Source organism: Fringilla coelebs, assembly GCF_963513975.1.
Source record: "Fringilla coelebs genome assembly, chromosome: 1".
NCBI classification, from domain to species: domain Eukaryota; kingdom Metazoa; phylum Chordata; class Aves; order Passeriformes; family Fringillidae; genus Fringilla; species Fringilla coelebs.
This window is the reverse complement of record NC_140028.1, coordinates 105,342,632-105,414,720: the sequence shown is the minus strand read 5'-3', so window position 1 is coordinate 105,414,720 and position 72,089 is coordinate 105,342,632. Positions and strand designations below refer to the sequence as shown.

Sequence of the window (72,089 nt, the reverse complement as noted above, 5' to 3'; positions counted from 1 at the left end):
GCCTGTTTTGTGCTGCACAAACCCCTTCCCCCCACAGAAGAACCTCAGCCTCATTGTAAAGGAGGAAGCTGCTGGCAGCTCCCCCTCCATACCAGCAATTACACCACCTCTGAGGCCTTTCCCTTATCTACAAATGCAGCAAGGAGTTCTCATGGGAACATCCTTTCTGTTTGACAGCAGAACTGATGAATGGATTTTCTTTCATGCAAGAAAATCCTACAACAGCTCGAACAGCCAAAAATGAGGTAACTCTTTCTGCAGACAGGGTCTGCATGGTGCAGTACACTTGCACTAGAAGCCCATTCAAGGTTTCACCACTTAAGGCTCCCAGTATCAAAAGGGATGTAAGATTATCTGTACTATTGTCTCCTCCTCTATTTTTCCATCTCAAATAAGAGATGGTACTGGGATGGTAGCAGTCCAGCATCTCCTGGTGAAAACCTCTTCACTGCATTTCCCTAAGCACAGTAACCACTGCTGCTTTCAGGCAAGCTGTAAATGTGGCTTCAGAGAAGCAAAAGCTTCTCCAGGATGGCAATGTCACTGCAATGCCTTGTCAGGGTGATGTAGCAAGTGTATTGCTGTGTAAAATATCTTCTTCTCATATCCACCTGTCTTCGTCTTTGAAATTGTTCATTAATTGTAAAATGCTGACAGCAATAAACAAAGCAGTTTTCACTTTGCAGAAGGGAAAAAGAAAAACACCTGTCCTGAGAAATATCATGATAGATATCACCTGAGAAAGATGTCACTTTAAACAGGATGATCCTGGGCAAGGTCATGAAGAAGATATAGTCTCTCTGAGGAACATGTACAGCAAGAAGCAGAACCACTTCTCTGAGTGTTAAGGACTAAGTATGTGAACCCTTGAGTGGTGGTACCTTGCTATAAGATGCTTTGCCTTCCAAGGACATTTTGTCCTCAGCAATGTCTGGGATGGTTGCTACCAAGTTTCACTCTGTCTAATTCCTGTCCATATATACAGGTGCCTGCAGTGCCCCCAGGCATGACAGATCTCCACAAAAGCCCCTTTTGAGGCTGACTTCAGGGTCCCCAGTTTTTGACCTTGGCAGAAATACCCGGGTGGAAGACAGCAGTCCTGCCCCACCACCTCCCTGCCTGTGGCTTCCTGACCCTCCAGGTTGCAGTGACAACTATCTTGGCCATGATGCACTTTTGTTTTGACTTGCAGGAAAAGATTCAGGAGCTGTTAGGATGAGTGGGGCAGGAGGCAAAGGGTTAATGGGGACAAAGAGAGGGTGACCTACTGTACACTCACCCTGACTGTGTATTGACCTGGGAAGCGCCAGGAGTGTGGGGAGCACTGAACTTCAGATCTGATGGACCTGACTCTGCTCCAGGATCTGAACTTAGAGGAAGAATCTGTTTTCAGTGCCCTTGGACAGCCACACGTGTCACCCAGAGCAGCTGGAAATGGGAGTAGGAATCTGCTGGATCTCAGCATTTGATCTGGGACAGAAGACATTTTCTCCTTGTCCATGCTGCTGCTGACAGCTATTTGTGCTGTCAGTATCTGTCCTAGACCAGCCTGTAGGAAAATCTTCACGTTTGTTCCTTTTACCTGTGTTAAAGTTTGTATCACAGAGATGCAGCTCATTTTACTGGATGTCACTTCCATGAAGCTTTAAAATTTTTGTATTGTCTGTGCCAAAACCCTAATTTCTGTGTGAAAGCAGGTGTGAAAAAGTCTATTTCTCTAGCTGCAAGCAGTCATCAAAAGATTTCTTCATATTTACATTGCAACTGCTCCAATTGGAGGTCAGCCCTGCTTGCAATGAATAGAAAGAGCCTGTTGGAATCTCAATGCTTTTTAAGATCCTAGAGAGGAAAGTTGATATATTTAGCAATCAATGCTGTGAAATTTCAGAAGGCAAGAATTAGTTTCCTAGAAAGACATGAAACTGAAACAGTTCCACAGTCATCAGAGAAGTGTAGTGAGTTTTTTCTCTTAAAACATAAAGGATCATTAAAAAAAAAAGCAATAGAAGAGCTGCAATCTTACAAAAATCCTACTTGCTGGGAAAAGGCCTAAGTGTCAGTAAACAATATGGATTTTAAATGCTTTGTTTTTTACTAGAAAATCTATTTTCTTAAATACAAAGATCTATCTAGTTTGGGGTCTGAAAATATTAATCTAATACATTCTTTTAGACATAAGAAAGAAGTTTTTTTATAATGAGGGTGGTAAAACAATGGAATAGGTTGTGCAGGGAGGTAGGGGCAGCCTGATCCCTGTAAACATTCAAGATCAGGTTGGATGGGGCTCTGAGGAACCTGGTCTAGTTGAAGATATCTCTGCTTATTGCAGGGGGGTTCAGCTAAATGATTTTTAAAGGTCCTTTCCAATCCAAACTGTTCTGATTCTATGATACTTTATATCATTTTGAAGTCTTAGCCACTCATTACCTGTGGCATGTACTTACTATTTCAACTCAAATATATTAGGAACCCCAGAAAACATATTTGAAACTCCTTTGTAAGTACTTATTGACCCCTTCAAAGTCAACATTGCTTTATTTGCTTTGAGCGGTTAAAAGAGAGTATTAAGAAATAGTAAATAAGGTTTAAGAAAGAATTGGAGCATGGGATTGTAGCACAGGGGAAGCAAATAAAGCCTGGCGGGTTAGACATCAGGCACAACCCTGTCTTCTCTGTGAAACTAGAACCCAAGACTACATTCTGAAACATGAGACGTGGCTGAAAAAAAGGCAGAGATCTGTTACACTGAAGAAAGGACTGAACATTGATTAAATCAATTTGAAAGTTTAGGATTATTTGGATTTTAGACTGCAGCTTAAGCAGAATAGGAGTTTAAAAGATAAGGATTGCTTGAACAAAAAAAAAAGCCTGATTTTCTGTTTGTTTTTAAAGAGAAGCAAATTGAGCAGCATTCCAGTACACTACCACTTTAATAGAATTCCTTGTAGAAAACAGCTGCTTTTCTTTTAGGTGACATGCCTGTATCTGGAAATGTCTTCTCATTTGCCCTTGAATAAGTTCCCATGATGTGGATGTTAGTGGAAAATGGCATTGTTCACCCTTCTTACAGTTTTTAATGCCGAACTGCAGCACAGTTTATGACAGTTTCTCAAAAATGTCTCCAGTTGCCAAGGAAGAGATAACTGAAAGAATGCAAACAAATAACCTTGATTCACAGACCTCTGCTTCTTTTCAGCTTGTCTTGACAGGCACCCAGAGTATCCAGGCAGTTCTTTTAACCCTTATCATTGCAGAATACAGATCCACTCTTCTTGCAGTGAATTTCTTGCATCTTTAGGATGTAGAATAAAACATTAAAACAAAATTCGTGCGACAAAGGTTGGCTGTATATCAACAGCAGAAGAAATAGTACTGGCAGTACTGATGTGTTACTAAACCTATTTACTGAGAAGGAGCTGCTTTGAGTGGATGCAATGCCTACCTAACCCCCCTCACATAACCCCCCCATCTCATGACAGAGGAAAAGGTCTCAGACTCATGTTCCACTGAAATCAGATTATCCCATATATAATTCAGGACAGTACCTGATACGAGATCACTTGTTAGCCACAGTAGTTTTATTCTGAGCTGGTCACTCATGGTCCAGGGTTTGGTGAAAACCTGCTTCTATGAGTAGAAGAGCTGCTCCAGACTACGTGTCAAATGCCATTATACAAAGCCTCAGGCATTTGCATGAAGCAAGAGGAGTTTCTGCTGGACAATAAAATTCTTTTCACCCTAGTTTATAGTGCATTTTTATGGGTTCTGAAGGAAAGCATGATCTGGAAGCTCATGATGAGGAAATAACTTTGAAGTAGTTGCATCCCCTCATCACACCCTATGTATGCAGTCCTGTCAGGTGAGGAGTTATTATTAAGTCCACTTGAGATGGCCCTGGAGCACTCAGATGAGCAGCATGATTTGTGCAAGATCCTATAGGACATGCCTGATAAAATTTGGAATAGTTCTTTTTTGTCAGTATGTAAACCATAATATCACTTCTCTACCTAGAATATGGGCATTTATTTCTGTGGACCTTAAAACACTCATAGTTGAATTTCCTATGATACCTTGGGGTTTAGCTTTTATTTTTTTTGATTTTTTTGATTTTGTGGGTCTGGGTTTCATGTAAGGGGATAGTAAGGTGTAGGTTTTCATATATGGGGATAGTAAGTTCTCTTCACAGAGTAGGTAGACACAACAATTCCTTCTCTAGCTGGGGACCCAAGGACAGCCAATCCAGATCCCAGGCCCAAGAGTATAAACAACGTGGACTGTAGAAAGAAAGAAACAAGAAGGAGGGGACTTCATGGGCTGGGGCTGTAATTAGCTCCAATACGTGAATGGACCAAAACTTACAAAAATGTGAGATCTTGTGACCAAGCCCTTTTGCTTCCTATCTTGGAGCCATCTGGGCAGAGCCAAAGCCGTGGCTCTGGTACTGCCAGGGTGTGGCCTATGAAGGCCCTTCAATAAATATCCTTTTATTCCCCTTGACTCTGTCTAGCCTCTGTTCCAGGTGTTTAAGGCAGCACCAAGGGAAAAAGAAATACTGTGCTGTATAAGCTGAAGTTTTGTTACTCCAAATCTTACTGGAAAAAATGGTGAGCACTAAATGGAGTTCCTTAATGCACTGTACGTATGGGAACTTGCTCTCCATTTGTTCTCAGATGTTCAAATTTCTATTCTTTCTTTTATATCTGAACTGGTTTAACAAGATTCTCTTCCTGTAATGACCACTGTGCTTTGTCCTCACTGCCTGGGACCACTGATTCCATCCATTTTTTGCTTCTTTTACCTTCAATTTTGTTCTAGGATAAAAGATAACACAGTCAACAGAAAATAACTTCCTTTTGTCACAATCACCTAAAGGGAGCCTAAACCAAATCTGACCATTGGGTGGTTGCCATCACTGCTAAAATCAACCAGAATCACCTTGGGCTAACGTAACCCAGACAAGTGCTGAAACCCCACCCTGTCAAGCTGATGCAAATCCTTCAGGCTTTCATTTGTAGTAGAAGAAATGGTCTTGACTGCTGGTGGAGCCCTGATTCTTAGAGAGGACATTGCTGTAGGCAGGCAGCTTGTATTTGTCTTTGCAACTCTACCAGAACATTACTTGTTATCTCTTTGTCTGGCATTAAAAACTGTCACAAGCAGAATGCTTATGCAAATCAATCAGGTCACTATGAAGGCAGCATTTTCCACGGTCCTAAAACGGTATAAAGATGAAATTTTTGGCACCAAATATATACCAACTTTTCTTTTCCACCCATTACAGTAACAGCATCGTTCCACAGTATCTAAATTTTTCCAAGCTACTGTTCATGATGATGGTAATTTTTTTGATATCCTGCTTATATTTTCCTTTGAAACAAAACATCTTCTGGACCAATCAGGGAGTATGAAACTGTTTTATTCCTTTGTTTTTGTAACTTACTTCCTGAGTGACTGTGTATTCTTCAACATGTAAGAGTTACTTTTATGAAGTATTTTGTGAGCATGGTGTAATACTTCTGCATAATGTTGTATGTATTCTGTTACTGTTTTTTTTCTCAGGGACTTGTATATTCTGGAAGATCACTGGTCCAAGGTGCAACTGGACACAGTGCTAGATAATGTCATCAAGGCTTCCTTTCCCACCAAAAATTGGACTGGGTGAACTTTGGAAGCCCCTTCCAACCTGAGCTCTTCCATGGTTCTGTGTTTATTGCATGACTGGACTGCAGGGAAAAAAATTGTTTTCTAATATTTTCATTGCAAGTAAACGTGTCAGTGTTCTAACCTAATTTTTATTGTGATTTAAGTCCCATTTTGATTTTGCTCTTTAACTTCATTACAAGAATGGACAAAATACATGTGCTGAAGTTTCAATACCTTGGCCTTTCCTGTAATAGATGAACTAGCTCTTGAGGGACATCTGAGTCTTCAGCTAAGAAATCTCTTAAGACTTCCACTTTACTGAACTTCTGAGGTAAAATAAATGAAAAAAAAAAAAAAAAAAAGCTTTATTTCCAGAAAGATGAGCAGTGGGGAATAAGCCATACTTTTTTACAGCCAGACAGTGATCTGCATGCTCTAAAATGTACACATCACATTTTAGGATATAGGTGATTCAGATACTGGGCAAGGTCTGGAAAAAATTTACCACCACTCTTCTCAGGGTATTTGATGTCTTTTCAATGGACATCAAGAGTAGCAAAAGCACCCCAAACTTCAGTCAGCTCTACAAAATTTTCACTTTTGTGTTTCTCTTTTATGGAGACACCATACTCCAATAACAAGAAAGCCTAAAGCAAATAGCTACAAACTCAAACAGAGGGAAATCCCCTACTGCAATATAGGCTATATTCCATAACTGTAAGAACACCATGACCTCCAGATTCACATAAAATTTGTGTCATATTCTACAGAAACTTCTGGGGATTTTAGATAATATTATCTGCAGCATGTAATTCAGAATTGGTTGCCTGCTTGTGCTCTAATGAAAAATATAATGAAACCATTTTGTAAGCCTGTAGGAGTTAAAAGAACTGTGGAAATTTTTCTGAGACCTTTGAATAAGTAGCAATCAGATGCTAAGTTAAAGAGATCCCTGCTATTTTTGAAGGTAATTAGAGTATGTCACAGCTATATTGTCTTCCTCTAGTGGTATGACAATAACTGTGTAAAACAGATGCGCCTTTTTTCAGACAAGAATCTTTCTTTGACAAACTGGAATGGACACATAAGCAATATTTTTCGGCACTTCCTGCGTGATTGCGAGAATTGGGGGTAGTGCTTGGTAAAAAATACATAATTCAGGAAGAGTAAATCCTGTCAGCATCTCCAGAACAAGACAAAAGTCTAGATAATGATCAAACAAGCAGTCCTACAGCTGGATGAAATATCCTGCACAGATGCTCAGTTGTACAGGAATGGCCATGTCAGCCATGCTGTACCTCTGGGGTGGAGGGAATCACATTGGCTCTATTGGAAGGTCCTGAAGGATGGGTGGCAGGTAGTGTCCTTTTTAGTAGTCTCTGCCATGGGTTGGTTTTGAGAGCTTGAATCACAAAAGGGGACAAGTGAAATTTGTAAAACCTGTTTGCACTTCTGAACCCATGGCAGTGCCCACTGTAGTCACTAAAAACAAATACCTCCGGCTTAAAACTTGGCACGAACTCATTGCAAAAACAAACACAGAAAATCCTGCCAATCTTTCCTGGTGTGCTGCCAGAAGTATGCTAGTGCTGAGATCTGGATTGGAATATATTTGAATTAGTTGTCCTAGTAAACTTGCACAGATTCTTGATTTGTTTTCTGATACATCTCCTGACCTTTGGGAATATTTTCCTAGGAGCAATCATCTTCCTTTGTGTCACCAAGACTGTCACCTCTGTTTCTCATTAATGTAGCTCAGTGCCACTCTCTCTTGCTAAAATCCTCTCCAGTCCTTGGTGTTGTAGATAGCATTTTCTTTGCTGGTTAAAACTTGGTCGTCATGCTCCAAAACACCTGATCACCCTCTGCTACTGTTATTTTCAAAATTGGCTTCATACAGTCTTAGTGATCTCAGGGAGGTGGCATTCATATATTACATCACTGTGAGAGACTGAACTGTTAAAGGATAATGCCTCAAAACATTCCCCCATTTGTGGAGGAGCCAGGGTGATTTGCTGAACTGGAGGAGGTGAGCTTTTGGGTGTGTCAATGGCTGATCTCTGATCTGGTAAGATAGAGGCGAATGATGGGCTATGAATGAGTTAGGAGACAATCCTTGAAGACTGGATGGTGCCTCTTGTCATGCCATATTGTCCTCCCTTGCACACACCACTGGCTTGTAGGGCTCCTTTTTCTCCTGGAGATTTCCCCCCACCATTACTTTGGGACTTCTGCCCCCACCCAATGGATCTGGTCTGCAACCACCTATTCAAACAAGACTGAGCAGCAGCCAAGTCTTGTCCCTCGGCCTACAGGTGCTGAGATATTTACCCTCTCATTCTTTCTCTCTCTTTATTTCTTTCTTTTCTCTTGTGCATGTCCATAGGTGATGTATTTGCACTTTCCTATTCTAATGTTTCCATGTTGTTATATAACTGTAGATAATAACAACCAAAATTGCTACATACCTGTTTTGCTTTGCAACCAAATTGTACTATAATAAACCCTACATACGTATAGTTACAAACACTGATTATTTAGTGTTTTCACTCCAATCCATTCCAAGGGATCTATTAACAATGCCTTGGGTTACCCTTGCCTTCTGCAGCAGGTTGTAACAACCACACATAAGTGTCTGCACCCCATTAGAACATACAGGGATGGAAGCAACAAGGACATGAATCTGAAGTTACTGACCCAAAATTATCTGAACAAGAACTGGGGAAAATTTCAGAGTGCAAAACAAAAGAGTGCAAACCCACATACCTTTGTTTTATTATTATTTCAGGTTTCTTCCCGGATGACTCATCTGTGACCACAAGCCTCATGTTTTTGTTTGTCACGCTGCTGCCAGCTGTTGGTTGCCCATTCTCCAGATTCCTTCAGGCACCACTACTAGGGAGACTTACCAGTTCCAGCCCTCAGCAAAGAGCCTCTAGAAGTGCCTTTCCTTAAACTTTCACCATCCCCTCTCATCTCCACTTTCTCTTTCTTCTTTTGCCTCCCCTCCTCCTTGCTCAGCTCTTTTGCCTTCAAAACAAATAAGTTGAGGTGACAGGTACAGAAGGAGCACGTTTCTTTGCCCTGGTCACACTTACTGCTCTCCTTGCCCATTTTTTATTCCTTGCTTGGCTCTGTAAGATTACTCGAACTGCTCCCACAGGAGTGACTGCACTTTCTATAAGCAGTCTTGAACTGGCTGGGTTATTCCAAATTGTTTAGCAGCCACAAATAAAAACATCAAAGAAAGGTAACTATTTTTGTGATACGAAGTGATTTTCATACTTGCGCAGTTTTAATGCTATTATCAATAGCTGGGTTAAAGCCTAGCTAAGAGACATTGCTCGAGCAGTCTTGCCATGCACAACAGATTATATTGCTTTCCCAACAGCATACACAGAGCTTGCTGTCACAGGACTCCAGTACCCACTCAGGACATACTGTGCCACAACTGTTTAAGTGTGTAAAGAATCCCACTGGCTGTGTTGGTAGCAGACATGAGAGGAACAAAAAGTTTTGTCTTGGAAAGAGCACCAGAGATTGTGTGTGCATCACTGACAACTGTAAAATCATACAGACTTCTTCATGGGGGACAAGTAGTCCTTCAGGTGGTTTATGAGTGTACTGGCCTACATGATGCTGGGACAGACATGGTTAGGCAGTCAGGCTTTAAGGAAAAGGAGCAAGAGAAAAGGATAATATGCAAAAAGCATTAGACAGGAGAGATGTAAAGGGATTTTTCAGCATTAGGGCAACTAGCAGCAGGATAACAAATTAGGCATGTATTTGCTGTTGGTTGCACTGTCCTTTAATTATTATGTGCTTAATTAAAAGTTCTTTTAAAGCTGGTATTATTCTGAAGCACCTGGTTTCTCTGAAACCTGTTTCATGACTTAGAAATAAAGCAGGGCAAACAGAAGTCAGACACCAGTTTCGCTACGACAGTTGGAGGAGATAGGCTTTTAAAGTCAATTAAACATCCTGAAATAATCAAGCTGATAGAAGCTGCAGCTTTCCACAATACCACACCCACACCACAAACTTTTGCCCTCATAGCTGTAATAGCTGAAGTTATTGTTTATGGCCAGCATATTTTTGTTGCCTAGCTGTCTTGTGTGGGGCAGTTATACCAGGAAATACATGTTTTTCTGTGTATGGTATCAGGGAGCAGCAGGGACCAGTTCCTTCCCAAGGGCTGGGTACATGTGGAGATCCCTGGAAGACAGGCCAAGCAGAGGCTTCCCCAGCCAGGGTCCCTTCTGCTGTCTTCAGTGAGGGAGCTGGCAGGATGGGAGGAAGCCAAGCACAGCCCCCAGGTCAGGGCATTGGGCAGCCCCATGGGGATGGGCATGGGCATGGGCTGAGACCAGGATGGGATGTGTGCTTGCTGGCATGGATCAGAAATAGTCTTGGTGAGGAGAACTAGGATCAGATTCAGCCCTGTGATTGCCAGGCCCATGTGTTACCTAATCTCTGAAAACAAGAATAAGACTCCTTAGCACCAATTTTCCTGTGTTAAAGAGAGCTTAAGTGCCTGGAAGGCATGGGTGATCACTCCTCCTAACATCCCCCTGATTGTTAGAAGCGAGTTGCTGATATACAGTCACTACGTGCATATTATGATTTGTCTATTACCATAAAAACCCTGCCCGTGTCCCCCAGGTTCCCAACGTTAGTCCTCGTTTTGGCTGTAGCTGTATTCCTCAGCCAGATGTCTCCTCTTTATCTTCTAATGTCCTTGCAGGGGGAATAATTCCTGCATGCCTTGCTTCTCTGCTAAAGGCCTGCACACACAATGTCTGCTCTGCTAAAAGTTCACTGTCACAGTGTCTTTCAGCTCACAGTTATGATAGAAATTGAATTAACCTTTTAGGAACCAGAGGGGCTGAAGGGTGCCCCAGGTGAGGCACGGCTCTTGAGTATGGTGGGTGTCCTCAGGCCCTGATGTACGGTGTAGTTTGTCCTCAGGGGAGTGATGTTTGTTCCCCATTTCCAGTTTTGCTGGTGTCGGACATATGTTGCCACTGCAACAGATTCACTGCCTTCAGGGCTTGAATCAGCAGCAGGTGGTGTGATAAGATGCAGCAATATCTGACACAGGCTGGCACTGTACTCTCGGGAGCCAGGTAATGCTGACTGCACAGGAGAGCGAGAGCTGTTGGTGGAGTAGCTCTCTCAAGCTCAACATGACCCAAGGCCTGTGACATGCACTGCAATTATCTTTCCTGGATGTGTTATGAAGGCTGTTCTTCCCCTCAAAGTGAGGTTTTCCCATCATTGAAAAAGGAGCAGAGATAAAAAGAAGGATTGCTAGCACTATGCCAAGACCCATCCTTCCATGCAATGAATGTACCTGCATAATGAGCTCTGATGCACAGGTACATGTGTGGAGTGACAAGGAATGTAAGGGATATATTACTCAATCTACCATGCAAAAAAAACCATTTTGCCTTGGAAATACCCCCACACAGACACCTCTATAGTCACAACGGAAGGGATTTAGGAGCTATGTATAAATAGCTTTATACATCATTTTCTGCTGCCTTACTGGGCTTTATGAGCACCTCCTCCCAGTGCTCTTTGTCCTTTATGAGCACCCCTTATCAACCAGTATTCATAACTCCTTACTGCTTACAAACAGTACTGCTTCCCCGAGTGGGTCCACCTTTTCCAGTTCCTGCTGCTTCTCCACTCACACAGATCAGGAAATGCAGTAATTTGCAGACTCAGTAATTCACTGGCAATACATATGACATGCTGCAATGAGAAGGAAACGCCCTGCTGCACGCCCGAGACAGGCTTGCCAGCTGCCAAGTTTCATTTTCACAGCTGAGTTATTAAACGAAAAAACTAGTTTTGTTTTCTGTCTCATGACTGTTTTGACAAACACCCACAGCATGCCAACAGGTGTAGCAAAGATTCTTGTGCCAGTGATACAGGTCAGAGTCCCTTCTGAGTCAAAAAGCAGTGAATTCCACTTTCCACATTGGTATTAAAGTGGTCCGGTCCTTGGTTCCTCTGTGCTGCACTGAAACATCCCTAAATCACAATGATGGGGAGTTTGGACGTGTCAAAGATAGCAAAGATTGATGTCTCGAGGCATTTTGGGGTGCATGTGTATGGGGAAAGGGGCAGGTCAGGCTTTGTCCTGGCAAAGTGGTACACAGCCCTGTGCACTCCCCCTGCCTTGGGGCTGTATCCCAGCCTGGTGGTGGTTCCCAATCGCTGGTACACCAGGAGCAACGCTCCACACCCACCTCTGGAGACCCCAACCCAGCTCCTGAGTGGCTAAATGACCAAACGTCCTCCATGGGGGAATGGACCAGGGGGCCAAGGTGTATTTAAGGCTGAGCATGAGGCAAGCATTTGTCTTGACCCTATCTCCTCTTGGAGCTTTTACCTGAACGCTGCTGGTGTTAGCGTTCAGGAATGATTACATGCAGGTGCTTTTATTGAAGAGCTCTGGGTGTCAGGGGCACAGACCCAAATCTGACTCCGACATGGGTTCAGGATGAACACATTTTTATACCCTTGTTGTTAAATAACTAAATATTAATTATTAAACTTATTTTGTTCTATTGTATACTTTGATCTCATCCAAGCATGGATTCTTGTGATCTCCATCAAACCCCCCCAAACATCGTTTCTCATGATTCCTGTTATGATTAAACAATAATCATAACAACAATCATCACATTTAACAATCATATCATTTATAATAGTCATTAAATGATTATACAGGTGCAGTTTTGCATGATCCAGTAAAGCCCAACATTTTCCCAGGGCCTACCCTAACATTTTCCCAGGGCCTACCAGGCCCAACCTTTCTTTCCAACTCCCCTGAATATGCCATGATTTTAGAAACACTTTATCCCTACACTATCACTGGAACCCAGTAGTGGGTAGCTGTATGTGTCTTTTTCTATTTATTTTCTGTCTTTCTCTCTTTTTCATTCTTCTAATTTCCTCTTCTTGGAATTTTTGAGTAACTTAAAACTGAATGGATGTAGAGTTTGCTAAGTTGAATGGACCAAGTTAATGCTTTGGAAAGTGTTTCATGTTGATGGAATGTTGCTCTAAACATTTTGCTAAAGTTCTCTGATTTTCTAAAGATGCTGATAAAGGTTTTTTTGTTGTTGTTGTTGTTGTTTTCACCTTTTGAGCATATCTTGTCAGTATTTCTCTCATTCCCCTAACTCAAGAGTATACGAACAACTGTAAGCCCTTCTAAAAGTCTCGTCAAGCAAGTTTTTTGAGGGCCTTACAGGAGGTCACATGATATTCCAGATATACTAGTATCCATCAGCCACTCATTCCTCTCAACCTTTATATCACGTTGATTCACTCAGGCACTTTTGCCTGAATAAGAATTCCAAAATCCCACCCATGTACTTTGATATCTTCATGTGACTCAGGAAACAAGATTACACTGTATTTCCCCACCTCGTGTGGATGCAGCTATAAAACAATTGTGGCTATTTTGACTGCTTTCTTTAAAAGCAGCTTTGCTTATTATTTTGATGTACTCCACTAGGAGCCATGATAGAAAACCATACGTGCCAAGGTTAGCATTACTTTGTTTCTCTAGTCCCTAAATGGGTAGCAGGATAATTTATGTGAAAACTCAATGCAGAAGATGGATGCTTAGTGGAAGTCCTTTTTTTTTTGAGAATGGGATGGGTTGACACCAGGTGCCCATAAAAGCCACTTTATCAGTCCTCAGTGGGCATGGAGGGGAGGGATAAAGTGGGAAAAAACCCTCATGGGTCAAGACAAAGGCAGTTTAATAAAACAAAAACAAAGGCTGAGTGCAGAAGCAAAGGAAAACCAAAGATTTGTTTTCTATATTCAAGCAGGCCATACCCAGACACTTCCACATGCATAGTAGTTTCTCTGCCTCCAATAAAGACAATTCTTGGCACCTCTCTATCATTGAAAAGATCCAAGTGTATTCTGTGCCCCTGCAGCCTGATGGCACCAGAGTACACTGTACACCATGGATTTTTACTTCTGTGGGTCACTTGCACCAGAGAATTGAATCTACGTGGTCCAGTAAGCCTGGCCATCCCTTTTCTCCTCCTGGTCACACAGAAGAAAGCAAATTGTGCCATGCAGCACATGCCTGGGGCTCCCTTTCCCTCTGACCAGACCAGGAGAAGACAAATTTCTTGCAGCATGTCCACCTGCCAAGGTGCTGACCCATAAGGATGAAGATGTACAGAGATGGCCTTCAAAGTTTTGGAAAAGACTTGACTCCAAAAATGGAGGTGTTGATATCTGGGCAATACATTACTGCCAAACTGTTAGAGTATGAAGCTGGAGCACTTCCTCCACATGGCCTGTGTGCACAGGACATCCTTTGGATCTTTGGAGACCTCATAACTGTTTAGATGAGCGTAGATGACTTTCATCACCACTTATTCTCTCCTTTGTGGTAGGTACACATTCCTCTGGCAAGTTCACATTGTTGCCCGATCCGAAGAAAACACAAAACAACCGGAGTTGCTTTGTGCGGTGCTTTATTGAGGGCCCGGGAGCCTGAGGACTTTCGTCCAAAGTCAGAGCCCCAAATTCGCGACAGAATCGACAGGGTTTATATACTTTTCTTAACATTATTGCTTCATTTGATTTGCGTACATCGCTAATCATTTTTACAGATAAATGAAGATTCATTACATACATCATGACATTTGTTATTTAGCCAAAAGGTACATTCCATAGATAAGATTTAGTACATTCTCTAGATAATACATTCTTTCGATCTACCATGCTCCGAACCTTTACCATGCACTAAAGTTCACTTAAAGTTTACCGGGCCTACTGCGGCCTTAACATAACTACTGCTACTCATGCTAACTATAGTATTGTTTCATTAATCTAGATATCTATCTATTAACTATAATACGATTTTCAATAATTTTCAACCTTCTGCAACAACATGATTCCTTGAATGGGTACCCTGCTCTCACACTTGAGAGGAACCATCTCCAAAGACTGTAAATTGCTGACTCTGTTCCATTCTCTCAATTCTCTAGTTTCTAGCAAAGGATCCCAGCTCTTGGATTTCCCTACTCTCCAGCTGCTGACTGCTGCCCTGTTATCCCAGCACTGGAGCAGCCAGGCAGAAATCTGCTCACTTGTCTGGTGGCTAGGATCTTCCCACATATCCTGAAATTCTGACGAAGGCAGGAACTGGGTAGTTTCTGCTTCCTGTATGAATCCTCTGCCTCCTTTCTCCAATTTGTGTGCAGAAAAGGCATGCTGTGAAAAGCCAGGGTCCACAAAGGAAACAGAGGAGTCTTGCAATTTTATTTGAATAAAGAGAGAGTGTCCACTGGGCCATATTCTCTGGGCTCTCTCTTGAGGTATTGAAGGTGCAGCCTCCTCTAATCCTAAACTCCCAACCACTTGTTGCCCTCTTCTTTTACCACTGGCTGAAGTACAGTGGTACTGAACCACCTACTACATATTTCCCCCCCTTGAACTTGTATCGTCATTTTCCCTTGAAGTTTGGAGGTTCAAGTTTTTTGGGTTCTGCAGACCCATTAGAAGCTCAAACTGTCTGGGATCTGCAATAGACTTGTTGCAGACCCATTTCTCCAATTATGCTAAAGTACAGAAGTTCAATATGGGTCAAACTGCCTGGGCTCTGTAATAAATTCGCAGGGCTTGATGTTCATAGAGATGTTAGACTCATTTCAAAGACACTAACACCTGCTTCTCCAAAAGACCCCCCACAGGCGTTCTTCCAACACCTGATTGGTTTTTCAGACCTAGGCCTTAGTGAAGACACTAAAACCCATGTTTCCTACCATTAGTGAAGAGCCCAAACCCCATCTTTCAGATCAAGCCATTTGTGAAGACATTAGTGCCCATTTTTTTATCATTTGTCAAGAATCAGCTTCCTGCTCTGACCTTTCCTCTTCTTCTTCCTCCTCATTTACTAATTGACAATATGGATCCATTATTTTCTTCATCCACTGCTTTTTACCTCAGTACTGGGAGAATTATTGTAGCTGTTATTTGGTTTCCTGTCTCAATCATGTTCCTCTGAGAGTACTGAACTGTGGTTCCATAGGCACAGACCAGGACCCAGTACAGTACTAGAAGTTGCTGGTTTTCCTGGGATAGGCAAGGCAGCTTTCTATCAGTTTGTGTCATTTCAGTTTGCCAGGGTAACCTGCCTTTTCAGGTGTGAATTTCCAGGATTGGGTAGATGATAACTGCCCCAGGAACCTGCCCAAATCCTTCCACACACCCTGCCACCCCAGGACCAGCTGTCCAAGGGCACATATCAGTATCACCTCATCTGAAAAATGTCTTCTCCTAAATCAGGATGACACTGGATTCCACAAACCCCATACTATGCTAACTGTGTTAATAAGTAGTATTAAACAGTTCATGTAAGCATGAACAAGCATCTCTGAGGCCTGCATAATAAAACCATCTGCATTATTCCCAGGTATGGTGAGGGATATATATTTTCTCGTGCTCACCATAAGATACTTCTTCCAGAAGAGCAAAGACAGAAATGCCAGGGCAAAGAACAGAGCCATTGCTTTTATTAACATGTTCTCAAGCTCAACTAAATAAAGAGATAAGCAGTGCAGTCAACAATCTCTGTGACCTGCATAGGGGCTTGATGCTGAATAACCACTGCGGCTATAGAACACTTCTTACAAAACTGTTGTTATCTTGTGCCCCATACTGGGCATCAGAAGGACTGTGGTGGGTTCACCTTGTCTGGAAATGAAGAGGCCATCAAGCTGCTGTCACTCCCCTTCTCAGCAGGATGGAGAGGGAAGGAACTAAGATGGAAAAAACCCTCATGGGTCAACATAAAGGCAGTTTAATAAAACGGAAGCTTAAACAATGGTAAGAAACTCCAGAAGATTGTTCTCTACCTCCCATCAGCAAGCAACATCCAGCCATGATCTGGGAAGCAGCAGGGCTTCAGCATGTGCAGTGGTTGCTCTGGAAGGCCAATGTAAATAATGAATGCCTCACCTTCCCACTCCTTTCTATTAGCTTTTTTATTTGAATAGGCGTCACATGTTCTGGCATATCCTTTTGGCCAGCTGTCTTGGCTGTGTCCTCTCCCAAGATCTTGCCCATCCCCAGCCTACTGGTGAAGGAGGAATGTAATGTTGGTTTTAGCTCCCAAAGCAAAGCACAGCACGGTGGGGGCTGCTGGCAGTGAAATTAACTCCATCCCAGCCAGCCCGGATACAGAGCAAGACGTGCAAGTGATAATACTCAATGCCAGAGAAAAACTTGATTAGAAACGTGGTTAACAGAGGGGTGAATTATTGAACAACCTCCTGTGATGTATTCATCTTTGGCTCAATGATCCACTTTTTATGGTGTGAAAAGACCATGGGAAACGATAAATTAGCGAACAGTCGCATCGCAGCAGGAGAAGCCTTCGCTCCCCAGGTGATCATTGCACAGTGGAAGTCCCAAGGAGCCGCAGCTTCCTCGGAGCGGGAGCTGCCGTCAGAAGCCGGAGGGACAGCACGGCGCCTCAGGACGGGGGGTGCCCCTGGCGCGCACCAACGCTGCTTTTCCAAGTATCCTGAAGGCACTGCTAGGTCATTTAAAAAATGGCACTCTGTACGCTCCCCGCTGCGGAGGGAGCCCGGAGCCATCCCAGAGCCATTTCCCGAACGTTCCGGCGGGGAGACGGGCGCTCCCCCCTCTCCCCGCCGCAACACTCCCCGCCGCGAGTCGGGACGGGACGGGACGGGACGGGGGGGACACATCCCCCACGGGCGGGGCGGTCTCGTTTCGATTCCCGGAGCGCCGTGGATCTGTTTCGATTCCCTCACTCCCACTCGCACGGTGACGCGGGCGGCGGGGGCGGGACGCGGGGCGGGGAGTTTAAGGGCGACAAGCGGAGAGCGCCCCGGCGGCGGCGGGGGACGCCTGGGCAGGCAGGTAGATAGATGCGCTTCCTCGGCCACCCTTCGTGCCCCCCTCGCCCCCCGGTCAGGGCAGCCGGCCTCCCGCCGCTCCGTGCGGGATGCCGGGTGCGGCGGGCTGAGCTGCCCGCGCCCCCCGCGCTGCTCCATCCATGCTTCGTGCGGCGCGGGGGCAGCCGCGGCCTCTTGGGGTTGGCTTCCCATTCCCATCTCGGTGGGGCTGTTGGGAGCTTCCTGCGTGTTGGAGCAGTTCCGGAGAGGGGACGCGCTGCCCCGACCAGGAGCGTGGGTGCGGGATTTGGCGTGTGGGCAGCGGGGGTGGCTGTGCTGGTTGGGAAGCCTGCCAGGGAATGTGTGGGGTGGTTGAAGGAAAAGGAGGAGAGTGCGTTCTTGCTCCGGCCAGGCAGCTGGGGGTGTGTGTTGGCCTGGTATGGTTTGCGCGGAGGAGCTGGGGGAGATGGGATGCCGTGTCCGTGCTTGAAAAGAAGAGGGAGAACTCCTTTAGCATAGCCCGGAGCGAAGCATTGTTTTCGGTGGTTTTGGATCCTTTCCCTGAAAAGCAAAACTCTTGTACAAGGTCGTGGAGTGGTCACTTAACAAAACAGACTTTTTCAACTGGAAAGGAGTTTTAGCACAGTGTGCACTGAAGAAGAATAAATGCAGAAGAATCTCTCGCCAGCTTTTGTGGGTCTTTTTAGCGATTTACAGAGAAATAACTTCAGATTTATTGCGAATGGGGAGCGGCTTTGCTTTCCCGTGAAAACATGCCGGAGGGAGTATTTCCTATCAGTGTTTTTTTACCAACATGCAATTAAGTTTGTCAAGCATTGGCTGTGCACTGCACAAGCTTGAAAACCTTGATGTTAGGGCAGTCTTGGTGTTTTGGTCTTGAGGTGGTTTTCGTTTGTTTTTTCCTCATTCCAGAGTGAATACCCTCTGGAGTGAATCTCTACAAAGGAAATATGTAGGCTGTTTGTTGCCGTTTCTCTTACCCGATGGTAGAATCATAGGAAATGCTGAGTTGGAAGAAAGTTACCAGGATTATTGAGTCCAAGTCCCGGCTCCACGCAGCACACCCACAGTAATTATCACACCATGTGCCTGAGAGCGTTGTCCAAATGCTTCTTAACTCAGACAGACTTGGTGCTGTGACCGCTTCCCTGGGGAGCCACTTTCTGATATCCAGGGTAAACCTTCCGTGACTCAGCTTCAGTCACATTCATCGAGTGCTGTTGCTGGTCACGAGAGTGAAGAGATCAGTGCCTGTCCTACCTCTTTCCTCACGGGGAAGTCACAGAGAGCAAAGAGATCTCCCCTCTCCCCTTGGTCTCCTTCAGGCTGAATAAACCAAGTGACCTCAGCTGCTCCCCGCAGAGGTTCCTCTTCAGACCCTTCACCATCCTTGTGGTCTCCTTTGAATGCTCTCTAACAGCTTAATGTATTTTTTTATATCGTGTTGCCCAAAACTGCACGTAGTATTCAGGGCGAGGCCACACCAGTGCAAAGAAGAGCAGGACAATGATGACAGGAACGTTGCCAGGCTGAGCAAACAACTGCAGCAGTGTAAACAACTCCCTCTTGGACTCAGTTAGGTCTTGTATGGCTGAGCTAGATTAGGGCTTGTTGTTATTTTACAGAGAAACAGAAAAATTAGCTTTTCCTGCTGTTGTGAGGTTTTGGTAGTTTTTGTGTTGACACAGTAATGGCACTGTGCAAACAGAATATTGAACATGCTTTTGCATCTTTTTTTGTATATAAAATGGGAAATGCAAGTCTTTTCTTAATTTACTGGAAATCGTAGGTATTTTTAGGTATAAACAGATGTGTTTCTTGAAAAAGCAACTCCACACATGGCTCAACCATAAGTTTCCTAGGTATGATTTGTTACTGGTAGGTTATGAAGAGGGAAGAATCATTTGAAGCTGAAGGCAAAGAAGCCTGTTTTGTTTCCGTTAACAAAACAGGATGTGCTGTGGAGCAAGGCCAGACCTGTTGCTACTGCAAGCTGTGAAACAGTCTTCAGGGAAGGCTAGTCAGATGTGCTTGGCCTGAGTTCAGCTTGCAAGGAAAGGAGGAAGGGTGTTCTGAGGTGTCATCTGGTTCTGGCTGGGATAGAGTTAATCTTCTTCCTAGTAGCTGGTACTGTGCTGTGCTTTGGATTTAGGATGAGAATAATGTTGACAAAACAGTGATGTTTTTGCTGTTGCTAAGCAGTGCTTATCCTAAGTCAAGTGTTTTTCAGCTTGTCCCACCAGTGGGGAGGCTGGGTGAGGGCACAGAAAGCTGGGAAGGGATGCAGTTGGGACAGCTAACCCAAACTGTCCAAAGGGATATTCCATACCGTGGAATGTCACATCGGTCTGTCAGGTTTCTTTTGCCTTGTCCATGGGTGTAAAACTCTTGTTTCCCAGGGTCTAAAGTAGGTACAGAGCTGGTGTGTGCACCCATCTCTTCTTGTGAAAGGTGTTGTCTTGTTCCTGGTGCCATGCTTCTGATATTCATTTCCTTGCTATGTCACTTCCTTAGTACTTGTCACTTGCCTAGTACATTTTCTGGGTGAAAGTGAACCACAGATCTCTGCTTTAAAGATTAGTAACATTTTAGTGTCCACTTCTTGCGGTTTTGCATGGATTTCTACTTGTCAGCAGGGCTGGCCCAACTTCTGGCTGTGTCTGGGTCCCGTTTCTCTAGTCCTGTTTGTTGGTCATGCGTCTGAAGAAGAACTGAGCTGCCAAGCTGTTTCAGCTGTGAGTTTGGCTGGAGACATGAGGTGGCTGGGCTTTGTTAATAATTCCTTTCTGACAGTGTCCACAAACAAAAAGCAACATACAGTGGTAATCTCAAAAAAGAGGACCCTGGGAGGTCATTCATGCCAGCTCTGCCCAGAACAGGGCCCTAGCCCAGAGTCTTGTTGTGTGTATTCTGCTTATACCCCTTGTTTCATTCAGACCTTGCACAAATCTTCCGGGTCTGCTTTGTATGTGGTGTTCGAGGTGTTAACAGGCCTTTGAGACATCTGTGCTAATTGCATCTGGGCTGTATTTGCCAAATGTTGATAAGGGTGTTTGTCTTGTTTCTGACAATGTCTGTGCCCTACAATCAGCAGTTTACTTCAGAGCACATTTCCAAGGAAAAGCGTGGTATAAAATGAAGAGCTTCCTGGGATGTTCTGTCTCACTCTGTGCTCTCTCACCCCAGCCATTTAACATCTTTTGAAAGCACAGCCAGAACTTAGAAGTCTCACACCTCACTTCCAAAATACAGAAATAACGCTTGCTCGCTAGACCCAGGTCAGGTGAGAGTTCCTTCTCAATAGTGAGAGATCCTTTGTGGTGTCAAGGTGTGCTGAATCAGTGTGGTACTGCATAGGTGAGGCTACAGAAGAGTAGCCTGAATTCCCCTAGCAGTGCTTTTGCCTGAGCACTTTGGAATGAAGAGTATCTAGAGAAGCAAAATTCTACAAGTGGTGTTGAGGGTTTCTTGTGTCCAGTTATGGAGGTTGTATACAGGTCTCCAGTTCAGACTGAAGCAACCTGATAAAATGTTCTCTCTATTCACTTACCTGGGAAATGGTTTTGTCTTTTTAGAGGCACACAGGTCCAGAGATGCATGCTGTTTTTATCTCTGGAGTTCTGTGATGTATAGCTCACCGAATGGCTGTAGAGCTCAGAAGCAGTAAAGAAACTTCATTTGGTCCAATTTGGGCCAAGTTCAAGGCAACATTCTGTTAAGAAGCTATCACTATGCTGCTCTGCTTGCCCTAATCTAATCCAAATCTGCTCTAGAATTTCATTCATTATTTTCCAAGTGGTGCTGGCTTTTACTGGGAGCTAAAGGTCTTTGGAACTTCCAAGGTCTGGTACAAATCTAGCAAGGTGACTTCTTACAGAATTTTTTTTTCTTGTTTTGTAGGACTGAGTGAGAATCTATCTGTAGAAAAGGCTATCTCTGTCTATCTATCTGAATATATCCCTAATGATAGGGATGTCTGATGACTAGCTGTGTATATTACAGGCTCTTCATTTGAGTTGACCAGTTTCTCCAACATGAGCTGGCATTTTGCAAGTGCTGAATATGAGATCTTCATGTTCATCATCATCTTCTTCAGTATCTCTCTTCATGAGAGATACTGTCTGAACATTCTATTTAAATGTTGTTCAGGTAATCACAAAGGTCACTATGACCTTTTTCAGACTAAACAGATCCATGAGGATGTCCAAGACTAAATCGAAGCTTCTTTCCTTTCTTCCTCATGAGATTTTCAAATGTGTCTGCTTGTAGCCTGGTCAGTTATAAGCTCTTCATTTTTGTCTCTGCTGTTTCTTCAGGGAATCCTCTGAAAGTACAGGCGATTTCCATATTTTTCATTTGACTTTTCAACATGCAGTGGAAAACAGAGAAAGGTAAATTTTTCCCTGCTTTTTTTTCACTGTCAAGGTTAGACTGATACATGTTGAAAGGAGACTGTGTTCTGTAAATATGTATTTGGTGGCTGTTGTCAGGAAAACAGGTAAAACTGGCTAGCAGGCAGAGCACTGCCATAGTTACAGACACTTACAGCCTTCTTTGCCTGTGTTTTTCCTTCTTTTACTGGGTCTGCCCTGACATTCACATGTGTCTATATCAGGTGACGAGGAAAGTGTCATTTGGAAGGCCAGAATGCAGTGTCCTGTGGCTGGGTGGCTGCAGGGCTGCCTGCCCACATCGTGCCAGTGGCAGGCATGCAGCTGCAGGGGTCCCTCTGATGTAGCAGAAGGGGTGACATGGCAGTCCTTTCTTGGCATCATGCTCTTGGAGCCAGGATGCTTTTGTTGAAGGAGAGCTAATGGAGCCCCGAGGTTTCCTGTTGAGAAAACATGAATTATTTGAATGCTGATGAAATGTATTTAGTTGTAAGTCAGGCACAGTGTAGCTGCATTGTTGCGCTTTTGCTTTTCCAACCAAGTTTCTAATGTCTGCCTCTTGGGTTAACAAGGAAGAAGGAATGATTTGTCTGCTTAATAGGACTGAGGAAAGCACAGTCTTTAGAAGTCAGATTTCCTGAAAATAGGAGGATGCTTATTTGTCTGCCATTCTTTTAATTCAGATGCAGAGCTCCTAAGATTGCTGTACTTAATTTGTTCCTTGCCTTATGGAAATCTGCTGTGCCTGAAGAATAAAAACATTATCCTACCACTGAGTAATGCCATAGGGATGGATCCTTGAAGCTTAACTTTCAGAATCGAAAATAATTAAAAGCATGGCTGTGAAGGCCTTCTATTTTTTTTTCCTGTGAATTCAACAGTGTCATGCAGTTTCTCTTTTTAAAATGTGTAAAGCAGATACAGACAGAAAAACCTTGGGTTGGGTTCGCTCTCAGATTTCTAAAGTTTTTAGCGCTGCCAGCTTCAGATGTTCAGAAAGCACAAGCTGGCCTCTTGGGACCCATAACTGGCATAAGGAACGCAACATTTTTCAATAGTGACAAATAGCTTTTCTGGGCAGTCTCCATTTGTGTTTTCAAAATTATCTTCTGAAGCGAGAGGAATCAAAACTTAGTGCTGTAAGCACTCTAAAGCTCCCAGCAGTCTTACTGAAGCAGTTCAGTGGGACACTGACCGGCACAGTAACACAAGAGTTGATGACACCTAAAGTAAATGGGAGTTTTGCCCACTGGCAGCAGTATGGTTTGGAGTAGATTGTCTCTGACTTAACTGTACAATGTTTTGGTTTAATTCTGTGAGTAAAAGTTAATGTGCTTCATTTTGTTGTCACATTCATGCTGGTGGAGCTGGTTGTGGCATTCATGCTGGTCTCAGGAGCCATAAAAAAAGTAAACAGAGTAGATCATGTTGTCTGATTTTTTTTGTTTGTTTTATTTCTGTGAATGATAAGGTCTCAACAATGCACTGGGAAGGGTCTCCCAGACCTTAGGGTGTCCCCACACCTTTGTGTCTTCCATAGACTCCATAACTTAGGAGAAATCCCTGCTTCGTGAGGGCAACTTGTGTCTGGCTACAATGGAGTTAATTTTCCTCATAGTAGCTGGTATGGTGCTTTAAATTTGTGAGCAAAGCAATGCTGATAGCACAGTAATGTTTTAGCTTTTGCTGAGCAGTGTTTGCACAGTGTTGAGGCATTCTCTGTTCCTCACTTGGCCTCCCAGGGAATAGGTTTGGGGTGCACAAGAGGTTGGGAGGGAGCACAGCTAGCTGGGCAATGACCCAGACTGACTGAAGGGATGCCATGTGGCATCATGCTCAGCAATGGTAATGGCGAGGAGGGGACTCGGGGGGATGAGCCTTCCCTGTCTTGGGAACATGGGCACTATTCCATGCCAGGGGGGTGGTTGGTGATTGCCTTTTCATCACTTCAGTTATCTTTCTCTCTTCTTCCAGGTCTCTCTTGGTTACTGAGCAATTTTTTTCTTGATCTACATTTTTTTTTGGTTTTACTTCTTCCTTTTCTCTTTCCCCATCCCGCTGGGGGTGGGAGCATGCAAGCACTTAGCTGCCCACTGGGGTTAACCCACAGCACTCACCCCCAAAAAATCTTTCCATAGTTTTATCCAGATACAGCTGTGTCTTTTACCTGTGCCAGTTCAGGCAGAGTAATAGACAGCAGTTTTGTTTCATGATCCTCACGCTTGACAGACTTTACATAATAGGCCCTCAGTTAGTCCATTGGTTTTGAGTTAAAATTGTTTATGCTGCAGGAAGATGTTGGGCAATAGCAAGACATGCTGTACTAATCTGCACAGCAGTTCTTTTGGATCATTAACTTAGATGTCAGATCTGCATTTCCAGTGTATCTCTCTGGTCTGCAAACTTGGGTATAGTTGCTAAAGCCCACTGCAGAAACCCCAGTTATTTATATGATCTACAGATTGAAGTTTTGGCTGGGAAACTCCAGTTCTGGAAAAGGATGAGTACTTGTGTTCTGGTGAAAATTCCTGCTCCCTGGAAAGGGGAGGGCATGCTGCCTTCTGATCTGAAACAGGGAGTTCAGTTCCAAAATTTATCAGCACAGGACACGTTGGAAAGTCCTTTTAAAATGCTCGTTGCTGCTTCTGCTGTACCGTGGAAAAAAAAATCTTTTAAATATCTTGTAAATACCTTTTATTTATACTTGTACTTTTAGTATTTTCCAAAGAGAAGCAAGACGAAAATATAATTCTGGAGAAAAATATTACATTAAGTGGAAGCATTTTTTCTTTTAAAAAAAAGAAAAAAATCTGAAATTAAGCTATAATTTGGAAAACCACTAGTTCATATGTATTCCTACTTGAAAAAACTCCTGTGTAGATGACCTATTTTGGTATTATTCTTGAAAAAATAATTTGTCAAACTTCCTGATGATAAAGAATTGAAATCTGAAAGAATTACGTGAAAGATGAGGTCTTTTAGCGCTTGTTTTTTTTCTTTGTTCCGTTGCTCTGTTATTTTCCTTTTTCACCTTAATAATGCTCATACCATGCAGTGTAAAAGAAGTCCTAAATATCTTTAAGTACACTCGATTTGCTTTCTGGGGAAGTAGTATTTTTAAAGTATATACTGTATGTACATTGCTCAATAAAGTGATGATTTAATTTGCTTGGGATAAATGTAAAAATTACCCCTCTAGCATGACTGGTTGTCGTGCCTCCCCCAAGTAGCTGGGACCTCTTTCTCTTTAGTTTATATCCAGGATTTCATCTGTTCTTGGTGCTTCCCTGGAATTAGCAAGCTGATGGTTCAATTACAGACATCATCAGGGAGCATTTATTTGTTTAGTTAAGATGTAACTTCTGACAGGTCATTTCCCAGTCAGTCTGAAGCAGTGCAGATCTGAGCTTTATGGTTTTCACCTGATTTTTCTGCTGTTGCCTTCTCAGAGTTGTGGGCTGCTGCTCTCCCATCTGCCTAGTGCACTTGTGAGCCCAACAAGTGCTTTTTGTGCTTGGATAAATGCAAAGGCACACTGCCATCTGTAGTGTGCTCACCATACCTCTGTGCTCACAAGACAGCACTGATTGTTGCTGTTTCAGCCTCATCCTCAGGAGTACTACAGAGAAAATACATCAGTAATGTTTCTTGCTTTGTCTGTAAATTCATATACTTAAAAATATCTAGTTTGCTCTGTAGCCAAGAGATCTTGCACATATTTTAGTCCTGCTTTCAGCTGGGATAATTTTCTACTCAGTAGCTGCTACAGTGCTGTGTGTTGGATTCAGTATGAGGATAATGTTGATAAGCCCCTGATGTTTTAGTAGTTGCTGAGCTGTTTTTGCCCTAAGTCAAGGATTTCTCAGCTTTTGATGCTTCCCTGTCAGCTGCAGGGAAGCTCAGGAAACTGGGAGGGGACACAGCCAGGACAGCTGACCTGAACTGGCCAAATGGATGTTCTCTACCATAGAATGCCATGTGTATAAATGAGGAGGGAAAATGGGCCAGGGGCTGCTCCTCAGGAACTGGCTGGACATTGGTCAGAGGGTGGTGAGGAATTGCACTGTGCATTAATTGTTTTGTATAGTCTACATATATTATTAGTAGTATCAGTATTAGTATTTTCCCATCTTTTTCTGTGATGTTAAGCTGTCTTTATGTCGACACACAAATTTAACTTTTTTTTCCCTAGTTCTCTCCCCCATCCATTCAGGGAGTGGGGGAGTGAGCTGAGGTTTGTGTGGTGTTTAACTGCCTGCCAGACAAAACCTTGACATCATGTTAGCAGGTAGCAAAGTTTGCAGATTTTATGAGTTTTGCTGCAGGCCTGTTATTACCTGGATAATAAGAATATTGCTGCATTCCTATCTGGTGAATTAATCTTACTTAATTGCACTGAGATTTGTGAGATTCATATAGGTTTTTACAGGCAATGGAAACAGCTTTAAATCATAAAATCAATCTATGAAGAAGGATTCTACACAGCAGTTTAGCATTGGATATTTCTCTTGTCTGTTTCTTGTGTGCCGTTTCTCATACCTGTAGCTGCTTTTCCTCTTGCATTTGTTTCTTTTATCTAGCTGCTTGACCTTGTGATTAGCTTTCTTTAATGACACTGATTTTAGAATTTTAATGATGAAATAGTTTTTCAGTAAGTTACAGCTGATGCTAGTTTCAAACTTTGTTTTCTCTGGCCACTTCCTGTATTCATTTTAATAACTGTCTTAAGTCTGATTCAAGGTCCTCAGCACTATTACCATACTATGTTACAATATTTTCTTCCAGTAATTAATTTTCTAAGCAGTTCTGTATGCATTGGATTGTTGAGTATTTAGACAGAGGACCTAGATTAAAAACTCATAAACAAAAAGCAAGTAAATGAGTTCTGTGTTTAATTAATTGAAATGTATAGCTTCATGTATTTCTTTAGCTTATAAATACTGTGTTTTCTCAGATATTTCCTCCTGCATTGAGTATATGCTCACACATTGAAATAATTTGGAATCCTAATTTAAAAGATACAGTTTAAGACCCGAGGATAAAAATTGAAACAAAAATGCATACCAGTGGTAGATCTGGTTAGCTGAAGTTTATTAAAAAGTAGATGAGAAGCTGAGGAGGCATCAACAGCAAAAATGAGGCTGTCACCAGAGCTCTATTTTACTAGTCCAACTGCAGGAAACAAAGATGTGCTCTTTTGTCCTTCTTTTCAAATATGCAAAAACTAGGGTGAACATTTAAGTCAATTTTAGGGAAAGAAATGTCTCATAAGTCAGTGCTTTTATTTGATTAATTTTTTTCTTCCTTCTTTTTTTGCTTTCCTTAGCATGGATCCCATGACATATGCACAGTTGAAGAGACAAGCTGGGAACCAGGATTTTAAAAATGGAAATTACTCTTTGGCCATCAAAAACTATGATGAAGCTCTACAAACACTTGTTTATTTAATGAAATGGGTCCCGTAAGTATTCTTGAATTAAGAGATGTAAACCATAAGACAGACCTGAAATATGTAAATATGTACAGGTGCACAGTTAATTCAAAACTCTGATTTTTGACCTAACACTTGATTTTCTTGTATCTTTTTTCACACTCTTTAGTGTACCAGTTTTATAGTTATTCTCTTCCTTACATTTATGTGAGACATTAATTAGTGACTTAAATCTGAATATTTTTACATAAATATCAATTATAAATTAAAGCTCAAATGCTGCAATTTTGCCATGTCCTGGCCTGTTGCTACATGAATTATCTGATTATCTGTAAAATGATTCATGTAGGTTACTTTTTTCTTGTTATTGGGTCATTCTCGGTATTCTGTGATTTGTTAAAAATGGTTTTTCAGCAGAGGATTCCTTTGGGTATTTCTTTCCACATGCACTTTTAAGTGCTTTTCATCAGTTAACATAAGTTGGTAATGTTATTAATGATTAAGTAGTTGAGTATTATGTTAACTATTAAATATTCATTACTCCTGTATATTAACACTGCTGTTAACCTAAATTAACACCGTCCACTCATTTATTTTAAATGTGTATTTTTCTGTTGACTTCACCAAGTGGTGACTAAAAGGCACTGAGGTTGTTTTTTTGGTGACCAAAATGTGTTTAGTACTCTTTCCATCCCACATTTTCCCCCATTCCTGGCGGCTGGCTTTCACTGAGCCATATGTAGGTGTATCGAGGTGGTCTGAACCCTTGCTAAATCCTCATACTTCCATTATTCCAGTGGCTTGGCTTGCTGCTGCAGAAGACTCCAGGTTATCACTATGGGTATCACTAAGGTATCATTAGGATGTCTCTAGGACATTTTAGAGCCAATATTCATTCAAATGATCTTAATTGTCTACAACTACATTTTTACCTCTGATTTTGTCAGGTGGGTGATATGTGTCAATTTTTAAATTCTTTCATATCACTAACTATAAAGTGTGATCCTTTTTCAAGTGAATAAACAGTAATGCTAAAACCATATCTTTAGGTGTTCCCGGGACATAGCTGTGTTGTTGTGCAACAAATCAACTGCCTTGTACTGCCTGGGCAAATGGAAGGATTCAATGCTCTTAGCCCACCAAAGCTTACAGTGGGATCCGGAGTATGTTAAGGTATCCAGATGCTTAAGCTGGCAGTTTTTACATGCCTTCCTTGCTTTTTAAATTTTATTTTATTTTTTATTTAATAATGGTGTCATGATCTTCTTTTTATTGTGTTTTTGCTTTGGGCATGATGAGTAAATACAGCATAAAATTCCAGAATCGGTGTTTGATTCTACACATAAGTATCAGATTCACAGCTGTAACAGTATTTTTATGAAATGATGCAGCTCCCTTTTGCACCAGGAGATGCTGGTTCTCTCTGGCTCCCAATGAGAGAGGTACCAATGCTTTCAAGAAACGTAACTTCCAATATCCCAATCAAGGGTTACACGTTAATGAGTCCCCAGTTCCTGGGAGTGGTACTTGATGACCGAGGTCATATTGTATTTCCAGTGGACAGAACAATGCATTACACTTGGCTTGGGATTAAATACACATCAATTAAGTGCACCTTGAGTCAAGTAGCTAGGAATAAGTAGGAGTTGTACAGTGTTTATGACACAGAGTCTACTCTTTGATTGGCTTTTATGTGCAATAAGCAGTTTTCTGGTCTAACCACTTAAGACTCTTGGAGCCTTTAGTAGAATGTTTTTTATTTAGATATGGTAAAATGGCATCCAAATACCCATTTAACTTGTGCTGTGTTGCAATATGCCAGTTATCTGATTTGAACAAGTTAACTCCACTGTGACTCTGAGCTGGTACAATCTAATTCAGGGTGAATATAAAAATGTTCAGGTGCTGTTGGCTGAAGAATATATGCATTGTGGGAAAGAAACACTGCAAAATGCAGTGATGTGCAAGCATAAATATATATTTATGACACAAAAGCCCCCCAGTATTGTCCAGAGGAGGTTAACATACAGCTGCTGAAAGTAGGTCTTTCATCCTGTAGTTATTTTCCAAGCTTTGAGTTTCAGGATTGCACTTTTAGTATCTGTGATAATATCAGTAATATATTGTGAATTTCAAGGAATGAGAATAACATAGGTTATTTCACTTTTTTTTTTTTTTGGAACTATGTATAAGAAGCTGTGGAAATAGTATTACATGACATTTTTATAACATAATGTGAGAATTAAAAAAAAAAAGCTTTTTTTTTTTTTTTGGTAATAAATATCTCGGAGTATTTTCCCAACATCTTTTTTTCTCCTTTTTTTTTCAGGCTTATTATAGAGCTGGCCACTCATTCATCATGTTATCAAAGTCTAATGAGGCAGTTTCTATGTTCCACGGAGGTCTGGCTCTATTGAATTCTTCTTCAGATCAAACTCAAATTGCTGAGTTTATAGCAGGAATCTTCATAAGTGTCAATGGTAAACTCAAATGAAGACCTTAACTTTTCTAAGACCTTTCAGTGGTAGTGATGATGACACTTAGTAGCACGTTCTTCATGAGATCATTCCTTTGATCCTTCAGGGTGTCATGCCTGTTTGAGGATTATGAATATGCTGAGGATGTGGTGAACTTGGTCTAGTTTGCATACAGCAGACACCAACAATCTCAAAACAGTGCAGGGGAGTGAGTTGTCTCACAGGAACATGTCAATTATGGAATAGTTAGAAAAAGTCAAAATTTACCGTCAGGAAGACAAGATTGAAGATTTGGAGCTCCAGATCCCAGAGGCTTTAAGTGGGTTTTGTCCAGACCACCCTGTTTTTCTTTTAGCCAGGTAGATTTGAAAATAATTGGAAGATAGACAGTTTAAACTTTGTTACAATTTCAGTGTGGAGGACTTTCCCACAGCTAGTTATGGCCAGCAATGAAAAGAGGAAATGTGGCCTTCCTGTGGCATTATATGGGTGTTTTTCAGCAATATCCATCATCTGTCTCTCCTCAGTCTCTCTTCCTCTACTTGTGTTTTAGTCTGTTTAATATGCTTTCTCTGATGGGCCTACAGGCATGCCAGGAGTTTTCAGGTTGTGCCTCTGCTGCCTTTTCTTGAGCTTGTAGCCCCACACCAAGGTCCTTTAATTCATGGTTGCAGAGTCAGTAGCTGATTGACCCAGAAGTGGAAGAATTGCCATGAGGTTCAAAATGCCTTGGGGCTTTGAGGTGTTTCTTGAGAGCAGGGATTATTTTTTTCCCCCTTGTGTAATGAAGTCTGGCCACTGATAAACAGGGTGCTGAATCAGTTGGGTGACCAGTGTTTGTAAAGCCCTCTCTGGGCAATCCCCTGAGTATTATCCAGTGCTAAAATGATTGCTGTGCAATGAAGTAATTTAGTTGGACACTCCCACCTTTGAAGTGCTGTGTATAACAAATATTCTTCTCTATTGCTTATTCTTGCAGATGAACAAAACTTGCCACCAACTTTCTACCCTGCGTATGATTATATCTTCCGTGCACATTTCAATGCGCTGATTTGGCAAGCGGTGATAGAAAGGCTGGCCCAGAAAGGGAAGTGGAGGGTAAGTGTGTCACCGTGTCACCTCCCCCTGCATGTTGGGCACTCACATCTTACCACTTCAGCATAAGTTTGTGTCACCTTTAAAAGCCAAAACTGTGAATATATATTGCTGCCGGGTTCAAATGTCTTGATTTTTAAGACTTGGAAAAATGCTTTTAGTGATAAATAATTTCTGAAACTCATTTGTGAAAGGGATATGATGGACTTGAAATCCTGCTTGTCTCTTGCTGCTGTCTGTTGTCTCTCTTATAGTACCACCTAGAGTCATTATTCAGTTCAATAATATTGGAATTAGAGGGGAAAAACTACAAATTTATTTGTGGTCTCTTTTACTTTTCCTTCTGTATGACAAGCGGGATTTTTGAAACTGTCTGTGAAAGACCCACAATAAAGGAGCATCTCATACATGGTTGTTGAGCAAAACCAGATAATTTAGAAAAATCAGAAGGTGGAGCATCTGAAATTATTTTAGTCCTCTCTCAGCTGTGGAAAGAATTGATCACAGGTACACCTGTATGGGATGTTGGTGGTGAGGTGCTGGCAGTAGGGCCAGTAGGGCACCTGTGAGGAGCAGCTGGACCTGCATCACTTCCAGCTGGCTCTGGCAGCCCTATTTTAGGGCATGGCTCAACCAAGGTGGTGGTGTCTCAGAGAAAGTGTGTTTTAAAAAGGGCCAAACCCTGTCTGGGACAGTGAGGGGGAAAGAGTGAGAGAAACAGCCCTGGGAGCCCCGGGGGTAGAGAAGGACGAGGTGCTCCAGGCCCGGAGCAAGGAGCTCCTTTGCAGCCTGTCCCAGGCCAAATGGAAGCTTCAGCTGAGGTTTATCAGGGAGACCCTCTGTTGAGTCATAAGGTTCAGACAGGACCCACTTGCTATCTAAACTCCTCAGAGGGGTGCCTAGATGCCGTTGAATCCAATCCTACTCCCAGGCTTGATGAATGGCTTATGTTTAAAGGATAATATACGTGTAATTGAGCCTTTATATGACTTTGTCCCACAGGATGAAGGCTGGCAAACCAAATATATACATATGAATAAAATCAATAACTTATTTAAATTTATGATAATGATCAGACTAAAATACTTTAATCAGAATTATTTACTACACAGTACAGATAGTTATAACAGTTGTAAATATTATATAATAATATATACATTATATAATAGTGTACTGTTTATTGAAGCAATAGTAAAGCATTGGTATTAAAGATAGCAGAATAGTTATTAAGTAGAGATTGATGTTACTCACCCATGCCAGTGGCCATGAGCAAGCCTCTTTTTGCTTAGCCTCCAGGAGTCACCTTGAAGGGACTCTCCACTCAAGAGAGGAATCTCCACACACATACAGGAAGGGATATGTTAGAAGACCCTGCTTTTAAAAAGTGTGACTGTGCTTTTGTCGTATAAAGGGACTGTCAGTCGTGTGTTTCTAGGCTGGCTGTGTCAGCTTAGCAGCCTTAGATAAGTTATCAGTAGTATCACCTGTTGGTTCCTTTATCAGGAACTTTGCTGTGTCGTCACCGGTAGCAGTTTCTGTCAGGAAACACTGTTTTTCACATCCTCAGAATGTGTAACTCTGGGACTGATGAGTCGGGCTGGTCTCAGCATTCTTCAAGATCATAAGCAGTGTGACCTTCCCTTCTCTATCCATCACTGATAACTTTTACAAATAAGGTAAAGTTCAAGCTGTTTTACCACCACTTTACCGCCACTCTTCCTAGGCAGAGTAGCTTGTGGAGAGACCACGAAGGAACAGGCTTCTGACAGTAACCACAGCCTGTGGAGGACTCACACTGAAGCTGTGGACTCACTGGAGCCCCACATGCCCCCTCCAAGCCCTTACTCTGGGCAGGGACATCTCTCGTTAGATCAGATTTCTGAAAGGCTGGCCAAACCTGACCTCCAGCACTCTAAAGGATGGGGCATTCAGAGCTTCACTGGGCAGTCTGTTCCAGTGCCTCACCACCTGTATCATAAAAATTTTTTTCCTTATGTCCAATGAGAACAAAAGCTCTGTGAGGTTAAAACTGTTGCCGCTTGCCCTGTCACAAAGGCCTTGTTTAAAAAAATCTTTTTTTAAAACCCCTTTTTTCATATTGATGTTATTGCAGTAAGTTTTCCCTGAAACCGTCTCCAGGCTGAATAACCCCAGCTTCCTTAGCCTTTCATCACAGGAGAGTTGCTCCATCCCCATCTAATTGGGAGGTGGAGAGTTGCTCCATTTTGTGGCCCTCCTCTGGGCTCATTCCAACAGGTCCATGTCTTTTCTGTACTGGGGACCCCAGGGCTGGATGTAACATTCCAGGCTGGTCTCAGCAGAGCAGAGAGGTAGAGTCACCTCCCTTGACCTGCTGGCCATGCAGCTCAGGATCCCCTTTATTTTCTGGGCTGCGAGCATACATTGCTGGCTTTTGTCCTATTTTTCATCCACCACTATCCCGCAGGTCCTTTTTCCTCAGTCTGTACTGACAGTAGGGATTGCCCTGACCCAGGTGGAAGACCTTGCACTTGGCCTTGTTGAACTGCCTGGGCTTCCCATGGGCCTGCTCCTCAAGCCTGTCAGAATCCCTCTGGATGTCAGTCCTTCCCTTGAGCGTCATCAACTGCATCACTCAGCTTGGTGCCACCTGCAAGCTCGCTGAGCGATAGAAAGCACCTCACAATCCCCCTGGCAATGTCATTAATGAAGGCAGTGGACATGTTGGTCCCACTACAGGCACTGGAGGGACACCACTCATTGCTGGTTTCCACTTGGACACTAATCCATTGACTGCAGCTCTGTGGATGCAGCCATTCTGCCAATTCCGTATCCACCCAGCAGTCCATTCACTGAACTGGTATCACCTCAGTTTAGAGCTAAGACTGTTGTGGGGCACTGTGCTGCAGGAGTCCAGGCAGATGGCATCCATAATCCTTCCCTTGTCTTCTGGTGAAGCTAGGTGGGTTTTCAAGGAGCAAGGGAAAGTTTTTAGAGAAACTGAGAAAATGGAAGAAAGAAGAAGATACAGTATTCATTTCTGGCTTTCTGCTTGGGATGTTGGTGTTAGCTGGACAGTCTTGTCTCCGATGTAAAGGTCCATTCCTAAAGCAAAGGGTTACTTCCAAGCACTGGAAGTATAACAAGTATTGAAGAATCTTTTAGGGCCTAACTTTTTTGACATGTTTTTATTTCTGAGGAAACTTTCATCACTTGTAACTTCTTGCACTCCTCTGTATATTAAATTATTCAGTTGAAAATTAGAAACTGAGATTCAGTTGTGATATTACAAAAAGATCTGAAATATTGTTAGCCTGTGTTGACTTGCTGACAAGATCCGATGAGGCAGTGAAAAGCAAAGTTTTAAGTGCTTATAAGAGCATTAATGATTGGGGTTTTTTTTTCAGTCTTGTCTGTTGTTGTTGTCTGAGAAGCAAGAGTTGCCCCGTGATCTCAGAGTTAATCAGGTATCTCTGAAGAATCTCTTTGAGGTAAGTTCATGTTTTTTATTTTTTCCTTGTATCTATTTCTTTTCTTTCTAGTAACTTTAGTGAGAGATTTTCCATCTTGAACCAAGAAAAATAAAATGAAAAATAATACATGGATGTTATACGATTATACTTTATCATCTATTTGTTTGAAAATTTAACTTCATGTAATGTCATATTTCTGAATAAAATTTAATATTTCCAAGGTGTATTAGTATTACAAAGGTGTAGTTGGAGGCTGTCTGTGAGCCTAGAGCTGCTGGGAGCAGCCAGTTTCCATAGCAGAGACATACCAGCTTTCTAAAGGCATCTCACAGTGTTTGTGAGAAATTCCATTGGGCTTTACCATAGACTCTAGAATGATTTGAGTTGGAAGGGATGTTAAAGATTGTCTAGTTCCACCCCCCTTCCATCATGGGCAGGGACACCTTCCACTGGACTGGGTTGCTCAATGCCCCATCCAAGCTGGCTTTGAACGCTGCCGGGAATGGGCACCCATAGCTTCTCTGGGCAACCTGTTCCAGTGCCTTAGCACCCTCGCAGTAAAGAATTTCTATATTTCTTACAGTTTCTTTCCTGAGAGGAACTTCAGAAGACATTATGTGTGGTAACTGTACTATCTCTGCTTGCTATTAACTGTCTGGCAAGGTTTGGTGATGTATGAATGCGAGACTCAAGCTGAGGGCAAAATGAATCTGTTTATTGCATAGTTAAGAAGGTATTTATACACTTAGTGTGAGAATCTTTGTTCAGTCCTTTGCATGCAACCCGGCTGCACGCCTGTGATAAATCTGTCAGCCTGACAGTTTGTTGGTTTCCTCAAGGTTTGCAGGCTTCGAAGAAACAGGACGCCTTTCCTGTTCTCAGATAGTGTGTACTTTCTCTTGTGCTTCCCAGGAATTTTCTCAGTATCAGGCTTTGCTGTTTCTCACAATGGTTTATGTCACTGCAGGCCCCCAGCTGGGTAATAATTAGCATTGGCTCCATGCTTCTCAGAAGGCTGATCAATCACTGCATTATTCTATACTTATTAATAAACCCATCGCCCTTACAGACACGATACAGGTGGACCCAACTGGTCCTTCCATCCAAACACCATCCCCACTGGCTGATTAAGGAACCACCCTTTGGTAAACAAATCTCCATAACACATTCCACGTGTTCACAACAACAGGTGCAGCAAGTGAAGATAAGAATGGTTTATCATTCTTTTCTCTGGTCTTCTCACACCCTTCCCGAGGACAATGCCTGGGTAATGCAAGGGAAATAAATTCACATTTCCTCACAGGCTTGTTTTTAGAGATAGTGGAAGAATTAGTGAATGGATATATGCAAGCATGTCTTGGTTGGGTATCATTAGGCAGGTGTTGCTGTGCCAGTCCTGGCACAGTAACTCCACACTGGCAGTGAAGCCTGGAAACACAGCAGAAGACCCATGCAGAGTATTAGCAAAGTATCTTCCAGCAAAGCAAAATGCCTCATTGAGATAGGAAAAATGGTGAGGCTTTACAAATAGTACAGCTCTTTTTTTGTTGAATTGGCCCAACCAATCTTACCTGTTTTAGTGGGTTTGTTGTACACATGGAAGGCTGAAAGGATCAAGATGAAAAATCCTGATCCTCCTTTGCAAAAATCAGAAAATGTGGTTTTCTGACAACTCAAACTTCCCCTGCTGCTCCTACATTCTCCCTATAATCTGTTGTATTTTGGTTTGATAACTGTGCTCAAAGAGTAATTCTTGCCAGTCAAAATTTGGCATGAAGTATTAGAAAAAAAGATTTATTTGTAAATGTTGGAAGCATGTGTGAAGGCTGCTATTTAAAAAGATGACTGGCACAAATGGAGAAGTTTTGTCTGAACACTGTTTCCGACCACCTCCTCATGTCCTGATCCTTCTGGCATATTGTCTCAATTTTCATCTTAGCTTCTGCTGCACACCTCCAGAGTATCCTATATTGCTATACCCCTTGTAGACTGTGCTTCATGTTCATTAAGTCCTTGCTAGAACATACTTTTTAAGGTCAGCTGGCTTTTGCTCAGGCTGTGTAGGTTCTCAGAATCATTGAGGTTGAAAGAGACCTTCACAATCAGCACAGCAGCACTATACTGATCCTTAAACTCCAATTGCCACATCCAGATGTCTCTTAAGCACTCCCTGAGTTGGTGACTCCACCACGTCCCTGGGCAACCACTCTTTCAGTCAAATTCTTTTCCTAATATCAGATCTGAACCTCTGCTGGCCCAACTTAAAGCCTTCTTTCAGCTGGAAGGCGGTGAAAAAGACCAGCCCCCAACTGGGGGAGGGGAACAGTGAGGTCTCTTCTTAGCCTCCTTTTCTCCAGGCTAAACAATCCCAGTTCCTTCAGCCTCTCCTGATCAGACTTGTGCTCCAGAACCTTTCACCAGCTCCGTTGCCTTTTTCTGGACACACTCCAGCACCGCAGTGTTTTTCCTGTAGTGAGTGGCTCAGAACAGAGCACAGGACTTGTGTTGTGGCCTCACCAGTGCCAAGTGCAGAGGCACCATTGCCACCCTGGTCCTGAAGGCCACACTATTCCTGACATCAGTTTGTTGGGATGGAGGCCACCAAGATGATTGTGGGAATGGAGCACCTCTCCAGTGAGGAAAGGCTGAGAGAATTGCAGTTCTTCAGCCTGGCAAAGAGAAGGCTTTGTGGTGACCTAATTGTGTCCTTACAGTGCCTGAAGGGAGCCCACAAGAAAGATGGGGAGAGACTTTTTACAAGGGCACATGGTGACAGGATGAGGGGAATGGATTCAGAGTGAAAGACAGCAGGTTTAGATTAGATATCAAGAAGAAATTCTTTACTCAGAGGGCGCTGAAGCGCTGGAACAGGCTGCCCAGGGAAGTTGTGAATGCCCTATTTCTGGGAGTGTTTGAGGTTGAAGGGAGTTCTGAGCAGCCTGGTGTAGTGAAAAGTGTCCCTGCCTGCGGCAGGGGGTTGAAACTAGGTGGTATTTAAGGTCCCTTCCAACACAAGCCATTCTGTGTAAGTCTGTGAAATAAATAAATAGTTCCAATTTGCAGTGGCTATTGCTTGGTTGTTGTGCTACTGATTCTTGTCATGAAAATACAGAAAATATTGAAAAATAAATGCTTTTTGTGTACGTAAAAATAACGCGTTGTAATTTTTCTCTTTGCTGCCAGACTTCTGAGTTGTATGGTCGCGGTGAGAAGCTGCAGGAGGTGGCAGAGTTAGTCAAGTGGCTGATTTCCATTGGGGCCAAGGCTGAGTCCATCGGGCTGTATCCGCTGCATGCTGTTATCAGACTGTGTATCAAAGCGAGTGAGTGACATCTGCAGCTAAAATAAAACAATGCTGGCTTTTATCAGAGGACTGACAGCTGGACCTTTTTTAAATTAAAAAAAAAAAGAAACAGCTCAGGTCAGGTGGTCTAGGTATAACCTTGCACATGCCAATAAAGCACTCTTTTAGAAATGTTGTAAACATTCTCCTTGACCACCCATGCCTGATAGTGGTGGAGACCTAATATAATTGTTCTTTTCTGTGTTTTGAAACAAAAGTGTGGTTGATATGGGTCTTCTGTAACCTGAATATGTCAGCTTTAAAAAAGGTACTGTGTTTCTTTCCCCCGTTTCAGTGTGGAGCAGCAGTTTCTTTGTGTGTAGTAGAGTCATGGGTCAACCTTAGATTTGCATCTTGCCCCTCCAAAGGGGAAAAATACCCCAGGATCTGTTTCTTTGAGTGTGCTTTTTTATCATTTCAGCAAAGAACCATCTCTTCAGATGGTTGCTGACTTGGAGGCCAGAGCTGAAGGATAGGATCAACCAGAAAGACAGAGATGGACAAACCCTGCTGCATATTGTGGCCTCTTCCAGTGAATATTCACAGAAACGCAGTAAATACCTTTTTTGTGTGTTGTGTACTGTTTTGTTGTCATATGGAAAAATCAATAATGGAAAAAGGTTTCAGATCCTGGTGTTCACTACTTCATGCTAAGGAAGAAAATGAGGAAGTATCTGAATGCAGACTTGAAGTGGCAACTGATGTTTAAACATTCCAAGAATTCCTTTTTAAATTTATATGCCTGATGTGTGACCATTTTCTTTGCTCTTTGGTTTGTCTGGTTAGAGTTTTCTCACAAGTATGCTGCGGTTTTTAGAATCCTAGAAGTTAAAATTTTTAAACTTTGATGTGCCCTTAAAATCACATTAGATCACCTGAAGGCCTGAAACAGAGTTTTAAATCTAACAGCAAAAACCTGTGAGAGGAACATTCCTAGTAACAGTTTTGAGTCAAAATTGGGAACATATTGGGAATTCATTTGCCCTAGACATGTTCAATGAAACAAGAATTTCCAGTCATTTATATTCACTATAGCATCCAGCTTTTTTTTATAGATACTCCCAAAAGCCCACCCAATTTATTGCATTATGGTATAGATGTTTTGTTCTTCTTAATTACCACCAGAACATCTCATCTATCTTTTTTTCTTTTTTTTTTTTTTAATGAATAACCCAAGTTTTATCCAGCTAAACAGTGCTTTATTATGTTTGCTGTCCTGGTTAGGCAGTTACTACTGATAAGGTTGTCTAGGCTGTATAAGCCTAGGAAGTGGCTCCTTTACTGCACCTGCAATGTATTAATCAAGTTTTTTGGGGTGTCTGGGGCTTTGACTCCTTAACTGTCTCAAGATATCTTTCTTGTTCTGTGGTATTTAATTAAGCTCTAGTTATATGACAGCATTAAACAATTCTTTATTGAATTTTGTTCTTCAACTATTGATTAAGTTCTTTAAGAGGTATGGGCCCATTGAGTTCCTTTCTGCAGGTTGGTGAGATAATTTCTCAGGGTCTTCTACTGACACTCAGCCAAGACAGATCTAAATTAAAACCAGCTAAAGTAACACAGTCAAACGTTCCTTAGCTAAGTGAACATAGTTCATTACAAAATTTTTTAAGGACCACAAAATTCCTGGCAAACTAAGTTATAATTTGCTGTCAGGCCTCTCCTGTTCTTTTAAATAGGTGAAAATGGAAGGCCTAGGTAGCAGTGTGCCTTGTCAGAGGAGGCAAAGGAAATGCTTTCCTTCGCAGTCTCTGCGGGATTTCATTTTATGTTACCCTGGCTTTTTTCCTTTTATCTCTTACTCTGCCCACGAGGTGGCAGCAGGAAGCAAACATCACAGCCGAGGTAACTCCAGACTTTTGGATGCTTAGTTTATTTGGTAGTATTCATACGGTATTTATTATAGAGAGCACATATTTTTAATCTGTGTTTATTTACTAACGTCTTTATGCATTATATATTATATTAGAAAACACGTGGTTTTATATGCATCTACTAAAGTTTATTACTTTATAGCTATACATAATAAATATTATAAATCATAAAATCACAGAATCATTAAGTTTGGAAAAGGCCTCTGAGATCTTCAAGTCCAACCTTTGACTTCCACCCTGTCAACTTATGACACTGGGAAGAATTTAGATTTTTTTTTTGAAGTTAAAATTATGCTAGGAATTGTGCCAGGTAATAAAAAAGAAAACAGAACAAAAATCCTGAAATGAATTATTCTTCCTCTGTTTTTTTTCCTCATGTATTGCTTTAGGACAAACAGAAGATGTGATCATGCTCCTGAATTTTGGGGTTGATCCCACTGTTCCAGATGCACGGTCAAGATATGTCATAGATATCTTGAAAAAGAACAAAAACTTTGATGCTGTAAAAGAAGTCAGCAAGCAGATTGAGAAAATCACTTCCTCTGGGAAACAGACAGGTACTACATGCAGTGTGTGCTTTACCTGTTTTGAAATTATAACCTTTAGGTACAAAATCATTTTATTTCAGATAAGTTATTGTGGGTGGGTTTTATGTAACTTTCCCTGTGAGTTGTCACTCTGATCTCCTGCTAGTCAATAGTGAACATTTTGTCCTTGCTTGAAAGCAACTGCTGGCCAAGTGTTGTTCAGATCAAGCTTGGCATAAAGCAAAGTTTTTAGGCTACATCTCAGTTTTCATGTGTGTATTGCTTATAAGTTTATTGAAAAACACTGGGTTTCATTGTGCTTGCATCTTACAGCTCCTGGCAAAGGGGGTTTTCTTTCTTTACTGTGGAGATCTCTGCTCTGGAGAAGGTTTTAGCACAGTGGTTCTCCATTAGGAGTTAACACCAATACCTCTGTGGTAATAATGGTTTTGGTTGGCATTTCAGGTTGCACTGTCTTTTGTGGCTAAGGTTTTTGGGTTTTGACATTTTTTGGGGATGCACAGCCTGCAAGTTTTCTAAGCTTAGTGCAAATGAGAGGCTGGAGAATAAGCCTCAGCTTTACAGGAAACAATCTGAGGTTAGTCCTTCTTTCTAAAAAGATGACCAACGTTGTCTCTCTCTTTGTCCTAAGAGATAAAGCTACTGTTTTATTTGGTCTTTCATGTATCTTAATTATTTGAAGCATTTAGGAAATCCAACCCAAGTTTTTGGTGTTTGTTTAAGGGCATTTATTGAAACATTGTTTAAAGTCTGCTATTTTCCATTACATGAGTATCTCTTAAAACTTGTAGGTAACATTTTGGGGTGGCATGTATTTTTGGCATTGCTTTTTTAATTTTAAGAGGAGAAATTATTTTATGGCTGTTTTTTTTAAATGGCACTGGGGAATAAGACAAGCTCATTAAAACTGTATGCTGCAAACATTACTGGGTTTAGTCATCTACTCTAAAAATTCTGAACAATTATATAATTGCAGCATTTTCCTGCCTGCTTATAGAGGCTATTACAGTTTTCAGCCTAGTCAATTATGGTAAATGGAGTCATGGTTTGACCTCAGCTGCCAGCTAAGTACCAGGCAGCACCTCACTCTCTTCCCCTTCCTTCCTATGGTGGGTTGAGATAAGAAAAGTCTAAAAAATGAAATAAAGTTAATTACTACCACTCCTATTATTATTGTCATAGTTATGAAAAGGAGAAAGAGAGAGGAATCAACCTCAAGAAACACAGGTGATGCACAATACAATTGCTCACACCCCACTAACTGATGGTCAACCCACCCCCAAGCAGCAGTGGTCCCTTCATGGCCAATTCCCCAGAGTTTATATAATGAACATGACATTCTTTGGTATGGAATGTCCTTTGGCCAGTTCAGATTAGCTGTCCTGGCCATGCTTCTCCCAGCTTATTGTGCACCTGCTCACTGGCAGAGCATGGGACATGGAGAAGTGCTTGTCTCAGGATGAGCACTCCTCAGCAACACCCAAAACATCACTGTGCTATCAGCAGTATCCTTGTCCTACATCCAAAGCATGGCACTGTACCATTTACCAAGAAGAAAAATAGCTCTGTCCCAGGCAAAACCAGAACAAGAGTGTATTTGATGGAAGTATCAAATTTCCTTTGGGGTCAGAAATCCATCACAGGACTGGCATTGTCAGTAACAGTTTCAGCCATCTGTTTTTAATCTGTCACTACACATTTCTTAGAGCCCTGGGATGTAATGCATTACAGTCTTGCCCTGAAAACATGCTGGCAAGGAAGTGGATTTTCAATTTCTGTGATGTTTTGCAGGAGAGAATGAAAGTGCCACAGCTGATACAGATTCTCTCCAGGATGTTCTGGAACAGTTTGTCCAGTTCTACAGGTGTGAAAATGGAGCACATAATAAAAATGTATTGAAGGAAGATGCAGTTAAGCGATTTCTGAAATGGCTGTCTTCTGTGAAAGGTGCAGTGAGTTCCCAGTTCTCCCTTCCACAAAAATTAATTGCCGTGAAAAATGTGTTTGGTGCTAACATAAACTTACTGCCCTTTTACCCTTCCTTCTGTTATGTGTTTCTGTAACTTTTATGACTGGAACAATGTGCTTTTAATTATATTTGATGTTGTGTTTTGCACTTAGAACCAATGGAACATGCACAGAAATTCATGATGTATCAAAATGTTCAAACTGACTTGGCTGACAGCATAAGGATGGAAAGATATATTTTGCTGTTCCTTACTTTCAATTTAACAAGTTAATTGTTCTGAAATTAGTTTACAATGAGGTGGATTTCGTTATGTGTCTTTGAGTGAGTTGCGTTGTCTTGACTGTCTTGCAGAAATCCCTGAAGAAATCTCCTGCAACATCTCCAGTGCCTGTGCTAGCAGCTTCATAAAACAGTTGCTGGGGAAGCAAATGTGGCATAAAGTTTTGCTGCTCCTAACAGGGAAAGCCAATGGGGAAAATCCATCAGGTGGAGGACTCTTCAAAACCTGCAGTCTTTCAGATGTTGACATTGGCAACATTATCCAGCAGTGTGAAAAACTGGACGCGCAAGTGCACCTCATAAGATGCTTGCTTGAACGAGGAGGTGAAAAGCTGTGATGTTAATGTGCTATAAGAGATGCAGTATGTTATTTGACATGTTGGGAGCAAGATAGTCTCAGAAATACCAGCACATGGGTTTTTTGTGGCTCTGTATAAGTGCAGCAGCTTGTTGGAGTGCAGTGCATTGGCTGCATCTGCTGTGTGGGACATGGTGTAGCTAGTAAGGCTGCGTGGGTGGAAGATGTTTATCAAATGAAATTTGTCTCTTGGGGTTAGTGAAAGGCCAAGGAGCATCATTGCTCCTGCACCTGTAGTTTCTTTTGGGCCTCAGTTTCTGTGTCTTCAGCCACAATATTGTCCTGGTAAAAGTGGAAGCCACAGTCTTTGAGTTCAGTCTGCTGTTAGGCTACAAGTAGCGGACTTCGTCCTTTATTTCAAAGGCATGACCAGATGTCTTTCTCTTTTTAATTAGTGTAGACATCATCATACTTGTGTTTTGCCTGAGCTTATTCCTAGGATCCCTCTGGCATATTTCATTTAATCTTGCAGCTTGATGTTAGCTCTAAGTTATGGACACATGGTCCTGTTGAAGCCTTTTGAAGGCCAGAGGAGCAGGGAGGTCTCTTGTTTCAGTCAGTGACTGACTGACCTGGAGAAGATATGTTCTGGCCTTTATGTCTTCCTATCACAACAGCAGGACTGGTTGTTCAGTTTAATGGGAGACAAGGGGAAATGATGGAGATCTTCTTAGTCAAAAAGTGTTTTGCCAGATACATGTAAACAGCTGACAAAAAAATACCCCTGTCACTTGTCTGACAAGCAGCATCTGAGTGCATCTGTTGAGAGCTTTCTGCAGTTAGCAGATTGGTGTATTAGTTTTAAACCCTGATATTTTCCTGTCCTTCACACCAGCTCTGCCTGATGGTTTTGGAACCAACTCTGAAATACCACTGAAAATATGCCTCAGAAAGAATTGCTTTGAACTGGCATATTTGCTGCTGACCAAAGGCGCAGACCCTCGAAACCTCTCTGTTACACAAGGAGATACTCCTTTGCATGCTGCAGTTTTCATCTGTTTAAATAAAAAAGGTAAGGCCTCTGCTGTTGGAAACACTCCCCATTCCTTACCTGCCCGTTCTGCTGTTGCAGGGACAGTGGATCAGGATGTCTGACTGTGTCTCACTCAGCAGGCCAGGGGACACACAGCTGTTAAGCTGATGTGTTCTGCTTTGTGGCTCTGCTGGCTGGGACTGTGTGGAAAGGTAATGGCAGCTCAGGTGACATGGGGGAATCAAAGAAGGCTCCTCTCTGAAACCATGTAAAATGAGGGGTAGGTTGGAAGAAACAAAGGTAAAGTTAGAGCAATGGCAGCAGACTTTTTAGGAAATCCTGCAGTGGCATCTGAAATCTGTTTGTCAGTTTTTGTTCAGTCATAAATCAAGTAAAGTTTTCTTTGGAGGAGAAGTAAGTGTAGGGCTTATGTAAAAATATAAAAAATTAGGATAAACTGCAAAATTGATCCCTTAAATCGGGGTTTTGATTTTAGGTCAAGAAAAAAATGCATTTTTGAGTTGAAGGATTAAAATGATTTGAAATATTGAATTTATTAATTTTTTAAAGCATAAACATTTCATTGAATGGCTTTAGAGAAATTAAAAGCATAGATAATGGCAGTTGTAATTTTAAAATCAAAAGATTAAGAAGTCCCATGACAATACTTCTCTGAAGTATTTTTCACTGTGCAAAGTTTTTGATGTGCAATTTCTTTACAGTGATTTTGGCATGCCACTATTTTACAGCTAGAATAGAAATGTTTCACATATATTGTCTCATTTAAATCACATCTATTATCTGGATGAAATCTAGAAAGCTGTAGAACATATATATATTTTTTTTCCCCCCCAGGGAGGTAACTAATCTTATTTTGTAGGAAGTTGCTCCAGGGACCTAAAGTATCAGGAAATAATTGGGATTTCCTGCAGGTTATTTTAGTAAAGCAAAGTTATCTGCAGCAGAATACTTCTGGGTGCCTTATTAAAGTGAACCAAATGACCCCAGAGCACTATCTCGAGCTGCTGCTTGTCTGGATGACAGGGCACCAGTGTCCCTTGGGAAGCAGTCAGGGCTGATGTTGGAAAATGAACAAATCTGTCTGTACCCAGAGGTTAAAAAAGGAATGAAATTGACTGATGCTGTGGGAATAATTGCAGCACTAGGAATTTCTAAAGCTTTGCTGCCTTTGTGTTGTTTTTCCTGAAACTTGGGAAAGCTTACTTTTGAGCTGTTTCAGGTGAGAATGTTTTATAAACATGAAATGTAGATTTTGTTTTTCTTTTTAAAAGCAACTGATTTTCATTTCCTAGCAGCAGAAAAAAAAAGTATTGAAATTGTTGGCATACAATGCAGACTTGTAAAGGGAGTTAGTTTATTTTCTGTTTGTTCTGCTTTCAGATGGCACTGGTTTAAACATCCTAAATTATCTACTTGACCTCTTTGCTTCAAGACCATCTGACTTTCCATATCTTAATCCAAACATACAAGATGACAGTGGAAATACAGTGATGCATATTGTTTTCCAGAGAGGATTTTCAAAGCAGACTAAGAGAATAGTCGATTTATTGGCAAAATTTGACATTAACTTCAACATAAAAAACAAATCAGGAAAAGATGTGATGCATAGAATTAAGAAGAGAGATCCACTGCTAGAAGCCTGGAATAATGCCATGCAGGAGAAGAAGAGACACCGCCAAGACAGAGCAGGGCAGTTGGTTAAAACACCCAAACCCATTCCGGTCTCTGAGATTGCACAGTCAAAGAGCACGGGGCGTTCTTCATCTGGGTTCTCATTAAAGGCACCATCTGGCAATGCAGTGCATAATGATTTAAAAACCCCATGTTCCATGAAAACAAAAAAGGGTCAGTTGGCAAAGCAGGAAACAGAAGGAATAAACAGCCCCTTAACACTGCAGGAAAGTCTAGTGCAGGCAATCACAGCTTTAATTCAGCAATTGAAAGTGAGCGACACCCTGAAAAAGGATCATCCTCTGGTGCAAAAGCCATCTTCAGCCCAGACTAATTTGGAAGAGGGAAGGAGTTCCTTACAACCTTGTGGAAGCATAGCTCATCCGAAAAGAAAAGGGGATGACTGGGAGAAAAAGAAGGGAGCAGGGGAATTTAGTATGGTCCTGCCTAATGGAGAGAAGGAAGAACTAGAGGAAGAAAAGGGGAAGAGTCTGGATATTGAGGCATATGTGCAGGAGTTTGATAACATGACTTGGGAAATAGAGTGCACTCCTGAAATGCTGAAGACTTTGAGCAGTAAAGCTGTGCCTCATTATCTGAAAGCTAAAACCATCATGACAATTAAGCGCCTTGGCAATGGGGAATGGTCTAGGGGCCTCCAGAAGCCACTGAAACACTTGAAAGCTGATATCCAGCTGTATGAAGCCAAACTGGGCAAAGGTGCAAGAATGCTATGGGAACTTGCCATTGACTTTTCTCCTCGATGCAGTGAGAGTCCAGAAAAGATAATGGAGACAGAACAGACAAAAAGTCGCCTAGAAAAATCAGGTAGAGTTTACACAGAAATAATCAGAATTTGGGCCATTGTTCTTGACCACTGCAAGCTGAACCGTGCCTTAGAAAATATATGCATATCCTACAACCGTGGCTTATCCTGCATTTTGAGGAAAAAGCTCAAGGGTATAAATGAAGGGCACCAGAACCACAGTGTGACAACAGAGAAGCGTGTTCCACGTTGTTACGTTGAAGACATGGAGGCAGAAAAATCAAAAGAACTTACCATGCCTGAGTATTTCCCTCCAGCTAGTGCAGCAGAACTGGAATACAATATAATGAAATTTCACAGCTTCAGTACTAACATGGCACTGAACATTATAAATGATGTGCAGTCTTCTGTTGATTACCCTTTCCGTGTTGGGGAGCTGGAGTACGCGGTGATTGATCTCAATCCAAAGCCCATGGAACCAATCATTTTAATTGGGCGAAGTGGGACAGGGAAGACAACTTGCTGCTTGTATAGGCTTTGGAAGAAATTCTATTCGTACTGGGAAAAATCCGCCTTGGCAGCTGGACCTCTGTTGGAGAGGCAGACATGGCAGCAGAGACAGTGCAGTGAGGTTGAAAAAGCTAGTTCAGGGAAGGAGGAGAGTGAGCTAAAACACGAGAGCGATAATTCAAGTGACGAGCAGGTGAGTGATGAGCAAAACCAGGACAGTGAGGATGAAAACGTTCCCGTGGGCACGGCTGGTGCAGAAATGAATTCATGTGGTGACCATGGAGAAGACCAAACGTGTAATGCAGAAGCATCAGACAAACTGGAGCACCTGCACCAGATCTTCGTAACAAAAAATCCTGTCTTGTGCCGAGAAGTTCAGAAGAATTTCATTGAACTTAGTAAGTCTTCCAAGGTGACCAGTCACTTCAAACCTCTGGACCCAAACATTCACAGGCTACAAGACATTAAAGATGAAAATTTTCCGCTGTTTGTCACCTCCAAGCAGTTGTTGCTGTTACTAGATGCATCCATGCCCGACCCATTTTTTCCAAGAAATGAAGATGGAAGTCTTAAAAGAGTAATTGTTGGTTGGAGTCCTCAGGAAGACTTGGTTGTACCAAATTGGCAGGATGAGGATGAAGAAGGTAATCTTGAAGCAGAACATGGTGATGATGGAGGAGCTGCAGATGTGTGCTCTAAGGAAAGCGATCCTTGGACTTTCGTGACTTACGATGTATTTGCAAATGAAATATGGCCAAAAATGATAAAAGGTAAAAGCTTGTACAATCCAGCACTGGTTTGGAAAGAAATCAAATCATTTCTGAAAGGCTCTTTTGAGGCACTGAGTTGCTTTGGGGGCAAGCTTACAGAGGAGCAGTACAAAAAGCTGGGCCGAAAGAGATCACCCAACTTCACGGAGGACAGGAGTGAGATCTACAGCCTCTTCTGTCTTTATCAGCAGATACGATCACAGAGGGGTTACTTTGATGAGGAAGATTTGCTGTATAATTTATCTCAAAGGCTTTCAAAGCTCAGGGAGCTGCCGTGGTCCATCCATGAGTTTTATGGCGATGAGATACAGGATTTCACACAGGCTGAGCTAGCCCTGTTGATGAAGTGCATCAATGACCCCAATGCCATGTTTCTGACTGGTGACACTGCCCAGAGCATCATGAAAGGAGTGGCTTTTCGTTTTAGTGACCTGAGGTCGCTGTTTCATTACGCAAGCAAGAGCTCTGTGAACAAGAAGCAGCGTGTTAGGAAACCGAAAAGGATTTATCAGTTGTACCAGAACTACAGGTCCCATTCAGGTAGAGTAACAAATTTATTTATGATCAGAGCCTGTGCTCTTCAGACGTCACTAATAATTGAAGTTTTCTGCTGGCCAGTTGAAAGCCAGTCTCTCTGTGGCCTTTTTTACCAAAAAGATCAGATGGACAGCTTTTTCTGATATGTCAATTCTGTTTTTTGACAGCTCAACTGAAAAACCAAAAATTAATGTTTTTAAAATTGTAGTTTTTTGAACTCTTATGCTTACTGGTTGCTTTGGCTGTGTTTGAGAGAAAATGTAAGAAATTATCATTTCCATTTCTGTTGTCCTATCCCCCAAAGCACTAGATTTTGCAGCATTGGTGTGGTGCTTCTGCTTTTCTTACGTGTTTCCCCTTCGTGATCTTTATTTTGTGAGAATGCTGCCAAGCCACTGTAGCATGTTTTCTGATCCTTAGAGGCCCAAGAATGACATCCACTCAAATTGGCAGAAACATAAATTGAAGCTTACAGCTTCAGCCTTCCCTGATAGTGTTTTTGTCATTATATTTCTTGATTCCAAATTTCTAGCAGAACCTTTTAAAAGTGTGTTTGCAAGGACTTCAGGCTGAAGTTTAAAACCTGTATTCTGCTTTTTGCAGGTATTCTCCGTTTAGCATCTGGGGTGGTTGATTTGCTCCAGCATTATTTTCCAGAATCCTTTGATCGCCTTCCTCAGGACCGTGGTCTCTTTGATGGGCCAAAACCTATGGTCTTGGAGTCCTGCAGTGTTAGTGACCTAGCAATTCTGCTGAGGGGCAACAAAAGGAAAACACAGCCCATAGAATTTGGAGCACATCAGGTTTGCTTTTATTAGGCTTTTTGCAGATTCTGCCAGCTCTGTTGCTAAATAATAGTCTTGTATGAACTGCCCACAACTTTCTTTTTTAAGCCCATGTCTCACTGATAAATTAGGCACTTCAAGCTTAGAAACCTTTATTGTGTTGGTTTCTGTTTCTTCTTAATATGTCTGGTTCTTTCTGTCCTTTTTTTGGTGTGAGGTATTGTGTGAGGTATTGTCTGACCTGTTCCTTTCTAACTCCAAATCTTCTTACACCAGATCTAAAACTGTCTGCACATACCACGCATTTGTCAGTCTTCTAGTGGCAGCTTTGTGACCTTTTTTGTGGAGTGTACTGAAATGTCTTTGTGAAATGTTGTCTAGTTTTTTAGAAGGCTCTTATATTATCATCATGTTTGTCTTTCTCTATGCAACTGTTACTTTTTTTTCCTTTTTTGATTTCTAATGTTTTTTTTTAAATAATGTATTTTATGGCAGGTGGTATTAGTGGCAAATGAAACTGCAAAGGAGAAGATACCTGAGGAACTTAGTTTGGCGCTTGTACTGACAATTTATGAAGCAAAGGGCTTGGAATTTGATGATGTCCTCCTCTACAACTTTTTCACAGATTCAGAGGTATTTAATTCTTATCCTTTTTCTGAAGTCCATCTTTTATTGTGGTCTAATTTGTGGTTCAGTTGGGAAAGGATTCCCTCTTTTCTCTGAAGACGAGTGGTTTCATCACAGTAGAAAACAGAGAGGTCATAGTTTTATTAATTGAGAACGTGTTTCCTTAAGGTTTTTTCCTTCAGGTTTACTGTTAAAATTTAAGGGAGAACCTTGGGGTACACACTACATTGTAGACACACACCACACACTCTTCTGCTGCACACCCAGACTGCTCCTCTGACCCCAGCCAGGCAAGTATTCCAAGTATTCCTTACTGAACACACCTGCAGTCACTCCGTGTACCCATGACTGAGTTACTCTGTGATTAAACATTCGCTGTGAACAGCCCTGTTGCAGATGTCCTCTGCATCTGCCCCTCCCAACAGTGTCTCATGTGGTTTTCAGCAGATGAAAACCACAAGAAAACTGAGGACAGCTTGCTGGTGGCCCTTCAGAGGTCAGTGAATATTATGTGATGAGAGCAGAAGGAATGAGCTTGAGGTAAATACTGGCTGTCACGGTAGATTCTCAAAGTTGATTTGTTCCTGGTGATGCAAGTTGTAATCAGGAAAACAACAAGCCTTTTATCAGGATTTAGCAGAATCAGTTTAGCAGAGTTGAGTTGTGTAGAGCATTTTAGCTTAGACTAATGTATGTCAGGCCTGGAGAACCGTTTTCATACAATTCTTCCGTGTTTCTGTGAGTCATGAGTAATTGAGTTGATTTGAGCAGCTAAACAAGCAGGCAAGAAAGCAGCTCACCCTGAGGTTTTCTAATTTAGAAAAGCTGAATCTCTGAACCGTTGTAAACAACACAGCAGTGTGGCCGTATGCACTTTGTCAAGTGTTGGGTTTTCTTTTTATTTGTCTTGAAAATGGGATTGAAGCAGAGTCTTGTTTCAGAAGCAGATGTGGATGAAAGATCTATAAACCCAGATGAAAGATCTAAAAAGCCAAGCCCCCAAAACACACCAAGCTCTTGACCAAACCCATACCTGTAGCTGGTTATAATGTTACAATCTGTGACAGGCGTAGGAATATCTTCATTGTGATTTTTTTGAAATCTTAACTTCAAAATACATTTTGCAGGAACAGTTTCCCGCTTTTTTCCCCCATGGGAAGACAGTTAACTTGTTTTGTGTTGCTGAAAGCTCAGAAATATATAGATTGTAAAAATGTTATTTCAGCCTTATTATGAGTATTTTTATTTGTGCCAGAAACTTCACAGTATTTAATCACATTTCAGTTATATGGAATTTTCAATATCAAAAGGGAAAAATGGGCATCACTTAGAATAAAGTCACGATTTTAGGGTTATTAGTTTTGCAGAGGATCAGGAGCCTGCAGAGCAGTGTGATCAGGAGCTGGCATTTCCTACATGGGATGAGAGTGCACAGCACTGATCTGCTGCCACACTTAACTTCTAGTTAGGAGTGCCTGTGCATATTTATAGGCATCTTTCACATGTCTCTGTGTTGGAGTCCAATATTTTCTGGCCACGCTTTTTTAGACTTTCCCCATGAGTGGGTTTTTTTTGCTCACCTCTGAGTGTTCTTACAAGAGGAGGTGTTGGCAGGTGCCATTCCACCCCCTGGCTGGGACCAGCACTAGCAGTTACTGGTGTTCAACACGAAGCTTAATACATTCATCACATGAATGACCAGCCACATCTTTTCTGGGAACCCTGAGGATGAGAATAAATGCCAGCATGGGATATGTGTGGGTCCAGCTCACTGAGCCTGTCAGTTTTGTAGTCAAGGAGACTTAGTGGCCTGCAGGCCAAGATCTCTCCAACCTGTTTTAGACAGTAGATTTTTTGTATGATAAATTGCAGCTTGTGAGTGTTATCTCACCACCATTTACCTTTGATTCTGCCCCAAGCTGGCAGGGAGCAGATTGCCTGCCCCAGCAATCAGCACACCCCACCTCAGTGAGTTTGGTGGTATTGGAGGTTTATAGGAGAGTCCTCATTCCTAGGACTAAAACTTGACCCTCCTCCATCTGTGAAGGTAACCTGACTTCCTCCACAGAGGGATCATTTTAAGGGTGTTTAGCTGAACATGTATAGTCCACCCAAGGAGGTTTTCATGTTTAATATCAAATTACTTATTTGATATATTGAGCCTTGTATATAATTTGGATCTAGAAGAGTGATATAGCAGTATCCTGAAATCCCAAGGCAAGCATAATGTAACAATGCCAATATACATAGGAATCACAATACGGATGTGGCTGCCATTAGTGCTCCCTGTGTGTACATATATATATGTGTGTGTGTGTGTATATATGTATGTATTCCCACTGGCTTCTCTATCATGATGCTGGCCATCCCCAGTCCCTGAAAATTAATATGCAGCTTTTAGCCAGCTCAAGCCAGTTGCACTCTGAAAGGTTTGTTTTCTTTGCTTCTCAAATGTTCTGCCGTCTGTTGGGCTGAGGCACATCTTTGCTTTTGCCTGGGCAGCTCGGGAAGGTGTAACTCTCTACTAGCTGTTTTAGGGAAGGTTGTTTATATGCTTTGATGACCACCTGGTACAGACAAGTATCTCAAGCAAAGGCTATGTTGAGATGAAGTTCAGCTTTCTCATTGAAAATTGCTGATTATTCTTTACATTCTTCCCTGAGATAATTTTCTCCCCCAGTGTTCTCTGAGTCTTCTTCCCTTGTAGGGATGTGTCACTATAGGGCATGCAAAAAAACAGGTGCACACCAGTGTTCTCAAGGTGAAGAGAAAAAAGGAAGTTTATTTTCTGACTCCAACATTTATAGTTTTCCAAAAGTGACAGTGGATTGGAGGGTGACAGGGCCACCTCTCCAATGACACTGGACAAACCAACAGTCCATCAAATTTCTCATCCTCCATAAAAAAATGCAAAACAATGAGTTATTTGTAGAAAGTGTGGGAGAAAGTTCGCTACAAAAATGTCAACATCAGAAGGCTTAGAAAATCTTAAAAAAACAGGGCGACAGGGGTGAATAGGTCACACCATACAACCTTATCTTGTGCATATGTAGGCAGTAGTAGTTAGTACATACAAATAAACTTTATTCTCTTGATATTCAGGCTAGCAAGGAATGGAAGATAATTTCTTCTTATAGTCCTGATCCGGATGTGCAAGTGGGAAGCAACTTGCTAATTGAAGTGCCATTAGAGGATGCCACTGGTATGCAGGAAAGGACTCCATTTAATGTAGAAATGTACAAGGTGAGTTTTTTGTAACCTTAGGATTAGGATGGACAAAATAAATTCATAAATCTTTAAAGTAGGGAAATTTCTTAAATCCTTTCATCCTGTTAGTTCCATGTTTATCATGGTTGCTTTACTTTCTATAGTTCACATTTGTAGAATAGAATATAATACAATATAATACAATATAATACAATACAATACAATACAAATACAATGTAATATAATACATGTAATACTGATTTTAAAATATAAGAGATTGTTTGCCAATGTAATTTGATTAGAGAACAAGACCTGTCAAAGACTTTTGGGTATATTTACTGTGGTTGAAGCAGATAGCAATTCCCCTTGTCAATATTCATTATTCCTATAGTCTGGTTTGTGATTGTTGCCACTACCTTGAAATTAAGGAAGTTGTTTAGAATCTGGTGAGTCAGATATTTTCAGGATTGCGTGGTGAATTAATAGTTATATGTGCAAGTGATTAGAAGGAAAATAGCCTGTCATTCCTGTAGCTGATTTGTAGTACTAGTTGCTTATAAGTTAGATGGATAATGGCTTTTGTAATTGGAGTCCCATATTTAATATTTAGACTTGCTTACTTAAAAGCACTTTCTTGCTTGTTATTCATTCTGTATAAATTCTGTTTTCTTATAACTGCAAAGTATATTTCTTTCTAACAATTTAGCTCATCTGGCATTTCATTTATTTAATTCAATTTTTTTTCTTCTGCTTCAGATGCTGAATGGAGAACTCAAGCAATTGTATACTGCAATTACAAGAGCCAGAGTCAATCTGTGGATCTTTGATGAAGACTGTGATAAACGGGCTCCAGCTTTTAAGTATTTCATCAAAAGAAAATTAGTTAAGGTTGTCAAAACAGATGAAAAGAAAGGTAAAGTTGTCCTAAAACTTCCTTTAAAGACTGTCAGACAGTCAAAACTCGTGTTTTCTTGCTTTTAGGCTGTGTACTAAAGAAGGTTAAATGCCTTGGTCCTTTTAACAGTATGCATTGATAACTGCCCTTGCAAATTTCCACTTGTTTCAATGGGTCTTAATTCTTTTGTCTCTAAAGATCAGTTGAATGTGCTAAAGTATAACTTTATTGCTAATTCACTAGTTTAAGTTTTCTTGCTGTCACAGGAGAGGATCAGTGATCCCTTAGACAGATCTGATCTTGTAATTAGTTTATTGAGTTCAAACCAGTAAATTCAGATGTGTAAAATATTCAGTAAGTATGCATGGATTGGTGGTCAATACTCTACTTTTTACATAAACTTTCTATACTAATCTTAAATATTACACATATGCAAAAATGTCATTTACCAGCCCATTGATGTCTGGTGTTGAGTAAGGGATCCCTCAGCCTCGAGGGGTGACCTTAGGTGTTCCTACCTAAACAGAGATCAGGTCACTGCTGCTAAGCCAGTTACTGTGGAGAGAGCTCAATGGACCCTGATGGCTGCAGATATTTATAGCTTAAAGTGGTCAATTTTTAGTCAGATTTTCTGCTGTGTTAATGCAGTTCCAGCCTCTTACCAGCCCAGTCTCCAGCCAAGCTCTGGGGGCTTTTGTATTCTCACTCCTAGCTTCACACAGCAGTATTACCACATTAGACTCATTGTTACCATTGCTGGTGTAAGCACAAACAGAGAGCTTGGAACATTGTGAGATAATGCTTAGTTTTGGTACATGATGAGTGGTTTCTCTGGTTTATCCATGCTAACATAAAATGGTCTCCCCTGCCCTTGTAGACTTAGATGACAGCATGTTTGCTAAAACTTCAACTCCAGAAGAATGGATTGCACAGGGAGACTACTATGCCAAACACCAGTTCTGGGAGGTAGGAACATATGTTTATCTGAAATAAGGATTCTTGCTTATTCTGAAACCTTTTCTTTTCTCTGTATTTATAAAACCATCTGTAAACCTTCAGTTGCTCTGTAGCAGTCTGCCTTAGTTTGTGGTTTGTAGCTGTGTGTCTACTTGTAAATGACTTAAAAGAAGTGAACAGGGAGAGCAAGCCTTTTTTTGTAATCTTACATTCACTGCCCAGAAATTTGCAGTCTCATGAGGGAAATACATTTTAATGCACACAAATGAAAGACAGTTGGAAAAACAATTATTAGCATCCATCAGAATTGACTGATATGTTTGAATCTAAACCATGTTCTTGACGGTATCGCTGCACATACTGTAGAAAAACAAAAGCATTTCTTGGAAGTGTATTAATTTGGGTAGGAAAATGATGGTTTCATTCCCTTTGTGTTTAAAAAACATAGAGATTTTACAGTCTTTTGTTTCCTAGCTTCCCAGTTAGTACAGTCCAGATACAGGATGACAGTTAATGGCATAGAAGCAAAACTCAGCCAGGATGACAGCATCAATGAAATGTTCTACAGGGAGATAAGGGATGTATCTGGATCAAATGCTTTTGTCCTTCCGGGGGATTTTAACTTCCCAGACATTAACTGAGAAAATCATATAGTGGCCACAAACAGGTCCAGGAAATTTCTGGAGCATGTTGAAGATAACTTCTGGGTGCAGGTACTAGGGGAGCTAACAAGGGAAAAGTGACCTCCTAATAAACAGAGTGGATTTTTTGAGTGAAGTGGGGATTCATGGAGTTTCAAGTTGTTGACTGTAGAAGGAAAAGTCTTACATACCTTTGATCCTGGATATGGGGAGAGCAGACTTGGGCTGCAATTAGTGAGGTCCCTTGGGAATTCATGAATGACAGGCACTTTTTAAGGGCCATCTCTGAAGCGTGCAGAAGCAGGAAATTCCAAAGGGTCAGCAGTCAAGCAAGTGGGGCAAAGTCTGGCTTGGCTGAACAGGCATCTTCTTCTTGAACTTAGGGAAAAAGGGAAGGTGTGTGGACATTGGAACAAGGGGAGGTGACACAGGAGAACGGCAGAGATGCTGTTTGTCACTGTAGGGAGAAATTCATGTGGCCAAAGCTCAAGTAGAGCTCTAGCTATCCAGCACTGTGAAGGACAACAAAAAGGTCATTTTAAAACACATTAACAGCAAAAGAAGGATTGGACATAACATCAGTCCATTATTTGATAGGTTCATTTACCTCACAAATAGGGACATAGGCAAAGCAGAGACATTTAATGCCTTCTTCACCTCTGTCTTTAGCACTGATGATGGGCTGGAAGACTGTAACTTGGGGGATGATAAACTCCTAGCTGACTCTGCACTAGTTTGAGACTTGCTGCTGCAGCTGGATGCACATAAATCTATTAGGCTTGATGGGATTCATTCCAGGTACTGAATGAGCTGGCCCATTTTATTGTGGGGTCCCTTTCCATTATTTTTCAAAGGTCTTGGGAGTCTGGAGAGGTCCCAGTCAATTGGACGCTGGCAAATGTCCCAGTTTTCAAGAAGGGTAAAAAAGGAAGACCCTGGTAATTACAGGCGTTTCAGTCTCTCTTTGGTGCCTAGTAAAATTATGGAGAAGGTTATTCTGGGAGTTACTGAAAATAACATTTGAGTGACAGTGCAGTCATTAGTCATAGGCAGCATGGGTTCACTGTAGGAAAGTCCTACTTAACCAACTTAATTTCCTTCTGTGACAAGGTCAGTCATCTAGTTGACCAAGAGAAGCCAGTAGATGTGGTATATTTTGGTTTTAGCAAAGATTTTAATGGTTTCTCTCACAGTCTCTTTGTTCTGGATGGAATTGCAGGACCCAGCTAGACAAGTCCAAAATACATTAGGTGAGAAACTGGTTGTCAAGTCAGGTTTCAAAGAGTTCTAGTAAATGGGGTCATATCAGGATGGTGACCTATTACTGGCTGGATTCCCCAGTGCTCAATGTGTGGGCAAGTGTTTTTATAATAATTTGGGCACCAGAAAAGAGTGTACATGAAATATGTTTGCAACAATACTAAACTAGGAGGACACTAAACTGGGAGGAGCTGTTGATTCTCTTGAGGGCAGAGAGGTCCTGCAGAGAGACCTTGATAACCTCGTGGGCTATCACCAACTGTATGAGTTTTAACAAGGGCAGGTGCCAGATTCTGCACCTAGGTGGAGTGCTCCTGGTTATACATTCAAATTAGGGAATGAGAGACTGGAGAGCAGCCCCATGAAAAGAGATGTGGGAGTTGGGGTTGGTGGCAAGTTGAAGATGAGCCAGCAGCGTGCCTTGACAACCAAAAAGGCAGACAGTGTCCTGGGTGCATCAAATGCAGCATTGTGAGCCAGTCAAAGGAGGTGATTGTCCTGCTCTGCTCGGGGCTGGTGCAGACTCACCTGCAGTAGTTTGGCACTAGTCACCTCTGTGCAGTTTTGGGTACCACACTATAAGAAGGGCAACAGACTGTTAGAGTGTGTCCAGAGGAAGGTGACCAAGATGATGAAAAGTCATAAAATCATAGAATGGTCTCTTCAAAACTATTTTGAAGAGACCTCAAGGCCCATCCAGTCCCAACCCCCCTGTCATTGCAACAGGCAGCTCTAGAGGATGCATCTTGAGAAAAGCAGCCAAAGCCACTTGTCTAGTTCAGCTTGGAGAGGAGATGGCTGAGGGGTAACCTCATCACAGTCTGCTACTTCCTCAAAGGGAGATGCTGATCTCCTCTCTCTGGTTAGCAGTGATAGGACATGGGGAAATGGCATGAAGTTGGTTCAGAAGAAGATCAGATTGGACATAGAAAAGGCTCTTCACTGACAAAGTGGTCTGCCACGGGCACCCCAGGAAAGTAGTCGTGCATTAAGCCATGAGTTCAGAGTTCAAGAAGCATCTGGATGACATTCTTAATGGTGTGGGTTTGTTTTAGGTAGTCCTGCAAGGAGCAGTAAGTTTGCCTCTATTATCCTTATAAGTCCCTTTCAATTTGAGATGATCTGTGATTCTGTGAAATAAAACTTCAGATACTTTTTTTACCACTGCAGAGGGAAAGCTTCTGTGTTTTGCAGAGAACAACATAAAATTCTTTGAAGGGAAAATTAATATTTATAACAAGACAAAAAACAAAGTAATCAGTTGCCACTATACATATAGTCTTTATCTCCCCTTGAAAATAAAAGGCAGTTTTCTAAATGGACAGAAAAGAGTCAAGAAAAAAACTCCACACAGCTAAAAAAAAATAATCTTGGAATCTGAAATTAACTATATTATCTGCAACTATAGTATTAACTATATTATCTGCAAATCTATTTTCTTTATAACCCTGATCTTTGCTAATCAATGCTGCCTTAAGATGATATTATCTGGTGACTTTGGCAGTTCCAAGAGTGGCTTGCAGTGTGCAATTTCCAAACAGAAGCAACACTAAATTAATGGCTAGAGTAAAGAAATCATGGTGTTGCAGAATAAGCAGGGCGATAACGGAGAAAACCTTGCTAGGAGCATGGTAACTCTCAGTATTTCTGTTTGGTTTTCACAGAAAGATCCTGGTTTGATAAAAGCATTGAGTAAATGTTCCTTGCTTTTTGATTTCACTTTGCACACATTGGTCTTCCTCACTTTTAGTAATATGTTGTAGATGCCTGGTGACTTACCAGTTAATGATTAAGGCTGTCTTCAGATTACATATGCTATTTGTTCTATCAGCTTACCAGGAATTTTGCTTTCCCTACTTCCGTGTAATATTGTAATTAATATTCTAATTTTGGTAGCAGCACATAAAGCTTTTATTTTTGTCCTAAAAATATACCACAATGTTTTACCTTTTCCTTTTTCCAGGCACCCTGCCAATCTTTCTGCTTTCCATTCCAGTGATTGTAAAATTAAGTATTGCTTTTATGTGATAAGCCATGAGCTGGATGCACATCTGTGAATGCTGTGTGTGATTTCACCCCAGGTGGCTGCCAAATGTTACCAAAAGGGAGGAGCAGCTGAGAAGTCAAAACTGGCCCTGACACACGACGCTGTTCTCAAAGTGCATGCAAAGAAAAGCAGCCCAAGGTAGGGCATCAGTGCAGCTGAGTGAGTGTCACTTCGTGGTGCAGAGGGGGGGATTCACACCACGGCTGTGGGACCTGACCGGAGATGCTGGAGAACAGTGCAGGAGGGATGTCTGTGTGTGTCTGTGGTTGGCAAAAGAGATTTAAGGAATTGGGAGGTCTAGCACTATAGGATCCAGGGCACTTCTCCCTCTAGGGAATAGTGGAAGTTGGCCCTTGCAAGGGCTTACTGGTTCTGTGAGAGGAAAGCAGCAGGATTTGCATTACCCCAAGAGTCTTTACATCCATAGATATAGATAGGAGAACATATGCCATCAGCAGTGCTGATGGCAACTCACTTTGTTGAGTGAATGTGCTAATCCCACTGCATATTCACTCAACAAAGGAGAAGGAATGGTGGTGTGCACTGGGAAAGAAAAGCTGCTAGCAAAAGGTGAGTTTTGGAGTAAAATTAATGTTGTAGTCATTTTGAACTAAACGAGCAGAACCAGATCTGAACCAAAGGACAGTTTTAAAGGAACAGATTTTGAGATGAATCATATAGTTAATGATTTCAGCTGAGTAAAATAGCTCAAGAGTTTGACAGGGGAGAGAGTTTGCAGTTTCCTGAAGAGGCTTGGAAACTCTTTGGGACTCATCTCAAATAAGACAGGAAAAAACTTAATGGAGAAGGATCTAAACCAAAGTGAATCAGTTCCTGTTCATGCTGGGGAGACCAGAAACTAGCAATGATAGCAGAATGGGAAAGGAATGACTAGATCAGAGGAGGCTGGCACACAAGGGAGAACAGGGAAGATCTGAAGAAATGTTATTACTGGAGTTAGTTACGATTTTATCTTTCTTAAATACCTGCTTTATATTAGTGGCCCTGGTTAGAAGCATAAGGATGCTCCAAAATTTCATGATTATAGAGAAATTGTTCATGGGACTGATAAAACTTTTTCTCAGTTCACTGTGCTTGTTAAAAGCTTGCATAAAATTTGAGAAGGAATTTGGTGTATTAGAATATGTTGACAGAACATATGTAACAGTGAAGCTGCCAAAGTTGAATTTTTTTTTAGTAGAGGTATTAATGCTGGTGTAAAAAGCTTAAGTAAGATTTTCATGGGTTCTATATGAAATGCTCTGTACAGTTCTGATTCTCCAGACTTGAGAATCATCAGTTCAACTAGATCATGCTGCAGTGATACCTGGAAGGCTGGGATTGTTTGGTCAGACAAAACAAAGGCTGAGAACGCATTTGCTTGTGTCTCTAATGACATTGGTGCTAAAGAGCAGAAAGGAGAGAACAAATTAAGGAAAGAGAAGCAGTACAGGATCACAATAATACAGTACAGTATATGACAGTATAGTAATATATTAGTTAAAAAAAAAAACCTCAAAAGAATTTTTTGACTGTCAGAGCTATCATATTTTGGAACAGATTTCTGGACAGAGCAGTGTCAGCACAAAATATAATGAATTCTAAGATCATAACTCATCGGGTAATGTATTCAGAATATTGTGTCATGTCAGTGTTGGTTGGATTCAGTGACAGTTCACATGATCCTAAACTTAATGTGGATGTTAGTGGTAATTTTCTCTTACTTTCTGCAGGGAAAAACAGATGGAATATATGACATTGGCTAAAACTTACTTGGAATGTGGAGAACCAAAACTATCACTAAAATGTCTGATTCAATCAAAGGAGTTCCGTCTTTGTGCAGAATTGTGTAAAAAATTAGGAAAGGTATTAAATCCTCACCATATCACTTTCCTTTTCCTACAGAATTTTTTCCTCTTATATTACTCAGAAAATAATAGTATCTTTTTGTGTATCTTTTTGTGTAGTAGCAAAACTAAACAAGCTCTTTAAGCTGGGCTGTTAAAAAGAAGTAATTTGTCAGAGAACAGGCAGAAGAGAAATGAAATGGAGCATGATGCAATTATGCAGGCTGGCTTTATTTCTTTGGCTTTCCTCAAATGTCATTATCAGTCATTTGCAGTCAAAAATTAGTGAATGACTGGTGTAATGAAACTTAAGCTGCTGCTTCATTCAATACTCTGATGATACTGAAACTTCATTGACAACAACCATTTAAATGGAACCTTAAAACTTTGAGGGGTTAAAGCAGTATGCTAACAATATGTAATATTTTTATTTTCAGTGTGTTTCTACTAAAAGAATGTAAAGTGATCCCAAATATTTGAAGTTTAAGATACAACGTTAGTGCTCTCATTCTGCATCCATAACTGTTTTAATTTAATACTATTCATTCTGAGAAATCTGTAAATCAGCAGAAGCATGTGTAGTGTTTACTAACAACAGGTAGGGCTGGGAGGATAAAATTATTTGGAAAACCTTATATAATACCTTTCATTTTATACTCTAGTTTTTCAGACACAAATATTCTGAAGTTTTTTTAAACAATCCCTTCAGTTTTTAGTGAGGGTTACTTTAATATCTATTTGATTTTATTCAGATACTTTAATTACCTTTTAATAAAGTGTACTTCTTTATGAGACACAGGATGGAATTACAAGATTTATTCCATACATGTAGTTTTGACTGTTGACAGCGCTTCAGTTTTATTATTGACTTCTGCATTGCAGATGAAAGATGCTGCATTTTACTATCAGAAAAGCCAGTGTTACAGAGAAGCATCTGAATGTTATGAACTAATTGAGGAGTTTGATCTGGCCATTAAAATGTATTGTCAGGAAGAGCTCTATGAAGAAGCAGCAAAGGCAGTTGAAAGGTATGTCTTGCAAGATGGTATTGGAATATTACTCTTTTGCATTTCCAAATTCCATATAATGCAGATGGTTCACTGAAAAAATTTCAGAAGGGTTTGGTCTACTGACTTTGTTTACATTACCTTTAGTAATGGTAACTGCTGTTTTGCATTAATAAAGCTTCATTAATATGTAGAGATAGTTTGATCAAAACATTCAAGTATTAAAGTCACTTTACCAACAAGCAAGTTTTTAAATCATCCCCCCGAAACATTAATGGAAATTTATCAGCATGTACACAAAACGGCTGCACTACCTCATTTATAATGAGAAAGGTCGTAACAAAAAACTGATGATAATTTACTAATCCAACAGGAAAAAGTTACTCATTCTCAGCATGCAGGAGAGAATTTTTCATAAAAGTGGTTTAGGGGATACATCAATAATTTTACATCAGCCATTAATAATTAATTACTGAATATTCTAAAGTGCATGTTAGGAAAGATGCAACCAGGAGTTTTGCTCAGACACTCAATAAGCTACGAAGTATATGCAGATACATACAGAGGCTTGAAACAATTCTCTCTAAACTGGCAAGTTTATGTAAATTTTACAGAATATTGTGTAGATTGACCCTTGGAGGATTCACTGAAAATCATATTTTTTTATAAATAGAAGATTAATGCTAATAAAATGTGTTAATATTATTTGTACATTGATTTGACAGTGTGGAGAAGGCTTCACTCATGTTGTAAACCTTGTGATTTTGTTTGTACCAAAAGTTTTAATACTCTTGATTCTGACAGCCTCATGTTGTAAGTAGTTTCTTTCTGTAGATCTTTTAAGATGATGTGATGGTCTTTCACCTGACAGGCATATCGCATGAAACAGTTAGCCTTTTTGTAGGAAGGGTTTCTAGGGGAAGCTATTTGTTTAATGGGTTTTTTTGTTGTTTTTTTTTTAATTGCAGTACTTTTTTTTGTCTAGATTTGTAATCTGTAGCAGTAAATTGATGTATCTATTATTTCAGATATGAAGATATGTTGAATGCAAAAGGACAAATGTCCTCCAAACTCTCCTGTACAGCAAATCAGCTGTATTTGGAAGCAGCTGCAAAATACCTGAGTATGAACAGGACTGAGGAAATGATGCAAGTCCTCTCAAAACTGGATATAGAGGATCAGCTTGAGTTTCTGAAGTCTCGTGGATGTTTGCACCAAACAGCAGACTTGCTGAAAAGGAAGAATCGCCAGGAGGAGGCTGCAAAGCTAATGAAGCAGCACGGCTTTGCCCTGGAAGCAGCCAACCTCACGGCTGTGAAAGAGTTCCGCGCATCGTGTTTGCTTGCTGAAGCGCGTGCCAGGCTGAGTCGCAGTTCAGAACCACACCTGGGGAACGTGGAGAGCATCCTAAGAGAAGCCCTTGAGCTTTGTGAACAAACTGGGCAGAAGTCTGGCATTGCCGAGGCTGTGTTTTTGCAGGGAGCTCTGAAAGAAGACTTCATGAAGCTGAGCGACGCGTACTGCCGGTTCCTGTCTCTGAATCATTCTGCTGGCGCCGTTGAAGCTCTCTTTGTGTTATGTCGCTGCAGCACTCCTAGCCACAACATCCTCTTCATGGCAACACGTGGCTTAATGGCTCTTCTGAGTCTTGTTAGTGGTCTGAAGAAAGCAGCCACCAATGCAGAGAAAGATATGGTGAAGTTATGCTTTGCCTATTTTGGGATTGTCCCGACAGGTGACAGTTGCCAGGTGTCTCAAAACGAAGCTGAACCTATTATCAAGTTTTTGTTAGACAAGCAAAGTCTAAAAGAGAGGAAGGCGAAAGGTGATTTCTCAGTAAGCACAGAGAAAGTAAAATCAGCTTTGAAGCAGCACTTGTTAAGCAGGTTGTGCTTTATCACCCGTGAGTTACTGAGCAAGAAGTACCCTGATATTTGTATGAAGTTCATTGCAGGTTTGAACTGCGAAGATAAAACCTGTGAGGGTTACCACAGACCCTTGTTGCGTCACGAAGCAAGGACAATATTTCAGTGTAAAATGCATCTGGTGGCAATAAATGGACTGTTGTTGGAAGCCACGTGCACTTTCCCTAAGGAGTTACTGAATCAGTGCAAAAGCTTTGAGGACATTTTGACTTCTGACAAATACGCATCATGTAAAGCCCTCCTAGGAATGTTTTTTCCTAATCATTTTCATTTGAGAATACTGTCTGAGAACCCAAGAGCATGCAAAGAAATACTGCAATTCAGTAGTGTTATTTCCAAACCTTGTAGAGAGATGTTGAGGAAGTACATCACATTTAAGTTTAATCATGAAGAGACTGCAGCCAGAAGAGAATCAACTGACTTGTGGCTAAGTGCCATGAAGGTCCTTATCTTATCTTCAGGATATCCTGAAGAATTTGAGAAACTTCTTCTTAAAGAAGAGGATAATTATAACAAAGAGCTAATGTTTGCTTTGGCAAAGGCAAAAAGTTCCCCAAGGAATAAAGGCCAGGAAGAAAAGACCAAAGGAATAGAGGGCAGACATGGTATGTTGCTACCTGACAAGAATGCCGAAAATACAGGAAGAACACACTTGTGCTTCATTCGGCTCCTTGAAAATTCGCTTGAGCAATTCTACGTTCATAAGAACCCAGAAAACTGTAAAAGATTTTTTTTCCGTTTCATGAATGTCCTCATCAAGAAATGCACAAGATACCTGATTCCAAGCATAGGAAACACGGTGATGTTGCTGGAATTCCAGTATATTCTGTGTTGTGCTGTCCTGATGCGTCTTGCCAAGAACATTACTCTCTGCCTTCCAAAGAGTTACATTGCTCTCCTCCATTACTGGGAGTTTTTGTTCAGACACAAGGACCACTACAAAGAACTTAAAGACACGTTTTCTATTATACAGGAGTATAGACCGCAGGACACAAATGCAGCTGTATACTATTTCAGATCTCATCTCTGTTATCTAGCAGAAGTCTTGTGTGGTGTTCACGGGAGGTTCAACGTCCTCCTGGATGCCTTCGGGGATCCCGACTGCATAACTTCAGGGGAGGCTGAGCGGACAGCAGTGCTGTGCTTGGTGATGTTACTGAACGCTGACCAGGTGCAGAGTTCTAAAGACAGATCCCTCTTACGCCGCCTCTTCCCTGAAATCAAGGCCATGCTGGAATCGATGAGAAAAGACACTCCCTCTAAAGTACCTGAAAGATTGCTGAGGGTCGTGGAACAAGTGGGTAATGCTACTCATGTAAGAGAAGTTGCTGCAAGCCTGCAAGAGCTGCTGACAGAGAGAGATGAAGAGCACCTGGTTGACTGCCGCTGGAGGTGGGACACTGCCTACACTCAGGGGCATCCACCCATACGGGGCATCCAGTATGAACGCGTCAACCTTGACAGATTTGTGACCTCTCTGGATGAAACGGAATATGCTGATGAGCTGGAAGAGGAATTTGAGGAGGTTCATTGCTTAGAGGACCAAAAGGATCCCCTGGAAGTCATTGCACTCAGCAAGCAACAGAAACAAGAGCAGAAAGCATCAGCTCAGCGCCAGCTGTATCATGTGTTCCATTTAATTTCCCTGTATGTGAAGTGGAAAAGGAAGGCCCGCTCCAGAGTTCATCCTGTTGCAGTGAAAGAAGAGGAATTTTTATCAGAGATCTTCAAAAGAGCAGATATTGACCAAACCCAGTGTGACCTCTGTGGAGTCAGGTTCATCCAGAGCTCTGAGAACTATTTCAGCCGGTCGGAGAGCATGGAGGCAGACACTTCTGAGCCTCTGACACCAGCTGAGAGCAGTGGGGAAGAAAAGTTGCATGCAGAAGGAAATGCGATTTCTGTGGCCAGTGAGGCCTATATGGAGCACAGAAACACAGAAGAGCACACGAATAACCACGCTGCCTACAGACACTATGCTGAGTTTTTCAGAAGAAACATAGATCCGATAATACGTGATGGACTGGAAGTGGTGGAGGCCATTACAGAACGGGATTACACCCGAGACCATTTAGCATACAAAGAAGGTTCCAACTTACGCCAGAGGAAAATCAAAGAGAATATTAAAAAAATTTCAGATGCAGTAGAGGAAATCTATGAGAAAAAAGCCTGGGCTAGAGGTAGGACCTTTGTAGTTTTCTTTAAACAATTTAATATGTCATTTTTTGGTCAAACTGCTAGACCTGGCAAAGCTCCATTTGAAAATCTTAATGTGGTCAAGAGAAAGGTATTTCCAGGTATTTCGGGTAGCTGATGAAAAGAACTGAGAGAGCTGGAAATACTCAAAATACATTCTAAACTTTTCCAGCTTAATGAATTACATAGTAAAGGAAAAGTGAATGGTAGTGAATTTTTACAGATAGTAAAGTGAATTTTACATGGTCATGATGTACTAAGTTCTCTGAACTTGCACAGTTTTACAGAGTTGTACAGCAACTATGCAGTTTTACTGACAGGTCATCTTTACTAATTTTTCTATTGTTTCTACTGTTTCCTTTTTACTTCTGCTAGCCATGGTAATTTGGAAATGCAGGGGTAGCCTGGTAGGAGTACTTGGAGTTTTTGACTAAGGAACCCGCTGATTATTCTGCCCTTGAACTGGTAATTTCCTAGAGCTGAGCAAAAGTGCATACTTAACCACAAATCTGTGGTGTGTCAGGTACTCAAAAGCAACACTGGTATTAAAAAGTTTAGTAATTTATGGTGCTTGAGATACATATTTTGATATTAGATTCCCCCCCCAACCCCCTTATATGCTTAAAGCATTATTCTATGCTGATTTTTGCAAGCAAAATTGAATTAGTGAATGAGTGGCCTAGAAGCAAAATTGTTTAGTATACTTGCTTTGGGAAAGTGACAGCTTAAATCTTAACATTGTTAGTGGCTTCACTGGTAGAAATCCACCAATCCTGTCAAGCTGTCATTTTGCCTTTGATGTCTGACAGTAGTGAAAAACTGTAGTACTTGATATGTTCATCAGCTCTGATCAGTGAAATATGTTAAACTTGTAACTAAATGTTAGGTTGTGCTCTTCATGTGTAAGCTTTATCTTCACTCCTAGTAGAAAGTTTCACATATGGATGAAGTCCATGAAGTTTAGCTTACTGTTTACTTGACTTCCTGCTCAGTGAACCATGATAGTGATGAATAAGATGGATATAGTAGGCTTAATTAGGTAATAGTGGATTTCATTATGACAATTGCTTGATGAATGTTACCTTGTTATTCTACTCAGTGAAAATATATAGAGAGAAATTATTTTTTTCTGAGACTACTTTTCCCTCTCTTTATAACAGGCATTTTTCAGGTTCTTAATGGTGCAGTTCAGCAAAGACTGCACCATTTTAGGTCTATGTTTGACTTTGATTCGTATAATTTCAGAGAGATAATGAGAGTCAGGAGCTTTATAACCCAAAAATAAAGTAGGGTGTTTTCAGGATTCAGATGTAACTCGAAAGGGGCAGCACAAAGATGTGGAACTTCTGTTCTGATAGTGCAAGTAGTGTTGATTAGAATGGGGAGTGATACATACATCATCTTCATCCACATTAGTGAATTATGCTGGTGACCACGACTTCTGGGTTTGCAGCATCGTCATCCCACATGGCTCTGTGTAGCTTCATTTTGTGCTTGACTTTTAGCTGCTGTCCATTTCTCAGCTGAGTGTTCTCACAGAATGTTAACTGTGCTCCATTCCAGCTGAAGAAGTAATAGCCAGACATGCCAACAAATTGTTTGACACCATTGATGATGCTCGTAAGTGGCTGAAACAAATGGACTCTCACAGGGTAACAGGAGAAGGTATGTTTTAAAATTGCCCCGCTTTCTGAGCCCACTGCTGTTCAGTATTGGTCTCTAAGCATCACTACAGTCTCCCACTCAGCACATTGTGGATATTCACTGACCTTTGAGAGGCACTCCCATGGGGGCACTCTGCAAAACATGAGATAACCAGGCTTCCCCTCAGTGGCTCTTCAAAGCTGAGCAGCTGGGTGCAGGGTGGCCAGAGTAGAGCAAGACTTCTCCCTAGCCTTCAGTGGATCCCAGCCTGACAAAGGATGCTTGTATTTGTTTCTTTTTTTTTTTTTTTTTTACTTCCATTTGTCTTGGTTTCATATAAAAAGTAGCATACATTGATGCAGTCTATTTTCATCATGGATCTCTGAGGGCAAATTTAAAACTTCATTGTGCCTCCCTGAATGCTCATGTTTAAACATATATTTAGGTGGTGGGATTGCAATAGTTGGCAGCAGTGAAGTGGTTAGATTTACAAAATGGACTGTGTGTAAAGCATTAGAGTAGCTCAATTTTAGAAAAAATTGGTTGTGATAAAGCCTTGGATTGCCTCTTCCTATTCCAGCAAATACAGTTAATAGGAGAGGGTGTGCTCTTGTAGTCTCAAAAGGAACCTTATAGTCTGTCTTGGAAGTCAGCTAGGAAATGTAGTGTCTGCTGAAACTGAATCTTGAGACAGACTTATTAGAAAAGTCTAAGGAAATAACAACAGAAACAGATTTTCAGTGTGAAAATTAATTACTAGTGCAGCAAGTGGCTTAGCAATTGCTGCTTCATTGCAGAGCTCTTAAATCTTAAGCACATTGTCACATTAAGCTAAATACTCCTTAAACATGATTATGCACGTATGAAGGTATATTGCTGACATATAAAATAGCAGTGACATAGCTTGTCATGCTGTTAAGAGAAAAAGGTGTTCCATTCTGCATTAATTTATTGTTTTTAATATAGGCTTGGTGCATGATAAGGACTTGGAAAATGAAGAGGAAGATGAAGTTATGGCTTTTGAAGAACTTGTCCATAAAAAACTCTCAAGGAAAAAAGGAAGACATGGGAAACTATAATTTGAAAAATTATTCCAGATTACTATTTTATCCTCTTAATAATCTATGTTTAGAAGGAATATTTTTTTTTAATAGAGGGATGGGATCAGAAATCAGAAGAGTCTGAAGAAAAAGAGCAACTTATGCTGTGTTTTATTTTGGGGTTTTTTATTTCTTGTATTGTGTCAGAATAATTACCTGTGTTATGATAATGTAATTGTTAAAACCTGTGACTGGACCAATTTCCTTTCAAACCTATGTGATAGCTTGAAAGTAACAAAAGCCAAAGAAACAAGCAAGTAAAAAAAAATTTAATGTTCTGATTTATCTCAGGGGTGTTTTTCCACTCAGTCTTTTTTTTTCTTCTTCCTTGCATCATCATTCTTCTGAGCTGGAATCCTCAGAAAAATAGATTGATAATTTCTCTGATGTTAAGAGTCTTGGTATGTTTAGAACTTTTTGAGTCTTCGGGCGAGATATTCACAGTATCCCTCTTTTCTATTTTTATAGACATGGAATCTCCCAGCACATTCATGTTTCTGACAGTGTATATTCTTCTGATTAGATAGGTATGAAAGCTAGGGGTTGTCTTTTATTTTATAAAGTTTTGATATAAACTTCTACCTGTACCTATTGAAAAAATGGATAATCCTAATTTTAAAGAATGTTACACATTTTAAGTGCTTTGTAAGGTTTAATTATAAGGGGGTTTTGATACATTTTTGTAATGTATAATGTTTTTATAAAACCTGTAAAATTTTTAAAATCACTTGATCTTGTCTGTGATTTTTTTGAATGCTTTCTGAAAGCTGTATGTGCCTGCATGAGTGAGACTTGTAAATTGGGTCCACAGTGTCACTTCATTCTGATGGAATCTCAGTGTGTCCAGGATACTGTAGTGTCCTGGTTTTGGCTGGGATAGAGTAATTTTCTTCTTAATAGGTGGTGCAGTGCTGTGTATTTGAATTTAAGATGAGAACAATGCTGACAGCACGCTGATGTTTTGGTTGTTGCTGAGCAGTGCTTACCGTAGGTCAAGGGCTTTTTGGTTTCCCAGGCTCTGCTGGAGAGCAGATGCACAAGAAGCTGAGAGGGAGCACTGCCAGGACAGCCGACCCCAGATGCCAAGGGGACATTCCATAGCCTGAAACATCTCAGCACACAAACTGGGAGCAGGTGGACAGGAGGGGCTGATCACCGCTGGGTAGGGGCTGAGCATCAGTCAGGGCAGTGAGCAGTTGTGTTGTGCCTGGCTGTTTTTCTTGAGTTTTATTCCACCCTCTCTTTTTTACCTCCTTTTTCATTGAAATTATTATTATTATTATTGTTATTATTATTGGTGGTGTTGTCGTTATTACTGCATTTGACTTAATTTCAGCTATTAAACTGTTCTTATCTCAACCCACAGGTTTTACCTTTTCTTCTAATTCTCCTCCCCATCCCACAGGGAAGGTTGGAGGGTGAGTGAGCAGCTGGGTGGTAATTAGCTGCTGGCTGGAGTTAAACCACAATATGTAGTCTCCTTTAGTAATCTTTTTAATTAAAACACTTGTGTGTTAAACATAATTAGAGTATTATTTAGTTGTTGAAATATTTTGCCTTTAAAAAGGTTCGTCTTTGTATACATAACAAATTGCTTCAATAATTACCTTTAAAGAAAACCAACTTAATCACTTATTATTATGCTCAGTGTTCTGGAAATGGGACATTTTAAATGGGTAAAAAATGAAATGCTGCTGTAGAATGGAGCTATGCGGGTAGCAGTAATAATTTTCTATTGCATTTTAAAAGTCTCTTTCCAGGTGTTTCTTGTTAAAGAAGTCTTATTCATTAAGCAAGGATTTAGAAGATAGTTTGGAAGCATACACTAATGAAATGTAATGCAAGTCACTTGCACTGTATAGAAGTCAAGAATTAAGAAAGCTGGATCATTAATGTAAATTATTTGGCTTTGTTTCTGTATTGATGGGTATTTTGCAGAAGCTTTCCTGATTAGTTTCCCAGCTTCACTGTTTACATTTGTGGCAGTAAACACTACTTAAACTTTTTAAGTACAGTTAAAATTTCAAAATCCTTGCTGGCCACATTTTAAAGACTGAATTACTACTTTTTCTTTCTCTTTATGAAAAAAAAAAACCAACTTAAACATTATCACAAAATACCAAGCAAAGGGGAAACAAAGAAGAAGAAATAACAACAGAAGTTACCAAGAACTTAAACTCAGGGACTTGGGATTCTTGATGTGGTTCTGTGCAACCCAGTGGTTTTTCTCTGACTTTGAATCAACACTCCCAGATGGAACTTATTTCAGTAACATATGAAATACTGACTGCTAGACAAAAATAATGGCAATTCAAATTTGAGAAGTTACCATTTCAGGGATGGATTAGGTCAAGATTTCAGTAATGTTCAAGCAGAGATGGGTAATCTGCTAGGATCTCCAGACCAATGTCCCTGCTTTAAGGGCTTTCCCCCCTATGCTGGTCTCCATAAATAAACATGAATCTTCCTTTTCCATGGCAGTCTCTTCAGATAATAGTGATCTCAATGCATTAATCCTATTTACATATTATATTAGCAAAATGAGTTTGCTCATGTATAATACACCCTTGGGTTGTGGGATTTTTTTTTGTTCTGTTTTTTTCCCTATTTTTTAAAAAATCTTTCTCACCTCTGGTGGAGGCCCCAGTGTTCTGGCACCAGCTAACGCCTATGACTCAAAGGGCTTAAGGCCCACGACAGGTGCCTTGGTATGTGTGAGATGCATATTGCACTGAAACCTTGGAACTAAGCAGTGGATGCAGGCTGTTGAGCTAATCCACCCACTTCTGCCTGTCTAAGCCATGTTGAAAAGAATTTTGAAAAGGCTTCAAAAGCTCAGAAACTGGTGACTTAAAATCTCTCTCCCTGGTGATACAAAAATTACACCTAAATGAAAAAGAAGAACAAACTATTTGCTGCAGTTGGAAGATGCGGTGTGTGGTCCTAAACATGACAAGACTCCCCAGGAAAAAAAATCTCCTTGCTTCCTTGAACTTCATATGAATACAAACTGTGTGGTAAATGATGTGTACTTTTCACCTTTTCCCTTTATTTCTCTTAAAAACATTTTTTCATTACACTACCCACAGTTTTATTCCAAAACACTTGCCTAGAAGTCAGCTGTTACAAACTCTGACTCAGCAAATAATTTAAACACTTGCCATTTTTTAAGCATTTGCTGTCATTCCTAAAGGGAAGCCTTTTACCTCTGTACTTGCTGAAAACATAGGAAGAAAGAAATTGTCTTATTTCTGTAAATGAATCAAAAGGTTTTCCTGCCAGAAGCCCCTTTGACAGTATTTACTGAAAACCAATTAGGAAGCACCCCTCCTTGCATGAAAGGGACCACAGCTATTGTTACTGAGCTTCAACCTTTTTTGTTGGAGCATTTAGAAAGTTAAATACAGAAAAGAAGAGCTAAAAAAAAAATAGAACCAGCAATAACAAAGTGCTAACAAAAATATGATAGACAGGGACACACTACTGTATCTGTATCTGACCCTATCACTTTGGATGTCTCTGAAATGGTTATTGTTGATCAACACAGGAAGGGTGTAGACCTGCTGAAATGCGTCCAGAGAAGTGACAGGAAGGTGATGGGAGGGCTGGAGCATCTCCCATGTGAAAACAAGTGTGAGAGAGTTGGGGTTTGTTCAGCATGGAGAAGAGAAGGCTCTGGAGACCCCTTAGAGTATCTTCTACTACCTAAAGGTGTCCTACAAGAGAGCTGGAGAGAGACATTTTATAAGGACATGTATAGGACAAAGGGGAAATGCTTTTAACTGAGAGAGAGTAGGTTTAGATTAGAGATTAAGAAGAAATTGTTTGATGGTGATAAGGTGCTGGAACAGGTTGGCCAGAGAAGCTGTAGATGCCCCATCCCTGGCAGTGTTCAAGGCCAGGCTGG

The 72,089-nt window shown here is 41.2% G+C and overlaps 1 protein-coding gene across 1 annotated transcript; it reads left to right on the top strand.

Annotated features, from left to right (window-relative positions):
- Positions 1-17,534: 17,534 nt before the first annotated feature.
- TRANK1 (tetratricopeptide repeat and ankyrin repeat containing 1) lies at positions 17,535-68,843 on the top strand. The gene is made up of 24 exons (XM_084223161.1): positions 17,535-17,580; positions 27,294-27,428; positions 28,448-28,571; positions 29,728-29,878; positions 30,855-30,973; positions 34,357-34,440; positions 37,606-37,744; positions 38,187-38,318; positions 40,032-40,199; positions 41,982-42,137; positions 42,511-42,762; positions 43,632-43,808; positions 45,171-48,047; positions 48,648-48,847; positions 49,325-49,462; positions 52,559-52,699; positions 53,420-53,576; positions 54,436-54,524; positions 58,498-58,601; positions 60,197-60,329; positions 61,193-61,338; positions 62,346-65,422; positions 67,002-67,103; positions 68,049-68,843. The coding sequence occupies exons 2-24, from the start codon at positions 27,295-27,297 to the stop codon at positions 68,159-68,161; spliced, it is 8,913 nt and encodes a 2,970-aa protein (XP_084079287.1). The 5' UTR covers positions 17,535-17,580; position 27,294; the 3' UTR covers positions 68,162-68,843.
- Positions 68,844-72,089: the final 3,246 nt, after the last annotated feature.

Excerpts from the sequence above, each read along its gene's own strand:
- TRANK1 (XM_084223161.1), top strand. The coding sequence starts at position 27,295 with ATGGATCCCATGACATATGCACAGTTGAAGAGACAAGCTGGGAACCAG. Across the intron at positions 28,572-29,727 it reads GGGATCCGGAGTATGTTAAG|GCTTATTATAGAGCTGGCCA; the intron begins GTATCCAGATGC and ends TTTTTTTTTCAG. Across the intron at positions 30,974-34,356 it reads CCCAGAAAGGGAAGTGGAGG|TCTTGTCTGTTGTTGTTGTC; the intron begins GTAAGTGTGTCA and ends TTTTTTTTTCAG.